We start from the raw sequence: 72,089 nt of genomic DNA on the forward strand, positions 1-72,089 counted from the left end.
GAACTGAAGTGGCAAATTGACTCACTCTATCCCCCAAATATACACTTATAAATGGACCCTAGTTCTCAAAAATTATAGCCTCTGGCTTAACCTGGCATTTAAGTCAATATATACAACAAGTTTTCTTACTATCATTAACTGGACAATATAGAAAAAGCCCTGCCCGTACTGATGCTCTCCAAATAGACAACCCTGTTGACTGTTACCATGGTGACAAGAATAAAACGTAAGAGATGCAAAACATCGCTTGTGACACACATTCAAATTTTCTATTAATCCTGAAAATTATTTAATTGGAGACATTAAAACATATTAAATTCAAGAGATATGAAGTACTACATTAAGATAATTTCCAATCTGCTTTTGAAACATCAAATATACATTGTATTTCCTGTACAACTAAAATAACTGAATTAAGTCAGTTCTGAAAAGTACAGAACTGAATACATTATAATACATTAAGTGCTAATTTAAGGGTGCATGAGATTGATAATCATAAAATAAAATCCAAATTTTAATTATTAACATTTTATATTTGTCCGAGAAATTATTAGAAAGTGAAAGTGTAATGGCGAGAGAGTCCGAAGGTCTATCCTTTGAGCCTGAAGTAATTCAATTGAAAATAATTTAAAATAATCTTTATTCATAAAGAAGTAACAGTAATTGCACAATTCATTATCATAAAGTATTAGATTTTAATGTAAGAAAATCTGCCTCACAGGTTTATAATCACATTGTTCCATAAGCTTAGTGTTTCTTTAAATTGGTTAAAGACAAATAAAACTTAAAAACCTGTAGAATTTGACGCTTTAACTGATTATACAATACAGGTTTTCTATAACCTCAGTATTGCAACTTATTGGATAATTATTGGAAGCCAACTTCAGTATCTTTGGACTCACATTTCAGAAAGTGTTCTTTGTTTCTCAGAACCAACTATCACCATTCTTTGCACTTTGTTTTAATGGGTCTATAACATGGATTCTTTGCACGTTGTTTTAATGGGTCTATAACATGGGTTCTTTGCACGTTGTTTTAATGGGTCTGTAACATGGGTTCTTTCCTCTTCTACCATTCTGCAACAAGGTAGTTGTTTTCTCATGCTTGTTCTCCCCCAAGCATCTTTCCTGTGAGTTACAAAACCCATCTTCCATGACTAACTTCTGCTACATTGGAAAAACATGTTTCTGTAGAATACTCAAGAGAATTAATCCTTTCTCTACACTGAACCATTACAGAAGTCTCCAGCAGGATTGGTAATCTGTGGTACCTCACAGAGACCCACCTACCTCTGCTTCCTCAAGTATACTTATATACCACAATGGCTAACAGTGAATTACTACATTGATCAAAGTTATCACTATAGGTATTTATTTATTTATTTATTTATTTATTTATTTATTTATTTTTCTCTTGTGTTATTTTTGCTTTTGAGACACTCTCTCACTGTAACTTCGGCTGGCCTGGAACTTACTATGTAGCTGAGTGCAGCCTGTACTGAAGGTAGTCTTTCCTGAGTTCCCAAGAGCTGGATGAAAGGATTGTGTCACCCCAACCAGCTTAATACAGCATTTTAGATTTGTAAAGTTTTTTTTTTATTTGTGGTAACTTAATCTATTAATACAGTGTGATAGATTAAAATGTTACACAATGTGTTCACATAATATATATGTATATATTCAATCACATTTGTTTTTTTGTGCGCAGTTCTGTTCTTAATATTGTTAGAGATTGCTACCAGTAAACATTTCCTATGGTATGAATGAACCAACAGGAAAAAGTATTTCATAAAATATTTTTATTTATTTTTCATAAATTATTCTTAGAAATTATATCTACTCTGTAATAGACTACATAAGACTTACATTTTCTAAGATAAATACTTTTACATCAACTTTTTTCTTTTTGAATGTTGTACATTTCTTTAAGCATTCTTAACCAAGGGCACATCAGTCATATGAAGACAGGCATTCTACTTAATAGTACTTGAAATGGATTGAAATTCGAATTGATTTTTCTCACATTAGTTTTTTTAAATGGCTTTTCTAAAGTAGGTACATAAGGGCATGCTTGTCCACTGTCAAACTACCCACAGAACAAGAAATGAGATGAGACAGTGAAAGGTAAAGCCCATATTTATCCTCTTTTATATCCTTTGGGAAATGTTTGTTTTAAAGTGTTAATGTATTTCGTGAGTTTTGTTTTATAGATATTTTAACATTATCCATTTGAAGTGTCAGCTCTTGGTAAACTAATTTTATGCTCTTCCATTCTTGAAGAGAGTGATGTTGTATATAATATCTTAATAGTACTAACAATGAAATGAGTAGGAATCAAGCTTAATAGGGTTTGATCTGAAACAGAAAAGAGAAAAGACTTGAATTTGAATAATGTGTTAGCTAACAGCAGTAATAATAATAATAATTATTATTATTATTATTATTATTATTAATGGCATCAACTTCAACCAGAAGGGAACAAATAGCTAAATCCAGAATCCAGGCAGAATCAGAGACTGGATGCAGGCACCCAGTGACAAAGATAGCACATGCCTTGTGAGACAACTCTGTAGGCTGTGTTGTCCTTTTGCAGTCACATCCCCTCCCCAATATATATTGCCTTTCAGAAGTGGAAAAAACAGCTTGAAAACTTGGACATAAACCCAAACACAAAAGAGTGACTGAAAATAAGGTCTTGATAAAGTTAATAATTTTTATTTAGAAACCATGCCCTTAGAATTTATTGTAATAAAATCAGAGTCAACAGCAGAAAGAAGGTGGAAATTAAATAAACTTTTTAAAAAATGGACATTATCTATAAATTAAAAGGAGATCCTTACCTGACTATTTGCATCAGTATAGACAGTAGGGATGCCAGAACTTGGTAGTTCCCATATGATGTGAGGAAGGATCTAGCTAGTTTTCTTTATAAGTTGAATTGTCTTTGGATTTTGGGATATTGTTGTAAATTTTTCTCAATAAGTTACTACAAACTCTTTGTCAGGGTTCACTCTATTTCCATAATTTGTCAATTTATCATTATTAAGAGCTACAATTTCTTCTGGGTCTATTCACTCTAATTGATGAAGTCTCAGTCTTTCTTTTAGAGCTAACTCAGAGGTTTTTCCCATAAAAATTTTTAATTTTTATTTGTTTTATATGAAAAGAATATCCATTCTGGTCTAATATTTTCTTTCTGCATTAAAATTCCTGTAGGATAATGTTTGCAAGGTTACATGACTAGAATGCAGTTAAGGGTCAGATCCACACCATCTACATGTGTTTTTGTAATTTCTCTTCTACCAAATCCAATTCTCTCTCAGCTTCATCTGAGAGAATTGTTTAATAATGAAAGACCCAGAGATAGATATTGGGACTCAAGCTGAAGATCAGAAAAGCAAAGGAGTCAGCCAGAAAAGAGTTGTTTCCTCTACCAAAGCTGGGCAATCCTGTCCTCAGTGTAACTGCAGACTGAAACCCTGAGCTCCTGTCTCCTCCATGATGTGATATTCTCCTGTGTATGCTGTGAATATGGTTTATTACCATTGATTAGTAATAATCTTCTTTGGCCTACGGCAGAGTAGAATAGAGTTGGGCATGGAAAACTAAACTGAATGCAGGGAGAAAGAACGTGGAGTCAGGGAGATACCATGTAACTGTCAAAGAGAAAGATGCCAGAACTTTATTGGTAAGATGCAGCTTCATGGAGATGCATAGATTAATAGAAAAGGTTAATTTAAGATATAAGAGCTAGCTAGGAATGTGTCTAAGCCATTAGACAAATAGTGTTGTAATTAATATAGTTGTGTGATTGTCTCCTTCCATCTAATTTAATTCCTCACTTTGTTGGAATTAAAGACATGAACCACCAGCACATGGTCTCTATAGACAACTAGTGTGACTGTGAGGATTAAAGGTGCGTGCCACCACTTCCTGACCTGTGTGAGGATTAAAGGTGTGTGCCACCACTTCCTGACCTGTGTGAGGATTAAAGGTGTTTGCCACCACTTCCTGACCTGTGTGAGGATTAAAGGTGTTTGCCACCACTTCCTGACCTGTGTGAGGATTAAAGGTGTGTGCCGCCTCTTCCTGACCTGTGTGAGGATTAAAGGTGTGTGCCACCACTTCCTGACCTGTGTGAGGATTAAAGGTGTTTGCCACCACTTCCTGACCTGTGTGAGGATTAAAGGTGTGCGCCACCACTTCCTGACCTGTGTGAGGATTAAAGGTGTGCGCCACCACTTCCTGACCTGTGTGAGGATTAAAGGTGTGCGCCACCACTTCCTGACCTGTGTGAGGATTAAAGGTGTGTGCCACCACTTCCTGACCTGTGTGAGGATTAAAGGTGTGTGCCACCACTTCCTGACCTGTGTGAGGATTAAAGGTGTGTGCCACCACCTCCTGACCTGTGTGAGGATTAAAGGTGTGTGCCACCACTTCCTGACCTGTGTGAGGATTAAAGGTGTGTGCCACCACTTCCTGACCTGTGTGAGGATTAAAGGTGTGTGCCACCACTTCCTGACCTGTGTGGCTGATTAGTGCAGCCGGCCGTGCACTCTGATCTTCAGGCAAGTTTTATTTATTAAAACACAAGTAAAATACCACTACAAAAGATAAACCCTTTCCTGAGAAAGTATAATTACCAAAAGCACAATTGCCATATACAGCTAATGAGAAGCAAAATATGTCATCAACAATAAGCCACAGTTATGGATATTTGAACCCAGTGTTAATTCTGAAATATGGAATTTAATGAAAGTGTACCAGTTGACTTAGAACATGTTTTTTTCCTAGTGTGAATAGTGATATAATAAAAGTAAAATCATAGTCAAGATTGTACAAGATATTCCTATATATGGATTTTTATTTTGCTGTCATAAATTCATATGTTATTCTTAGAAATAGTGAAGTTATGACCCAAGCACAGATTACCTCAGTTCTCCAGAGGTCATTATAGTTATACATTTTAGAATTCTCATTTGTCTTTTCCATTTTAATTTAAAATTCAAATTTAATTTCTTCACTGAGATATTCTAGTTTTCCATTTGTTATACATTCATCCTTTGTAAGTGAGGTAGGACAGAGGGTACACATGCAGCAACAATTCACCAGGAGAATATTTTACATGAAAAGAAAGGTGGGAATTGAACAAGGAAGTGTTACAACTATGGGGACACCTGTATAGGATATTCAAATGGAGATGATTAAGCGTCTGTGATTGGTGATGTTGGCTTTCCAGGGACTAAATAGGGCAGAATGAGCAGCAAGAGTATACTGCACAGCTGGAGCTTGGGGCTTCAGTAAAGAAAGCAGCTATTGTGATTCTCTAAAGCTAAAGGATGGGTGATCTGGAATGTCAATGCACTAACAACTTCTTGCTTATTATTTGTATGGAACAAACATAGTATAATATGTAAAAGGAAGAAGACTAAATGTACCATACAGACTAAATCTGTATCAGCACAGAAAGTGAAATACTGGCAGCAGAGAGTGCTAAAGATATGTGGAGAGTGAATCTCAAGAACCAGGTGCAGAAGCATTGGCTTGGAGGGTAGAGTTACAAAAGGACTAAATTAAGTTCATTTGAACATGAGGGAATATGTTGATTTGTTGAGAAAAGAGCACAGCTTTAGCAAAATTTTTACATTGAAAAGAGATTACATTTAAGACAGGCAAAGAATTCCAACTAAGACACTTGATAGAATTTGAGTAAAAATATCAAATGTAAATATGATATAAATTGCTATGAGGGACTGAAAACATGGACAGGAGTAACAGAGATGTTGTGACAAGGCTTAAAATATACAACCCTCAGCTGTGTCTTTAATGAAAATCTATTTCTCACAATGAAGTGACAGAAGAAAATCAAGTATAATTGGCACAGTACAATATGGTATTTTACACTGAAAAGGTGTTTAGTGCAGAAAATGGATACTTGAGAACTTGGAAAGATTGATGGGATATTTTACAGAGATAAATCTCTTGTGAAGAAGAGAACATTTAGTTTGATACACTGAATATCCTGTCATTATCTTTCAAGGATTTGTCTAAGTATAATACTTTTCTCATTTACATAAACAAGCTGTAGGAAAATGAGTCTCAGGCAGAGAAATCTGCCTTCCAATGACAGACCATAACCACCTAATCACTCCTCCTTCCCTCCCAATACAATCAGGGTCATCAGAACTGCATTCTCCTAAGAGAGACAGACATGCCCCATAACATCTTAGCAGGTGCAGCATAATCGCCTCACATAGCTTTCTGGAGATAAAAAGAAAGTATTTGCTTGCATAGCTGAACGTATCTGCCAAGTTGTCTTCCTACAGATGTTACCCTGGGAATAGGAAAAAAATGTTCATTCATGAGCAGCTTTCAAGATTCTCTGTGATCTGGGGCAGCAATGTGCATGCAACAAAAGACAGAGGCTTTCAGAATTCTGGGTGAAAACACCAATATAGAAAATACATCAACTGGCTATTTACTCTTCAAGACTGCCTGAATTATTATCTTCCTCTGCTAATGTTCTCCCGTCAGTGTCTCAGATGACTGCAAAGAGACGTATGTGCTGACTCACACACACAGAGACAGCGCTACTAAATGAACACCTTCGCCTCTATTTTATCCAGGAACTCTTTTCATTTTATATTTGAAATAAATTCAATGAAAAAATGAGATTTTTATTAGGTAGGACTAGTTATTTATCTTTCATCTATCTAGTTATCTACCCTATGTTTATCTATATACCTATCTACCTTTGTGATATTTCTTAGATCCACTTTACTTTTTCCAAAACTACAGAGAGCCAATACACAGTTTGAGTGAAGGAAGGTGAATTTCATTTACTCTAACAACTCTCTATCCAGTTTCACACAGTAACAAAAAAGGAGTTGAGCTTGAATCTTTTCAGTAGAGTCTTATCTTTGGATCATAACCTTTGGTAGTGCTATCTTTCAGGAGACGCTTTCAGGGAATAATAACTGATTATTTACCTGAAACTTGTTTGTTGTTTTAAGTTAAGAAATAGACATTACACAGTGAAAAGACATGAAACCTCGTGCATGCATTTATTTTTTCTTAACTCCTGCCCCATCTTTGCCATTATTTATTTATTTATTAAAGATTTCTGCTTCCTCCCCGCCACGCCTCCCATTCTCCCCCCAGTCAAGTCCCCCTACCTCGTCAGCCCAAAGAGCAATCAGGGTTCCCTGCCCTGTGGGAAGACCAAGGACCACCCACCTCCATCCAGGTCTAGTAAGGTGAGCATCCAAACTGCCTAGGCTCCCACAAAGCTAGTACGTGCAGTAGGATCAAAACCCATTGCCATTGTTCTTGAGCTCTCAGTAGTCCTCATTGTCCGCTATGTTCAGCAAGTCCGGTTTTATCCATGCTTTTTCAGACCCAGGCCAGCTGGCCTTGGTGAGTTCCCGATAGAAGATCCCCATTGTCTCAGTGTGTGGGTGCACCCCTCGCGGTCCTGAGTTCCTTGCTCATGCTCTCTCTCCTTCTGCTCCTGATTTGGACCTTGGGATTTCAGCCCGGTGCTCCACTATGGGTCTCTGTCTCTGTCTCCTTTCACTGCCTGATGAAGGTAAATATTCAGGAGGATGCCTATATGTTTTTCTTTGGGTTCACCTTCTTATTTAGCTTCTCTAGGATCACGAATTATAGGCTCAATATCCTTTATTTATGGCTAGAAACCAAAGATGAGTGAGTACATCCCATGTTCCTCTTTTTGGGTCTGGCTTACCTCACTCAGGATAGTGTTTTCTATTTCTACCCATTTTCATGCATGCATTTATATATTCTGCACTAAATAGGTTCTATGAATATTATTATTTACTATTGAATCTCTATATCATAATTGACTAAAGCAGATTCTGAAATAATCAATGACTGAAATAGTTTCAGTAGTCAAAAGGAATCCACTTAATCTCATTATCAGCATGAAGTGTCTCTATACCTTGACTTGTTAGCAACTGTTCACTGAGACCTGTGCACAAGGCTCTATGGTTCCATAGGCAGCGATGCATTAACACACTAAAATAAATAGAAGTTGTGAAACATGACCTTAATTCTAGCATTAGAGTGGTGAAGAAGGCAGGGTGATCAAGAGTTCAGGGGTATCCTCAAGTAAATAGTAAGCAGACGTCCAACCTGGGCTACAAAAGACCTTACTTCAAAAAATAAGGAAATTAGATTCAGAATCTGAATGGCAATTAGCAAGCTTCTGTTTTGCTGCTGTCATAGCCATGCACATGCTCATGTTTATGTTTATAAATATTAAGAAGCAATGACAACTCCATTTGCTATGTTTCTATTTATTACTGTTTTAGGTTAATTTGCAGATTTGTATGCCCAATGAAGTAAGCAAACGAGATGAATGATTCATCAATGAATATGTTGAGTTTGAAGAAGTTATGCTCAATCCATCCATTCTTTCTTTAGAGTATGGTATTCAGGTGGATGTGATGGCTTCCATTCCACTTTGATGTTGATTTCAGCGGAATCCAATTGAAATGCTGACTCAAGACATGGCGAGATTAAGTTACACACGCATTCACTGACTTTATGGAGACATGTTCTTTCCAACTGCTAGCAATGAGTAATGAATACTTGCAGGTTGGGAAAATGGGGATTAGTAATAATTATTTTAACTAATCATGATTTCACATGTGCAACCCAAGATTGAAATTGAACACCAGACACTAGAAAATGATTGCAGAGATCAAGAATTCAAAAAACTCGCACTTCTAGAAAGCGTGTGAGAAATGTTATTTTAAGGGCTGGGGACATCGCTTGTGGATGAAAAATGTGCGAGGAACTTGGTTTTGATTCCCTATAGAGAAAGGAAGAAAGAAATGGAACACACACACACACACACACCCAAAGAAACCTACAACCACAACAAAACACTGTTTTTGTCAAAAGTGCCCTGCCCTACTCCAGGTGAAAGGCTACTCGTTGTATTGCAGGCTTCAATGATCCTTAAGGTTTCCTCCCTACTTCTCTCTCCCATGAGTTTTGGTGCTTTATCAGCAAAAATCGAGATGAGCAGACTGAGCCCCATTGGCAAAGGTGGAATAATAAGGCTGCTTAGCAACTGGCTAGAGAAATAGAAAGGTAAGATTCCTTACAATCTAAATGCATTTCACCCTCTTTTTATCATTCTTTATTGGGTCTCAGTTGCTTTTCAGAACAATATTAAAGCAATATTCTCACCTATACTTTGCATATTTACACATAAATTTTGTTTCGCTTTGTGATTTCATTTCAATACATTGCTCAATTTGTGTCTATTCTACTTCTCTTCAAGTTATTCTCATTTCTTATCACGGCCCCAAATAACCCTCCAAGTCTCAACAACCTATCTTATTTTCCTATCTCAATACTCTTCACAATATGCATTTGTTGATTCTCATTTCCAGCCATTTTAGACCTCTCTAAGATAGAAAAAATAGTTAATCTGATGCTTATGTATGTTTTAAAATTTTGCTTCAAGCCTGGGGATGTGGTGAATTCCTTGTATGATATCGAAGGCAGGTGCAATCACTGTCTATCTCAATCTGTATTCTGCTGAGTTCACTATGTGTATTATGAGATTTTTTATGTGTATTATGAAAATAACTACGATTTGCTAATGTGTCTATTTTCATTTCATTGAATGGAGGTTTTGTTTTTTTTAGAAATATACCATCTAGAAAAAGAGATAAAGTTCACAAGTTCACTTGCAGAAAAGAAAATTGGGTAAGCGAGTCATAAAATCCACAGTTAGCATGAGAAAGGGGATTGTACTTAATGGATTACCCTTTGTTTGATTGTCATAGCACAGAAAAGGTTGGGTTTTTTTTTGCAGGGGGTGTATTTATTTGAGGTATACTTCCATATAATAGCTCATTGTTAAAGAAACTCAAACAGGACACCAACCTGGAGTCAGGAGTTGATGCTGAGACCTCAGAGGGGTGTGGCTTACTGTCTTGCTCCCCATGTCTTGCTGTGCCTACTTTCTTATAGAATCCAAGATCACCAGTACAGGAGAGGTACCACCCACAATTGACTGTGCTCTCCTAAATCAATTACTAATTAATACAATGCCCTTTAAACCTGTCAACAATTTGATCCTATGGAAGCATTTTCTCATTTGACGTACCCTCTTCTCAAACAACTCTAGCCTGTATCATGTTGACATAAAACTAGCCAGTATAGTAGCCAAGTGTTCTCATTAAATATAACCTCTGATGCTTACTTTTAAAACAGCTTTGACAATAAAACCTCCCTGAAATGGACCAAGAGAAACGCATTAAATGACATCAAGAAAAATTACAATGGAGTTAGTGGAGCGGTTAGACAATCAAAAGTTTGTTTTCAAATGAATCCTACTGTTTATATCCAAAGAGTTTGAGTTGGTAAAGTCATCACAGGACACCCTACAACACACACACACACACACACATACACACGCACACACGAGCACACACAAAGGAAGGAAGGAAGGGAGGAAGGAAGGAAGGAAGGAAGGAAGGAAGGAAGGAAGGAAGGAAGGAAGGAAGGAAGGAAGGGAGGAAAGAAAAAGGAGATGGGATTTTTAATATACTTACATGGAAATTGTAGTTCATGAATTCTAAAAGCATAATTATCCTGCTTTTAAGACAGTTGCCAAAAAGTCTCATCTATGTATTTAAGAAAAACAACAACAAAACATATAATGGAGAAGGAAAATCTTAGGAAATTTCCAATAAATATTAGATTCAGAAATTTTGCAGGCTAGGTATGACAGGCCAAACATCTAATCTTTATAAAGTCAGTTACTCAAGTACAGAGCAGGTGTTCATAATATCTGTAATCCTGGCTAGCTAGAAGCACAGGAATTTCTACTAGTCATAGAGATAACATCTGAAGTTTTATTCCACTCTTACAAGGGACGTGGAGAAATATGACTGGCCCTACACTTGTTTAGAAGAACTTAGGAAGACATCTTTAGTTCTTTGATACATTTATTTATTTAGGCAAAATCTAAATCCAGAATGAAAATTAAGCACAATCAGGGCTGGAGAGATGGCTCAGAGGTTAAGAGCACTGCCTGCTCTACCAAAGGTCCTGAGTTCAATTCCCAGCAACCACATGGTGGCTCACAACCACCTGTAATGGGGTCTGGTGCCCTCTTCTGGCCTGCAGGCATAGACACAGACAGAATATTGTATACATAATAAACTAATAAATATTTTTTTTAAAAAAAGAAAATTAAGCACAATATTCTAGAACTCAGAATGTATGCAAATGTATCTTGGCTTCATCTTAGTTGAAACACATATCAAAGTACCTCTTGCATGGGAACTTGTGTATAACCACTCCTAAAATTTAAACTAGATTTTCCCTTAGTTTCTCTTTCCTCTGTTCACTAATATTTGTTTTTCTCTTCCTCCTATCTCTATGAATATTTCTCATTATGTTTCTCTGAAAATTAATCATTTCACTTTCCTTTCCTGTTTGTTCTCTTTGTATTAAAAAATGTCTTTTATCTTTTTTTGAATTTTGTAGATGCTCTCTGAGGGTTAGAGAGACTCGTGGCTGGCAAAGGATGCCTCCTTTTCAAGTGACCCTCTCCAACTTGAGCAATTCTTACACATGCACAAATAGAATCATGTAAAATGTGATTTAAGCTTTTAAGTAGCCTTACACATTGGGGATGACTTATGTCCTGTTCATAAATGGTTAGTGGAAGTCTAGAGAATCTGAAGATTTCTAAGTTAACTAACAAATAACAACTAACTGTGGAAGCCAAGTTCCAAATGGTAGCTCAGCCCAATTCTTATGGCCAGCCATCTTGAACGACCATTCCAATAGATTACAGATATCAATGACAGAGTTTCTATTAAGAAAACTTAGGACTGCCATCCAAGTATTAACCAGGCCCAAGCCTGCTTAGCTTTTGAGATCAGAGGTGAGCTGGCATGGTCAGGTAAGGAAGAGTAGATGGCAGGAGTTTAAAGGAAAGGGAGGAACAGGAGGAGAGGAAAAATGGGGAACTGAAATTGGGATGTAAGATAAATAAAAAAAATAATTAATAATAATAAAAAAGAAAAATTAGGACAGTTTCTCAGGTAACGAAATAAAGGGTTCATTCCATAATGACAATTATAGTATTAATTTGAAAATTAAGGTAGCATAGAAGAGAAATATCACAAAACATTTACCATGCTCTTTAGACCCTGTTGGTAGTAGAGAATTCTATAAAGAAAATTTTATCTTCTTCTGTAAAATAATTCCGCTTTTTCTCTAAATGGCATTCTATTTCTTTAAGGTGAATTGATTCAACAATATACCATATTGTTCCTTAGTTAATAGAAAACTGATATGTATAATGTCAAATATATTGAATAAAAACTAAATGGGGTGATTCTTGGTCTACCCTCTAGAAAATTTTATTGGGCAAATATCCAGTAGAATCTAGAAAGTGTTGCTTTTAAATGCTATCCACATTAAGTTGTACCTTGTGAGAGAATTTATCATTTTTAACTTCTTCTAGATTTAGTAAAAATATGATTTCTATAGTTTACTTAACTTTGTGACAATAACAATTTCTCGTCTTTTGTCATTTATTCATCATATTCATCAACTGACCTTTCCTATTACTCAGGAAGAGTGAAGGATTGCAAACATCTATTCCTGTCACCTAATCTGTTATCCAGTCATAGTAAATACCCATATGGAGTCAATAGCAGGAGTGGGGAGGAGGAAAGACTTAAACTCTAATGAAAGTTAATCAAACAGAAGCTCTTCCTTCAGGCTGGCCATGCATGTCCGTAGTTTGTCTGTCATTTATAACATGGCAGCCCCTGGTTCATAGTCAAGCTGTAATTCTGCCAGTTAATGTATCCAATTAACCTCACTAATGAGCTAATCAACAGTGTAAAATCTGTGTAAAATCACTGAGGCTGCATGATGAATGGAGAATGCACTGAACTCTCCCAGTATAAAAAGTGCTTTATTGCACTTGTTAAAGTGGTACTGTCTCGTCCCTCTCGCAAGGGTAATTTATCACCAAGGTCCATAAGAGTGCCATGCCCTGATAAGGCCGAGGTGGCAATAAACCCATCAGAAAATGATTACTCAGGAATGTGGAGCCATTACAAAGTCTCCAGGACCCAAGTCACAGAGTAGAGAGTAAATGTGCTTTTTTGTTGATTTAGGGTAAACCTGAGAGTCAATTATCTTGTGAACAGATATTTTACATACAAAAGTATTCCTGTAAAATTCTCTGTAGCAAATATTTCTGGTATCTCAAGCTTTTAACACTACTCTATTGTATTAAGTCATTATACTATTCCATTTAAGACAATAATTCTTTCTAGAAAGTTCTTAACAGAAGAATAATCATAACAAAATTGGCTGTTATATAGAAGCTACCCATTTACTCTAAAATTAGTAATCTTTTTATAGAAAGAGTTTAATCAGCAAATTACAGTCTTTTGTTTCTATTCATATATCATGGTAACATTCTAGAAAGGTTATTTCTCTGTGCAAAATAAAGCCTTACCCAGTCATGAAGGCACATGGGTTGATAGCTTCAGAATATTGATACTACTACAAAAGAACATATTTGCTCTAAACTTTCCATTTACTAACACAACTCTTGGTATCATAGCTTTTATAGATTTGCATGTGTTTCTGACTTCAATATTTAATAACATTGATATTCCCTACTCAAAGTAATCTAATGCCAATCATTCTCCACCTCTACCCTGTTAATTTATAACATTCTTTATTAGTTTCATAATAAAAGAATATACCGCAAATTCACAAGGAAAACTTTTCTTGCACTGATAACATTCCCTGCTTTCAATGTTCCCAGTCCTGTATCCTTCAAACATTTTATTCCCCATTCAGCTAAACTAATATGGCTTGTCTTCTCTCAGAGATTTCTATTTTCTTTGCATAACTGGCTTCATCAAAGTTTCATTTTTAATCACAATTTTTAATAACATGTTGACGATTTAAGATATCTTACTAAGTCACCAACAGGGTCCTTTATGATGATCACCTATTAACTTTATGTCTTCTTGTTTGTCAAAGTTTAGCAGAATTTGGCATATTGATGAATTTCTATTCTTGATTTAACCTCTGCTCTCTTTCACTTACCATATTGTAGTATATTTTTCCACTTGAGATGCATTCTTTTCTTTTCTTTCTTTTTTTTTGTCTTATTGGCCTCTAGTCTCCAGTGTTATGTGTGGCTCCAGTTCTCTGTCTTTTGGTTTCAGTCCTTCCCTTACATAAACATTCTCCCTAGTTCACCATTGCATATTTCCTTCCTTTTGTATATATGAATTTAGTTCCAAATATATTGAGAACCCATAGTTGTCAATGCACTCATCATACCCTTAGTGTTTCTGTCTACTTTAATACTTCTCATACCCACATACAGTTGAGTTTAGTCAAATTCTCCCGATTTCCTGTCTTGCTACTTTCTACTTAATACTATTCTGTTTTATAATTTTCTATGTAATAATTGTGTGGATATTCAAACCCCATAGAAAACCCGGACTCTTGGTTCCTATTATGCTCAACTAATATGATTTGTCTTATCTTGGAGATTTTAGCAACTTTGAGATCTCAATTTTGCTTCTCAGAAATAGCTTGATTAAAAATTTATTTTAAATCACAAGAAAGTAGACAATGGGTTTAAGATATTTCCATCTTGTAACTTTATAATTATAATTTTAGTTGTTGTTTATTTACCTGAAATGTAAAAGTAATTGTAGACTCAACTTCAGTTTTATGCAAGTTTCTTTAACTTGGTTCAAATGAGAAAACTAAACACAGAATCCAACTTACTAATGTCCCCACTAACAATGAGGAAAATAGTAAACATTTTCAGAATATTTTTACGAAAAAGTTCAGTTCTTTATACTCCCCACCTTTACTTCAGCTCCATCCTTCTCTTTTCTCCTACCTTTTTACATTTAAAAAAGTGTCCTTTATCCCAACCATCCCATTCCCCCAAGCTCCCCCAATCCTCCCCTTCTCACATTTCTCACCCCAATTCCCCTTAGCCCCAGGCCACCTCACCCCCAAGTTCCAAGTTTTTGCCCGGCAATCTTGTCTACTTCCAATATCCAGGCGAATGACTATATGTTTTTCTTTGGGTTCACCTTCTTATTTAGCTTCTCTAGGATCACAAATTATATGCTCAATGTCCTTTAGTTATGGCTAGAAACCAATTATGAGTGAGTACATCCCCCCATGTTCATCTTTTTGGGTCTGGGATACCTCACTCAGGATAGTGTTTTCTATTTCCATTCATTTGCATGCAAAATTCAAGAAGTCATTGTTTTTTTACCACTGAGTAGTACTCTAATATGTATATATTCCACACTTTCTTCATCCATTCTTCCATTGAACGGCATCTAAGTTGTTTCCAGGTTCTGGCTATTACAAATAATGCTGCTATAAACATAGTTGAACAAATATTAGTATGATAGGGCATCTCTTGGGTATATTCCCAAGAGTGGTATTGCTGGGTCCTGGGGTAGGTTGATCCCAAATTTCCTGAGAAACCGCCACACTGCTTTCTATAGTGGTTGCACAAGTTTGCATTCCCACCAGCAATGGATGAGGGTACCCCTTACTCCACATCCTCTCAGGCAAAGGCTGTTGTTGGTGTTTTTGATTTTAGCCATTCTGACAGGTATAAGATGGTATCTCAAAGTTGTTTTGATTTGCATTTCCCTGATCACTATGGAGGTTGAGCATGACCTTAAGTGTGTTTTGGCCATTTGAACTTCTTCTGTTGAGAATTCTCTGTTCAGTTCAGTGCTCCATTTTTTAATTGGGTTAATTAGCATTTTAAAGTCTAGTTTCTTGAGTTCTTTATATATTTTGGAGATCAGACCTTTGTCTGTTGCAGGGTTGGTGAAGATCTTCTCCCGAAGGGTGGACATGGGAACAGAGAAATATATATCCTAATTAAGGGAGCCACCTTAGGGTTGGCAAGAGACTTGACTCTAGTGGGGCTCTCAGGTGTCCAGGGAGATGTCCCCCAGATAGTACCTTGGGCAAGTGAGAAGAGGGAACTTGAAATGACCCTATCCTATAGCCATACTGATGAATATCTTGCATATCATCTTAGCACCTTCATCTGGCTATGGATTGAGATAGAGACAGAGACCCAAATTGGAGCACTGGACTGAGCTCTTAAGATCCAAATGAGGAGCAGAAGGAGGGAGAAGATGAGCAAGGAAGTCAGGACCACGAGGGGTGCACCCACCCACTGTAACGGTGGAACTGATCTAGTGGGAGCTCACCAAGGCCAGAGGGACTGGGACTGAATAAACATGGGATGAAACCGAACTTTCTGAACATGGCAGACAATGAAGGCTGATGAGAAGCCAAGGACAATGGCACTAGGTTTCAATCCTAATACATGAACTGACTTTGTGGGAGCCTAGCCCGTTTGGATGCTCACCTTCCTGGACCTGGATAGAAGTGGGAGGACCTTGGACTTCCTGCAGATCAGGGAATCTGGACTGCTGTTCATTCTTGAGAGGGAGAAGGAATGGAGTGGGGGGGAGGAGAGTGGGGGGGGGCAATGTGTGGGAGGAGGGGGAGGGAAATGGGGAGGAGGCAGAAATTTTTTTTCAACAACTAAAAAAAGATAAACAAAAAAATAAGGAAAAAAAAAGTGTCCTTCTTACCCCCCCCCCCACCCTGCTCTGCTGCAAGAGTTTCAAGAGTATTTCTTGAACTGACTTTTACTCTGTGTGTAGGGATAAGTCCTGCCCCTAAGGGGGCGTGTTCGCCTTGGGCTAATGTTTGCCTATAAATTTGGCGAGCATGCTCCCAGCTGCTGCTTCTGCTTTCCTGGTCTCCATGGGAACGGTGGTTCTGTAAGTCTATTTCTCCATTAAAGCTGTACATATATTTTTACAATCTGTCTGCATTCGTTTACGCCATTACATCTGTGAAAGTGAGTGGTTTTGCCACAAAAAATGCAGGAAGAAAAAGAAAGTTAGTTAAATATGAGTCTCAAGGTTTCTGTGTTATTTCTCTCCCCTCTATTAGCTGGCAAAATGCATTTTCTCCTTTCCCATGGCCTGTTACAACCAGACACAGAAGGGCTTCAAAGTTTAGAGCAAAGCCAAACTACCTAGTCAATAAGTATGTGAAGGCTCTGCCAGAAATCTATATAGCTAGATATTTGGAAAGAGATCAAAGTTGGAGAAAATAAAACTGACTCCAAGAACAGAAACACTACTACAGTGTTTGATGATCACAGCCTTCATTACCTTCCAGATCTGGCTATGTGTGGCATGTGGGAAATACAAATGAACTTTCCAACAAACCCTGCGATCCAGCTATGTGGAAACTAACTGAGCACAAAGTGATAATATTGACAAGAATAAAATATTATCAGAAGATGTCCATTTAGCTTTGCTGGTTCAGAAATTTTACAAAATTTAATCAATGATGTTGGAATTAATGATCAAATTGTGAAAATGTTTCGCAATCAATACTGTTAAATGTCTCTATGTAGTCATATATAATAATGTTAGTCTTCTGTTCTTTATCAACCAATTTATTTTTTATGAAAATCTCTATGGTTTATATTTTGCCAAAATGAACAATGTCATCTAGTTTGAAATAAATTTTTATGTTGTGATTGTCTATACAAAGCTTTCTCCAGTTCTATTGATTACAGCATTGAAAAAATAGTTGAAAATATTTCATATATAAGACCATAAAGTAGAAGAGAATTCAGATCATCGTTTTATATAGAGTTAATCAGCAAAATACCTAACTTCTGATATCTAAAACTTTTTTATGGCTTTTCAGTTCTGTTATGCATGTAAAGCTGTTTCAAAATCACAAACTCATCCAAGTTTTCAGTTTCTAATCCAAGGATTCAGATTTAGTTCGTACATTATCCATTTATTTACAATATCATTTGATCAGTAGTTCCCTTACACTATTATCATATATCTGTAATGCAATTAAAATACATGGTTGCAATTTGTTGTCCATCAAGGGAACATTTGATATTTTCTTAGATCTAAATCTACTTTCATTATCTGTTTGCATGTGAAGCTTCAAAGTTTTGCCCAATGCACAGTGTTATTCATCTATCACTATTAATGCCCAGGGAACAGTTTCACATTCTTAAAATAAAATCCTCTTGCTTTATCTAGTAAAACTTAAAAATGAGACAAAAAATCATTGAAAAAGAAAATCCCATTTTTAGCAGAATGGCTAAAGAGCTATTGTAAAATGAGAAAAAGTTACATAAGTGGGAAAGTGTTTGAAGGAATAAGGGGAGGAATAATGGTTTGTTCACCCTTCCTGTGAGTCCCTGTACTCTGATCTCATAGCAATCCCTACCCACTGTGCCTAACTTCCCCTTCAGTAAGGACTTATAAATGCAGGATCAAATCGTGTGAAAACTTCTGGTGAGCCTCTACTCTCAGCAAAGAAATCATTGCATACTAGCTCATCTGTAACTGACAGTCCTGCTTGTTTGTGCTGTATTTTAGAGTATGGCAAAGAAATTTTCGGGTTAAAAATTATCTTAGTAAAAGCCATAAAAATTGCCACATTTAACGTAAAAATTTTAATTTACAGAATGAAAAAACTAAAACTTGTGTAACATTAATTTAAATAATCTCCTAAACTAGAGCCTTCAAGATCAAATCACTGAATTGAAAAGTCTTCGAAATAACAAAGGTAAAAACCACTTCCAACAAAAACAACAATAGCTACACAGAAAAGCAAAAATAAATGACCAGAAAACCTCTCACTGGGAGCCTTGGTGATCAGATGCCAGGGTGAGCCACATGTTTCCTGGTGATTATTTCACAAGCACAGGAGGTGAAAATCTCCATCTTTGTGTTTCCTTGAAATTACAGCTTTTCAAAGAATGATCTAATGATTCTCTGGATTTCTTCAGTGTTTATTGTTATGTCTGCATTTTCATTTCTTATTTTGATAACTTGGATGATCTTTCTCTTTCTTTGGTTTAGTTTGGATAAGGATTTGTCTATCTTATTGATTTTCTCAAAGAGCCAGCTCTCTGTTTCATTGATTCTTTATGTTGTTTTCTTTGTTTCTAGTTTATTAATGTCAGCCCTACAGTTTGATAATTTCCTGTCACCTAGTCCTCTTACGAGAGTCTGAAATATCAGCCTTGTGCATGGTCAATGATCTTCAATCCCACATCAGACAGAAGACTGATCTTCAAAGTCTATAAAGAACCCAAAGCAAGACATCAAAAAATCAAATAATCCAATTAAAAGTGGGGTACAAGTCTAAACAGATAATTCTCAACAGAAGAAACTGAAATGACTAAAAGACACTTAAGGAACTGCTCAACATCCTTAGCCATCAGGGAAATACAAATCAAAACAACTTTGACATACCATCTTACAGCTGTCAGAATGGCTGAGATCAAAAACACCAATGATAGCCTATGCTGGAGAGTATGTTAAGTAAGGGAAACAATTGTTTGCAGATTATTTAGTTTTTAACAGTAATATTTTTGTAGAAAACACTTTTAAGAAGACAGCTTTCTCTAACATAATCATGTAGGTGGGGTTTTGCTCTTCAGAAGTCACTCCCAAATAATCACTCAAAAACTTAATTGCTAATGCTCAGCTGATAGCTTAGGCTGATTACAAACTCCCTCTATAACTTAAATAACCCATTTCTATATAATCTATATATTGTCACCTGGCTTATGACTTTACCTGTCTTCCACAATACCTTATTCTCTCTGTGTCTCCTGTTGACTCCACTGACTCCGTCTCTCTTTCACTCCAGTCCTTAGTTTGGTTGTCCTGCTTATACTGGCTATGCTCCAATCAGCTTTTTGTTAACAATGAGAGCAACAAATTTTCACAGTGTACAGTATCATTTCACAACACAAACTGAATAACTGATTAAGATTACTATGAACTTAGAACAGTATATACTAGATTAATAATGATTTTGTTTGGATATGGAAAGGTGGAAATCAAGTTGTTAATATAATTACTTCACTGTATTTTGTAAAAGTCATTTCCACTATTTGTAGCAGTAAGTCAACTGGCAATATTTCTCTAAAAAAGACAATAGTCTCTTATGAATAGTAACAAGAGGGATCTTAAGGTTGTTGCTTTATGAAGTCAAAAGATGATGCATTAATTTGTCTCTATATTGCTCAGGGTTCTCTAAAGTAACAGAACTAATCCAGCAAACCTATCTGTGTACGTAGATAGATAGGTGGGTAGATAGATAGATGGATAGATAGATAGATAGATAGATAGATAGATAGATAGATAGATAGACAGATAGATAGATAGATAATAGATGTGTGATGGATGTGTGTACGGGTATATGGGTGTGTATGTATGTATGTAAATTTGTTGTATTGTCTTACATATATGGTAAAGGTAGTCCGGAAATGGTTGTCTCACACTAGACATACCTGGGAATCAGAATCTAGGATTTGTTCATTTTAATAAACTGATTATCACAGCATTCCTGATGCAGCATTGAAGGTCAGGAGAATTGTTTGGATACTTGCTGCGCTTCAGTTTAGATTAGAAACCAGAAGAAGCTGGATGCCTTAGAGGTAAAGGAATACAGCAATGGCAAGTAAGGTGAATATGACAGCAATAGTGAGGGCGAACAAGCAAAAAAGCACTTTCCCAAATGCTCTTATCTGAGCTGTCACCAAAAGGTGCTGCCCACATTAGGGTAGGTCTTCCCACTTTAAATAAAATAACCAAGGAGGCACTTCACACGACTGCTCTATATTTTGTGTTTTAGTTGACTCTAGATCCAATCAAACTGATAGCCAAGATTAGCCAATGCCACCAAATCTCTGTCACATGTTTTCTTCTCTGAACAGAATTACAAACATGCATGTTCAAAATTGGCAAGCCTCTGTCAGACAGAAAGTATATTATCACATAGATTAAAATTGTCCTCTCTAGCTTAAACTTATCAGTTTTCAGCATTTCTTTCAGTTTCTTTTGTTTTCTAGATTTTTTTATTTCTTTTTTTATTTTTTTAAACTTATTTATTTATTAAAAATTTCCACCTCCTCTCCTCCTCCCATTTCGCTCCCACTCGCCCCACTCCCTCTTCCAAAGTGGTGCATTTCCACCAGCAATGGATGAGTGTTCCCCTAATTCCACCACCCTGCCAGCATAGGCTATCATTGGTGTTTTTGATTTTAGCCATTCTGGCAGGTATAAGAAGGAATATGAAAGTTGTTTTGATTTGCATTCCCCTGATCACTAAGGAGGTTGAGCATGACCTTAAGTGTCTTTTGGCCATTTGAACTTCTTCTATTGAGAATTCTTTGTTCAGTTCAGTACCCCATTTTTTAATTGGGTTAATTAGAGTTGTATGTCTAGTTTCTTGAGTTCTTTATATATTTTGGAGATAAGATCTTTGTCTGATGTGGGGTTGGTGAAGATATTCTCCCATTCAGTAGCTTGCCTTTTTGTCTTAATGACTGTGTCCTTTGCATTACAGAAGCTTCTCAGTTTCAGGAGGCCCCATTTATTCATTGTTGCTCTTATTGTCTGTGCTACTGGGGTTATACGTAGGAAGTGGTCTCCTGTGTCCATGTGTTGCAGACTACTTCCCACTTTTTCTTCTGTCAGGTTCAGCGTGGTCAGATTTATATTGAGGTCTTTAATCCATTTGGACTTGAGTTTCTAATCATTTATCATAGATATATTAGTATTTACTCACTGTGACCCAGAGAGTAAATTTAGTTTAGCAGTATCACTAATTTTGTTTACTAATACAAAAGCCCTTCTTTAATAGCACCATGAAGGCTTAAATACCCAGCAATCAATGGTCAACAGGTGAAAATTCCATCCTCTGATCCTCTAGGCAAGGCACAGCTTTTAGTAACTTCAATTAGTAGGCTCTAGCAGGGAAGAGCAGCTGAAGGCCAGGACTCCAATTGGTCCAAACACATAACTAGCAGAAAATATGTTTAAAGTATACTTTTGATAAAGAACTGTTTCTAAAATATATAGCAAGCTAATGGCCAGCATTCCAAACTAATATCTCCTATGGAAATACTGGCAGATATTTCACTAGAGAAATGATGCGGGATTACTAACCATGTGACAACTCATTCATTGTCATTAAACATGATCACCTTTATAATTCACAAATAAACTGCTAAGTGATTATCATCAAAATCTTGAGAGTTAATATTTTAAAATATATATTAGTAGTAGTAGTAATAGTATTTGGTAGCAATAACTAATAGGAACAAATTTCCTGTTGAATTTGAATTAGATGATAACCTGCATATTAATCATACAAGGAACTAATAACAAGAACTCTAAAAGCTTCTGGCATATGCAAAACTCAGGGATTTTGCATACATACCTACATGCGTGCATGTAGGTATGTATGCAAGTTTTTTGAAATAGTTTCTCTGAATAACTTTGGTGCCTGTCCTGAAACTGGATTTTGTTGACTAGACTTACCTTAAACTTAAAGAGATCCACCTGCCTCTGCCTCCCAAGTACTGGGATTAAAGTCCTGCACCACCACCACCTGGCTATTTCTCTTAAGATAGTAAACAGTGCCGGGTGTGGTACCACATGTGTTTAATCCCAGGGCTGGGGGGCCGAGGCAGACTGATCTTTATGAATTCTAGGCCAGCCTGGTTCTAGGACAGAGTTAGTTCCAGGACAACCAGAAACCCTTGTCTTGAAAAAGCAAATAGAGAATAAACAGTGTCATAATAAACCAAAAAGTGATATTTTGAATGAATAATTAAAAAGCTGAATTGTCCATAAAATTTCTTTCAGTTTTTATTCAGTATTTATTGTCATTCATTCTCTGCCATTCAAATTTCTAAAATTTTTTTAAAAGATTTTACTTCAAGTTAAAAATAAGATATGCATGGCATGGTTGTCCTTTGTCAAATTTTCCATTTTTTTTTAATTTACTACTGTCTAAGTCCTGTGGTCACAGAGGTCTGGGCTACAAAGGGAATTTCTATGGTAGCACTTCCCAGTACAAAATGATTAGGGCAATCTTATTTTTTTTATTTATTTAATTTATTTATTTATTAAGGATTTCTGCCTCCTCCCCGCAACCGCCTCCCATTTCCCTCCCCCTCGCCCGATCAAGTCCCCCTCCCTCATCTGCTCGAAGAGCAATCAGGGATCCCTGACCTGTGGGAAGCCTAAGGACCGCCCACCCCTATCCACGTCTCCTAAGGTGAGCATCCAAACTGCCTAGGCTCCCCCAAAGCCAGTACGTGCAGTAGGATCAAAAACCCACTGCGATTGTTCTTGAGTTCTCAGTATTCCTCATTGTCCTCTATGTTCAGCTAGTCCGGATTTGTCCCATGCTTTTTCAGACCCAGGCCAGCTGGCCTTGGTGAGTTCCCGATAGAACATCCCCATTGTCTCAGTGTGTGGGTGCACCCCTCGCGGTCCTGAGTTCCTTGCTTGTGCTCCGTCTCCTTCTGCTTCTGATTTGGACCTTGAGATTTCTGTCCCGTGCTCCTCTGTCTCTGTCTCCTTTCATCGCCTGATGAAGGTTAATATTCATGAGGATGCCTATGTGTTTGTCTTTGGGTTCACCTTCTTATTTAGCTTCTCTAGGAACATGCATTATAAGCTCAATGTCCTTTATTTATGGCTAGAAACCAAATATGAGTGAGTACATCCCATGTTCCTCTTTTTGGGTCTGGCTTACCTCACTCAGGAGAGTGTTTTCTATTTCCATCCATTTGTATTTAAAATTCAAGAAGTCCTTGTTTTTTACTGCTGAGTAATACTCTAATATGTATATATTCCATACTTTCTTCATCCATTCTTCCGTTGAAGGGCATCTAGGTTGTTTCCAGGTTCTGGCTATTACAAACAATGCTGCCATGGACATAGTTGAACATATACTTTTGTTGTATGATAGGGCCTATCTTGGGTATATTCCCAAGAGTGGTATTGCTGGATCCAGGGGTAGGTTGATTCTGAATTTCCTGAGAAACCAAAACACTGCTTTCCAGAGTGGTTGCACAAGTTTGCATTCCCACCAGCAATGGGTGAGTGTCCCCCTTTCTCCACAACCTCTCCAGCAAAGGCTATCATTGGTGTTTTTTATTTTAGCCATTCTGACAGGTGTAAGATGGTATCTTAAAGTTGTCTTGATTTGCATTTCCCTGATCGCTAGGGAAGTTGAGCATGACCTTAAGTGTCTTTTGGCCATTTGAAGTTCTTCTGTTGAGAATTCTCTGTTCAGCTCAGTGCCCCATTTTATAATTGGGTTGATTAGCCTTTTACGGTCTAGTTTCTTGATTTCTTTATATATTTTGGAGATCAGACCTTTGTCAGTTGCGGGGTTGGTGAAAATCTTCTCCCAGTCAGTGAGTTGCCTTTTTGTCTTAGTGACAGTGTCCTTTGCTTTACAGAAGCTTCTCAGCCTCAAGAGGTCCCATTTATTCAATGATGCCCTTAGTGTCTGTGCTGCTGGGGTTATACGTAGGAAGTGGTCTCCTGTGCCCGTGTGCTGTAGAGTACTTCCCACTTCCTCTTCTATCAGGTTCAGTGTGTTCGGACTGATATTGAGGTCTTTAATCCATTTGGACTTGAGTTTTGTGCATGGTGATAGATATGGATCTATTTTCATTCTTCTACAGATTGACATCCAGTTTTGCCAGCACAATTTGTTGAAGATGCTGTCTTTTTTCCATTGTATACTTTTAGCTCCTTTATCTAAAATCAGGTGCTCATAGGTTTGTGGGTTAAAGTCAGGGTCTTCTATTCGATTCCATTGGTCAACTTCTCTGTTTTTATGCCAATACCAAACTGTTTTCAATACTGTAGCTCTGTAATAGAGTTTGAAGTCAGGGATGGTAATGCCTCCAGACAATCCTTTATTGTATAAGATTGTTCTGGCTATCCTGGGTTTTTTGTTCTTCCATATAAAGTTGATTATTGTCCTCTCAAGATCTGTGAAGAATTTTGATGGGATTTTGATGGGGATTGCATTGAATCTATAGATTGCTTTTGGTAGTATTGCCATTTTTACTATGTTGATCCTCCCAATCCAAGAGCAAGGGAGGTCCTTCCATTTTCTGGTGTCTTCTTCAATTTCTTTCTTCAAAGACTTATAGTTCTTGTCAAATAGATCTTTCACTTCCTTTATCAGGGTTACCCCAAGATATTTTATGCTATTTGTGGCTATCGTGAAAGGTGATGCTTCTCTGATTTCCCTCTCTGCTTCCTTATCCTTAGTGTAAAGGAAGGCAACTGATTTTTTGGAGTTGATCTTGTATCCTGCCACATTACTAAAGGTGTTTATTAGCTGTAGGAGTTCTTTGGTAGAATTTTTGGGGTCACTTATGTATACTATCATATCATCTGCAAATAACGAAAGCTTAACTTCTTCCTTTCTAATACGGATCCCCTTGATCTCCTTATGTTGTCTTATTGCTATTGCTAGGACTTCAAGCACTATATTGAAGCGGTATGGAGAGAGTGGACATCCTTGTCGTGTTCCTGATTTTAGTAAGATGGCTTTGAGTTTTTCTCCGTTCAATTTAATGTTAGCTGTTGGCTTGCTGTAAATAGCTTTTATTATATTTAGGTAGGATCCTTGTATCCCTATTCTCTCCAAGACCTTTATCATAAAGGGATGTTGAATTTTGTCGAATGCTTTTTCAGCATCTAATGAAATGATCATATGGTTTTTTTTTTCTTTCAGTTTATTTATATGGTGGATTACATTGATAGATTTTCGTATGTTGAACCAGCCCTGCATCTCTGGGATGAAGCCTACTTGATCATAATGGATAATTTTTCTAATGTGTTCTTGGATTCGGTTTGCCAGTATTTTGTTGAGGATTTTTGCATCGATGTTCATGAGTGAGATTGGCCTGTAATTCTCTTTCCTGGTTGAGTCTTTGTGTGGTTTTGGTATCAGAGTAACTGTAGTTACATAAAAGGAATTTGGTAATGACCCTTCTGTTTCTATATTGTGAAATACATTAAGGAGTATAGGTATTGGCTCTTCTTGGAAGTTCTGGTAGAATTCCACATTGAAACCATCTGGTCCTGGGCTTTTTTTTGGTAGGGAGGTTTTTGATAACCTCTTCTAATTCTTCACGACCAACAGGTCTGTTTAGATTGTTCACCTGATCCTGGTTTAACTTTGGTATATGGTATTTATCTAAAAAAGTGTCCATTTCTTTTATATTTTCCAATTTTGTGTTATACAGGCTTTTGTAGTAAGCTCTAATGATTCTCTGAATTTCCTCTGTGTCTGTGGTTATGTCCCCCTTTTCATTTTTGATCTTATTTATTTGCGTGTTCTCTCTCTGTCGTTTAATTAGTTTGGATAGGGGTTTGTCGATCTTGTTGATTTTCTCCAAGAACCAGCTTTTTGTTTCATTGATTCTTTGGACTGTTTTCTGTGATTCTATTTTGTTGATTTCAGCCCTCAGTTTTATTATTTCCAGTCTTCTACTTCTCCTGGGCGTGTCTGCTTCTTTTTTTTCTAGAGCTTTCAGGTGTGTTGTTAAGTCCCCAATGTATGCATTCTCCATTTTCTTTAAGTGGGCACTTAGTGCTATGAACTTTCCTCTTAGCACTGCTTTCATTGTGTCCCATAGGTTTGAGTATGTTGTCTCTTTATTTTCATTAAATTCAAGGAAGACTTTAATTTCTTTCTTAATTTCTTCCTTGACCCAGGTGTGGTTCAGTAGTTGACTGTTCAGTTTCCATGAGTTTGTTGGCTTTCTGTGGGTAGCATTGTTGTTGCCTTCTAACTTTAATCCGTGGTGATCAGATAGGACACAAGTGGACACTGATATTTTTTTGTATCTGTGGAGGTTTCCTTTGTTTCCAAGTACGTAGTCAATTTTTGAGAAGGTTCCATGAGCTGCAGAGAAGAAGGTATATTCTTTCCTATTTGGGTGGAATGTTCTATAGATGTCTGTTAAGTCCATTTGCTTCATTACCTCCAATAATTCTCTTAATTCTCTATTAGGTTTCTGTCTGATTGACCTGTCCCTTGGGGAGAGAGGTGTGTTGAAGTCTCCTACTACTAGTGTGTGTGGTTTGATGTCTGCCTTGAGTTATAGTAATATTTCTTTTACATAAGTAGGTCCTTTTATATTGGGGGCGTAGATATTCAGGATTGAGATGTCATCCTGATAAATTGTTCCTGTTATGAGTATAAAGTGACCATCTCGGTCTGTTCTGATTGATTTTAGTTTGAAGTCAGTTTTGTTAGAAATTAGTATGGCCACACCTGCTTTTTTCTTAGGACCATTTGCTTGAAACACCTTTTCCCAACCCTTTACTCTGAGTAGGTGCCTGTCTTTGTGGTTGAGATATGTTTCTTGCAAACAGCAGAATGTTGGATCCTGTTTTCGTATCCAATCTCTTAGCCTGTGCCTTTTTATAGGTGAGTTGAGTCCATTGACATTAAGTGATATTAATGACCAGTGGTTGTTAACTCTGGTCATTTTTTTTTTTAGTCGTAGACTTTGTGTGTTTCCCTTCTTTGAGATGTGCTGGTGAAGGGTCACTAGATGCCTGGGTTATTGTAGGCAGTGTTGGCAATGTTGGATTCCTTGGGTTGCAATTTTCCTTCTATTACTTTCTGTAGGGCTGGATTTGTGGCTATGTATTGTTTAAATTTATTCTTATCCTGGAATGTCTTGTTCTCTCCATTGATAATGAATGATAGCTTGGCTGGGTATAGTAGTTTGGGTTTGCATCCATGGTCTCTTAGCTTCTGCAGTACATCTATCCAGGACCTTCTGGCTTTCATAGTTTCCATAGAGAAATCAGGTGTAAGTCTGATCGGTTTACCTTTATAAGTTACTTGCCCTTTTTCCTTTGCAGCTCTTAATATTCTTTCTTTAACCTGTATATTTTGTGTTTTGATTATTATATGGCGAGGAGATATTTTTCTTTGATCCAGTCTGTTTGGTGTTCTGTATGCTTCTTGAATATTTAAATGAATCTTTCTTTAAGTTGGGAAAGTTTTCTTCCATAATTTTGTTGAAAATATTTTCTGGGCCTTTGAGCTGTGACTCTTCTCCTTCTTCTATTCCTATTATTCTTAAGTTTGGTTTTTTTATTGTGTCCCATATTTCCTGAATGTTTTGTGTTGAGAATTTGTTGGCTTTGCTGTTTTCTTTGATCTGTTCGTTTATTTTCTCTATGGTGTCCTCAGCTTCTGAGATTCTTTCTTCTACCTCTTGTATTCTATTGATTATGCTTCTTTCTGTAGACTCTGCTCGTTGACCTAGATTTTCCATATCTGGCTGGTCCTCAGTTTGTATTTTCTTCCTTGCCTTCATTTCAGTTTTCAATTCTTGAACTGTTTCCATTACCTGTTTGATCGTTTTTTCTTGGTTTCCCAGGGTATCATGTACGTATTTACTCATTTCTTCAAACTTTTTGTTATACTTCTCATCCATTTCTATAAGGGCATTTTTTACATGTTGTTTAAGGGACTCTATTGCCTTCATAAAGTCAATTTTTTCCACTTCTTCTGTGTTAGGTTGTTCAAATACTTCTGTTGTAAGATCATTGGGTTCTGGTGTTTTCATGTTGTTTTTCAGATTATTGGGTGAGTTCTTGCCTTGGCACCTGCCCATCTCCTCCTATTGATCCTATCTAATGGGTCTTTTAAAAACCGGATCAGGTTTCCCTGCTGGCCCAGGGCTCTGCTTACAGGATGCCCTCGCTCTGTTTCCTGGTTCCTGCCACAGGCCAAGAATGCTTTCACCCCTCCGAAGGGTCTTCAGGACAGGACCAGGCTCCCCGTTTGCCAGTGACCTGGCCAACCAAAGGCCTACCTCTTTGATTTGATTGTAGTAGGGCGATCTGCTCTCCTTATTGCACGCCTGACCCTGCCGCTTGCGTCTGCTGCCGTGATGGTCTCCCAAAGCCTGTTCCTGAATGTGGTGTCACTCTGATCCGCCTCCTCTTGGCCACCGCGCTGCTCCGCCTCTGTGTGTCTGGCCGCCGTGCGCTGCTCGGCAATCTTATTATTTATTTATTTATTTATTTTTGGTTTTCCGAGACAGGGTTTCTCTGTGGCTTTGGAGCCTGTCCTGGAACTAGTTCTGTAGACCAGGCTGGTCTCGACCTCACAGAGATCCACCTGCCTCTGTAGGGCAATCTTATTAAGGATGTGTTTGGGTAAGGAGATGTGACCCTTCTTACACAAATATCACTTCATTAATATTTATGATAGTACTCTTCTCTTCATTATTGAAAGCTTACCAATATTTCTGCATTCTTTATTCATCCATTGATAAAAACAATATGAAACACAATCCTTTCCAGTTCTCCATAACTTTCCTTCCCACCTTTTACACTGTCAATCAGACTGAACATTCCAAGTCTTCTGCATTATCCACTGTCCCTAGCCTAGAATGTGCAGTTGACTCAAAAAACAGTATGGTAAGAGAAGGAACATATTTCTTTTCTGACACAGTCCCTTGATTTAAAATTGCTATGTATGGGCTCAGTCATTGCCTTTCTTTCCATATAGAGATACAATATGTTTCTCAGCTTTCAGTACAATGGTGTTTTCTTGACTGTTTTTAAATACATCAACATCAGCATCGGCCATCAACCCCCTTTAACTGGCTTGTTTTAAATCTAATTGATTTAGACAGGGATCTGGGCTGAAATATCCATAGTGAGTCTAAAGTACAGTGAAAGTCAAGAATGCTGAAGTGCTAAAATCCACAAAATTGAAAAAAAAATAGATTGTTTCATTGTCGTTTGAAAGGTTGAGTATTTTTTATCTATTTTATGGGAGAATAGCATACACATCCGTTTCTGGAGACTCATATCCTCAAAATTTAAGATATGTAGATGATTTAGAATTACACAGGAAAAGAAAGACTTCATTGAATGAACGGGGCTCTAAAGCTAGCTGTGTCAATAGAACGAAGAGGGAGTCCATGAAGTCCATCCCAGTGCTAGGGTTCTCATCCAAGGCTCCTTCTACAGCAGCAAACTCGCCTAGATAGACTGCATTTGAGAATTGGTCATGATCTTATCACTTCACAGGGAGATTAATAAAATGAGTTTGGAAGATACTTTAGATCCTTCCAAATTTTGAGTGTTTTTTTTAAAGTATTGGATATTTTAAATGTTCTTTGTTGTTCTACATTAAGTAAAATCATTTTCCCAGGTAACTAAGAATATGTTCGATGATAAATAACATCAAGAAAAGTTTTGGTTTTTGCCGTACATATACATACAATATAAACCAGTAAAAAAATCTTTATAAAATACAAGAAGTAACCATTTTCTTGAAATTTAGATTGCCAGACAAGTGTTTATACTATATAATCAGTTACTGCAGGCTGAAGAATAGCAACCTAAAACTTTAGTATATTTTAATTAATTAATTTATTTGAGAAGGAGACACACACAGAGAGAGAGAGAGAGAGAGAGAGAGAGAGAGAGAGAGAAAGAGAGAGAGAGAGAGAATGTGTGTATGTGTCTGTGTGGTACAAACAAATAAATTTATTGTATGCACTATAAGTTTAAATCCAAAACATGTATCTTTAATGTTTTTTTTTTCCATTTTAGTGTTTTGGTTTTCATTTCCTAGTTAAGCCTTGATTAAGGTTATTACACACAACCAAACTGACATTTGTATAGATATGCTATTTTTTAAGTTCTCCTGACATCACGACTATTGCATAGAGGTTAAGTGTACGTTACTGTTCTTCAAGCTAACCTTTTCATTTACAGAAACTTCATCAAATGCTTACAACCACCTTTGGGTTCATGTCTAGAGACATTTGACACCTCTGGCTTCTGTGGACACCTGTACTCAAATATGTGTATATCATTACAAGTAGTAAAAATCAATTTTAAAAAAAGCAAAAAGGCCTTTTATTAGAAAATCAGTGCAAACTGATTTTATACATTACCTTATGTGTTTCTGGGCTGTATCACTTGATTCAATTTAATGACAACCCTGTCATGTGATAATTTTAAGAGGTTGCTTCACACCATCAGTTGAGGAAAATTAAAAACTCTGCGTGATAGCATATTGACCATGTATAATATGTGAAATGTATTATAAACACATTTAAATAGTAGACTGTTATACTTATTTATGCCCTACTTGTGGATTTGTCTTCAGTATGAAACTTAGCAGAGCTTTTTATATAAACCACAAGTAATCAGTTTGGAAATATGGCAATAGTAAAATTTCCAAAGAGAAGGAAATAAACAATAGAAGTTATATGCAATCCCTGTCATATTGTCTCCTATTTTAGGATCCTGAAGTGAACTTACTGAAATGGAACAATAAGATAAAATGTCATGTTTCTTTCCCTTGGACATTTTAAACAGCAGGAGGTATCCTGAGACTGTCAAGAGGTTCTGCAGCTACTGAATATCAAAAACTTTAGTATTATAATTTAAGGAGAATGTAGTTTATCCAGACTTATTCTAAAACTTCTGAAGCTATTTACTTCTTTTCTGTACACCTCTGAATTCAGTATCTCCCTCAGTTGCCTGGATTTTTAATCAGCCAGGCAAATACTGTAATTATGTGTAGGGTCTACCTCCAGGTCAGAGGCATATCTATCTGTTCACACCATAGCCACTTCCACCATGCAGCATTAGACCTGAGGAAACGGCCAGAAACTCAAATAAAAAATAGCCTTGTCTTAACTAACTGAATAACTAAATGAATAAATTAGCTACATAGACATTGGTTTTGTTTAAATGGAATTCAGCTATTCCACTTAAAGCTTTAGACATCTCATCAATTAAAACACGAAAAATATAAATATGACATTATGTACTCTGTGAGTCATTTAGGATTTTGATAATGTAAACTTACCTCATGATAAGTGCAGAGAGGACTATTTTCTAAAAGAGTTCATTCTAGAAGTTTAGAGTTAACTCTTGTAGCACTTACGTTCAATAGATATTAATCATTTTACTTTTTGTGAAGTTACTTCCTCTGTAAAATGATAAAATTGGTTTGGATGATCCATAGAGTCCCTTCCTAAAATATAAATCAACTTTGCATGCAATAAAAATGCATTTAAGATGCCTTAATAATATCCATTTTTACTTTGAATTAATAAGATACCATCAGGATGCTACTTATCTTTTAAAAACTAATAATAGAGATATATATTTATGAGTTATCTTTAGCAAATGTAAACTGATAATTTTGTTCTATATAGAATGATAGTGTTTTCATTATGTTCAGGTATTTAAAATTAAAATTTATGTACATCAATACTCCAAAGTCTGTCTGTCTATCTATCTATCTATCTATCTATCTATCTATCTATCTATCTACCTACCTACCTACCTATCAAATATTTTTATATAAGAGGTATATATTAAAGTTTACTTAAACTGCTTAAAAGTGCCTCACCTCACTCATCCATCATTAGAGAACTTCTTCCTATAGTAGATAAGAGCAAACACAGAGACCAACAACTGGACAAAGTGCAGACATTGAAAGACCTTGGAACAGATTTTCCTAAGTGGAATGGATGCCTTCATAAATCCCAGTCCTCAGGAATTAGGGAGATATGCAGGATAGGAAGAAAAAAAGATTATGAAAACAAGATGGGATGAATGACACCAAAAAAACCGTGACTTCTGTGCACAATGGGACTCAGCATAAATGAGCTCACAGAGACTGTGGTAGCCTGTATAGGGCTTGCACTGGTCCAACCAGATAAGTCTCAGCCCTGAGAGGGGTAAGTGGGCATAAGTTCCCATTCCTGACTGAGCTATCTCCAATCAATAACTTTTTGCAGAGGAAAAATTAGTTTTCCCAAGGGGGTCTCACGAGGTATACAAACCACACTGAAGAGCCGGTTCCATATCCAACAGTACATGGCCAACACAAAACAAACACAATGGTATTTATGGAGATTTTATGTCTCATATTGCTTTGCTTTGGCATATTCTACCTTACTAGTCTTTTCTTATATATTATGGTTTCTTATTTTATGGACCTTTTGTTTTTGTTTTTAATTAATTCATTTTACATCTTGACTGAAGATTCCCCTATTCTCCTACTCATTATTTTTGAGAAAATATGCATTAAGATACTCTGTACATTAGTAAAAACAAACACTTTCTGTTGCAAGTATATGTAAAAATAACTATATAAACTTGATTACCATCATGGAGATGATGATTGATAATTTGAGAAGTAAATGAGTTTTCTTGATTATATGCATTTTAACATTTTATCCAGTAATTTAACTTTAATTACCTTTTCATTAAATGTATGGTATGTACAAAGTAGTTTTCTCAATAATTCCAATATCTAAAATAAGCCACAAATTATAAGAAATGTCCACCTTACAAACCCTAAGGAAAGACAAGAAATATTTTCAGAAGTTGTGTTTCAGTAGTTCAGAATATCTGATAGCAATCAACTAATCAACTAATGATTGAAAGAAGCAAATCATAATATCCTGGCCATCCAGAAAATCTATTGGTATTATGGTTCAATTAATTTTTTTTTCTTTTGGGACAATAGATTATATTCTTTTCATTTTTCAACAATCTCCAGTAAATTATGAGAGCTTTCATCTTTAATACTTCGTTTCAGCTTTTGTTACATTGCCCTGCCATAGCAATAGAAGATAAACTCCCTTCACTTTCAGAAATAGCTGCACTCTACTTTTTTCCTTCATTGTTTCTTGGAGTTTTCCATATTTTTGGTTCTCTCATTTCCTTCTATGTTTCCTTCCTTCTTTGGCAGCAGGGTTTACACAGGACTAAAGATGAAAATCCCTAAATATGAGTAGAGCAAAGATTAATTCTGTGACGCTATTCTATAGCTATTACAGTGTGGAGATTGCTTAATTTTCACATTCAATTTTAATAAATCCTAATGGACTGTTGGAGCTAAAATATATCAGATGAAATGAAAAATAACATTGAAGCATGATAGACCTCTTCTTTTCCTGACTCTCACATAAGTAAAGATGTGATTCATGATTCCAATTAAAAAGTGGCAGTCAATTAATTATACTGATGATCTGAATATTTGCATATTAATGTTTAGATTATTAGCTATTTTATGAGTAGCTTAATTTTAAAAATCTGAAGACAAAAGTGTAAAGAATTAAAACGTTGAAGGTTGGAGTTTTCCTGTAGGCTCTGAAGCAATATAAGTATCTTCATGGAAAAGTCATGTGATTTTACTAGCTGGCATTCAACTTTTGAAAATGTTGTTTTTCTCCAAACTGTAGTTAATGTGCAATTATGATTGCTTGCATATATTAAAGTATAAAGTCTCCCATTAAAAATAATAAGTTGAAAATTTGACTTTTGACCAATACTAACTGTGTAATGGAAAATAAAGGGAGAATGTAAATGAACAGATATAAGGAATAAATTATTAAGACCTCTTATGTGTCTCTCCATGTTCCCAGTATTCTTAATTATTATTCAACCTAATGAATGTAAGTAATTGTGTGACATGTATTTTCTGAACTATTAGTTTTGGGATAACTCAATTAGTAAATACTGGAGTGATTCAGGTGTACCCTTTTTATATCTGTCATTCATCTATGTTTCAAGGGAATGGAAAACTAAATTCTGAGTATGGAAAAAAAGAAGAAAAAGCAAAAGTCATGGAGGAGTAACATGCCTCTTTCATAAGTTAGCAAATTTTATCTTCTGTACTCTCAACCTTTTCAGAATTCAGCCAAGATTTGGAAAAGAAATGTGGGTGCATGAGGTTAATGGATAGCTCACATCTAGGAGCATAAGCAGCATTCTAAAGACACTGGGGACAATGGATCATCCTTCTCCCTGTCATAAAAGATGTACAGATGTAGAAAGAAAACAACACTGCCTAAGCTTTTAGATTGAAAATGTAGTTATAATTGTCAGCGTACATTCGCCTTAAGGAATAAGCTTAAAAGTATACAATTAATACAAATCTCATTTTCTTCTCTCTCTTCCTCTCTTCTCTTCTCCCTCCTCCTCTTTCTTTCATGTACATAGAAGTAATGACCACCCAAGAAGACAAGATGAGATTTTTAAGTGACAGAACTTGATTTATAGATATCATTTTCTGTTTTCTTTCTCAATGCTTGATGTCATTATCAAAATATTAAACAAATAAATCAGAAGTCATTGGAAAAGGAATTGACATTGTTTTAAGAAAGAAAAAGTAAGTATAACATGCCATATCCTATTAGGCCAGACGGTAAAGATGCTATGGACATATAACAATGAGACACCCTGAGCCATTCTTAAAGTGCCTCTCCTGAGAAAAATTGAGGAAAAATGTAGCTATAAAACAAAAATTGCCCAATCAGTTAACATTCAATGAATAAAACAGATTTAGGAGTCCAGACTAAGTAAATAAGTCAGTATATGAATAAATTGGGAGCAGGAAAAAAGACACTCCTCCTTAGAACAAAACATCCATTAAAACAGAAGAAAGGATGGAGATAGAATCCTATTATCTAGCCATTTTCACTTTCTTGTGGTACTCAAGGAAAATTCATGAATGGCTGTAGAACCTAGTCAATGGAGACATGATGAAAAGAAGCAGACCCTACATTTGAAAACAATGATAAGGTTTAAATCAGAGGATCTCTCCACGCAGAAATGATCAAGTTAATGACAACTGAAATAGCTGTAGTCTCAACTAGTTATCCAAGTCCGTAATGTGATCACATGGTGTGATCCTTTCATTCCAATTTCAAACATCTTCAATAGTCTCAACACCATTCAAAAGTTCAAAGTCTCCACAGGGGATGATTGATTCTAAGGAGGGTCATTGTTTTCCAGACATAACAGGAATGATGCACATAGGAACTTACAGAAACTATGATGGGATTCACACAAGTTTAAGCCAGACAGGATCCCAGTACTGAGAAGGATATGATCTCCCATCCCCAGGCAAGAAGCTATTTTCAATTGCCAACTGCTTCCAAAGGAAGCAGACCGATTTTAAATCTCTATTATTTTTCTTGTTTCTATGATATAATTCTCAATAAAGATCTTTTTGGCTCTCAGTTTAAGAAAGGAACCACTTCTTTACAGCAGGAAAGCCTGAGACAGCTGGTCACACTGCATCTGCCATCAGGATGCAGGGCACAGGCAGGAGATAATATTTGGCCATAAAATCTTAGGCCCTGCTCTGGTAGGCTTCACTTTCTCCAATGAGACTCAACATCCCAAAGGTTTTATAACTTTAAAAAAAGTACTATCAGCTGGAGACCAAGTGACCAAACATATAAAATAATGGAAGACAACTGACACTCTATAACACCATCAACCACATGGAAAAATTAATTTGATATTAGTTAATGCATGATGTCAATAATATAATTATTGCATGCCATCTTATTTCTTTTAAATAGATAAAATAATTTGTAAAAACATGTGTTCAAAATAATATAAAATAAATTATGAATCAAATATTGGATAGTATAATATTTGAATAAGTATATAGTACATAAATTAATAACTTAAATATAAATCAGGATGAAAACCAAGTAAATAAAGATCACATAAATGAACTGATTTTCCTCATTCTAGGAGATTATGTGACTTAGACAAACTTGTGATAAAATTCAGTTAAATACAAAAGGACTCAAATTTTATTTTTGTATTTAACCATCTTAATATTTAAATAACTTCCAAATGAAGAAATTACTGAGAATTTTTTGGAAGAAAATAGAAAATTATGTTATAAATTTCCAGTGTTCAGCATACCAATAATGAGATTTGATTTTAAAGTCATAGATGTCACAATAACTCAGAGATACAAAAACTGTAAGTTAGAGTCCTGAAATGGTTGCTATGGAAGCAAGGATACTGCACTGTTCATGTTTTCAGTCCTTTTAGAGGAATCTTTTATCTTTTGCTCCTAAGATCACATTTGGGTGTTTTTCGTTCAATATCTCATTGACAATAGTTAATGAGAATATGTGGTAGGCATGCAGCTTTAAAAACTCATTTCTTAACAAAGGTGTTTCCCTCAGATTTCATGTCTTGTTGCTCCCATATAGTAGGTTCCATCTCAGAACCATTTCTTTGTTCCTGTGAAGTTATTTTTCTGCATCTTCTAATCTCCTCATCTGCTCAAGGCAAAAGTGAGAATAGAGAAGACAGAGTTTCCTTACTGAAAAGCTGCTTCTGTGACTATTGGTCTTTAAAATCAGAATGTGTAGAAAAAGCAAGTCTATTCATTAAACGCAATGCCCTTTCTGAGTTCTTAAAGGCTGGAATTGTAGTGCACCTCTCCCTGTCATTTACATCCTAATTTGATGTGTTCTTGCTTTTATGGGGCACTAAATTGGTTAATTAAATTTTACTGGTTTATTCTGCTTGCTCATTCATATCCTGCTTAATCCAACCTACAACGTTTTCTTTCTTTAAATGAACATGTGAAACTTTAAGATGTAATATTAGAGGTGCTTTTTGCCTATGAAATGAATATGTGGTTTAATGTATATGGTACCATTGATTTAAAAATACTTGTTTATTATGCAAGTATAAAGGTCATAAACAATGTTAGCTATGTAGATATTTTGTAAAGTTCCTGTGAGGGAAATATGCCATTACACATCTTTTATAGGCTTTGTCTCACTCTACCATACTTGGCAAATTTTTCTTAAAACTAAGATTTATGCTGCTTCTGTAACAATTTTCATATTTAGGGTGTTGAAGAAGGCAGCATGATGTTCTTCATTAGAATTGTATCTTAATTGAGAGTGACTGGCACAGAATGGAGGAGATGTAATATTGATCCATTTATTTTAGCACCATTTTCATCCTCCTTGGATTAGGAAATTTACTTCTCTACTGAGATGACTGCATACCTTTAGATAACTTAGAAAGAGATTCTTCTTCAGATATTACAGAATGACTGAGATTTTGCCAAACTTATATCCTTTATGGCAATCATCACTGATTCGTTTGTGGAACTGAACTGTGACTTGCAGCTTGTCAAATTGATAAGCCTTACAGTGATCCTCATGTTTACTTATAATTATGACCACTATTTCCTTAGTAATATATTCATGAATAAGAAAGAATATATGAGATTTGTCTATCCAGGTCCAGGGTGCCTCACTAATTACAATGTTTTGAGCACGTATTTAACTTTAAACTTTATATTATTCTTCTTTCCACGAAATAGCCATAGGATACATGTGCCACATATTCACTATTCATTCAAGAGTTGAAGGGCATTTAGGGTGTTTCCAGTTCTTTGCTGGGTATAGTAGTCTGGGCTGGCATCCATGGTCTATTAGTGTCTGCAGCACATCTCTCCATCACATTCTGGCTTTCATGGTTTCCATTGAGATGTCATTTGTAATTCTGATAGTTCTTTCTTTATATGTTACTTGGCCTTTTTCCCTTGCAGCTCTTAGTATTCTTTCTTTATTCTATATGTTTTGCATTTTAATTATTATATGGTGAGGGACTTTTTTTTGACCCATTCTATTTAGTGTTCTATAAGCTTCTTGTACTTTCATAAGGATATCTTTCTTTAGGTTGGGAAATTTTTCTTCTATGATTTTGTTTAATATATTTCCTGTGCCTTTGAGCTGGAGTTATTCCTATTAGTCTTATATTTTGTCTTTTCATGCTGTTCCAGATTTCCTAGATGTTTCATGTTGAGAATTTGTTTGATTTATCATTTTCTTTGGCAGATGAGTCTATTCCCTCTATAGCATCTTCAACACCTGAGATTCATTCTTCCGTCTCTTGTATTCTGATGATTATGCTTACATCTGTAGTTCCCATTCGTTTACCCAGGTTTTCCATTTCCAGAATTCCCTCCGTTTGTGTTTTCGTTATTGCCTCTATTTCAGTTTTTAAGACTTGATCTATTTGTACTCTTTGTTTCACCTGTTTGACTTTTTTCTTGGTTTCTTTAAGAGATTGATTTCTCCCAATTTTTTTGTTTGTCTTTTCCTCCAGTTCTTTAAGGGAATTTAAAATCATTTTCTTCTGCTTCTTCTGGGTTAGGATGTTCAAGTCTTCCTGTTGTATGACCACTGTGTTCTGGTTTTACCATCTTGCTTTTTAGGTTGTTGAATATAATTTTGCATTGGCGCCTACCCATATCTTTCTCTAATTGGTGCTGGCGGTGTCTTTGCCTCTTGGTCCATCCTTGCAGTTGCTGGCTGTGACTTTGGGAGTTGTTCTTGTCTGTTCTGTACTGCCATCTGTGTCTCACGGAGCCTCTGAGGTCTTTCTTTGCCTGCTCTCTTGGTTCAACTCTCCTGATCTGCTCTCTTGGTCTGTTCTGTGCTGTCACAGTCTGTGCTTTAGAGTTCCTCTGAGGTCACTGGCGACAAGAGGGTTTGGGGGTGGAGTGGGACTTGTAGCTTACAGGGTCCAATCAATGGGGTGGCGGCGTTGGAGCAGCCTACCTGCAGGAAGCTTACCTGCTGGCTAGCTAGAGAAAGAGAGGCAGGTGGGGAAGTGCCTGGGATTATGCCCCAGTACTAAGGGCCTAGAGAGTGGGATGCCAAGCTTTGTGGCTGATCACTAACTTATTGGTCTTCTCTTTGCAGTTGCTGCCTGCATTTTAGAGTTCCTCAGATGTTGCAGAGGATTTTAAGGTATTTCTAGCCATTTTGTTTATTATTTTAAGGATTCTCTGTTCAGATATAAAGCACATTTGTCAAATTTGGTCGTGTGTGTGTGTGTGTGTGTGTGTGTTAGTTCTTTCTGTGTTCTATATATTGATTTGATTTTTTTAGGTACAGCAAAATCTTTATAAGCTATGGAAAAATATGGCAACATTTTCTTCCATTCTTATCACTTTGTGATAAGATAAAATTTATTTTGCTGTACAGATAATTTTTAATTTTTTGATGTAACTTGTTAATTGCTGGTCTTAATTCCTAAGTAAATGGCATTCTAGTTAGAAAATTATTCCTACACCTCTATCCTATAGGAAACTGTCTATATTTCATTATAACAGTTTCAACATTTCAGGTTTTACATTGAAGTCTTTGAGCCACATTGGGAGCTTTGGAATTGAGTTATGTGCTTATTGAGAGATGTATTGGACCTGAGAGGAGAACCATTTATTGCCATTTTGCTATACCAGTATAATTTCTAACTTCATTATAAACACTTTTATATACAAAGTTGGGCATAGATTTTACCCCTTCTTAGAGAAGTTCTTTGTGTAACAGAGATAAAAGAAATAGCAAGTGGTTGAAATGCCTACTGTGAGATACATAACGTCAAGCATATTGCATTCACAGAATAGCCCTGCAGCCAAAGCACAGAGGACATAGAGAAGAAAGGGAAGATGATTGTAAGAGTCGGAGGACTGAGACTCCTGATGTGAGATAGCATCTTCTAGACATGGCAGAGGAAGCCAGAACCACAAACCTTCAACAATATTGTTTCCTAAATATGACCAGCAAATGACAATACCAGCTGATATTGCAGCTTGGACACAGAATCACACAAGGCCTTAGGCGTGGGTGAAGAATTGCAGGTAAGAGATAGTTGTCGAGGGAAAGATATTTAGTCTTCAAGGATGAGCTCCACGTTGATAAATTATCCAGTTCCAAGAGGTCAGCCCTAAACCCAGATCCATGAGAGTAACACTGAATGAACATAGCAAAATATATGTTTTTATAGGCATATACAATAAGTATCCTAAAAAATTTACATGCAGGATGTATGTATTTAAAGAAAAAAATTCATGGAATTTGAAGAGGTGTGAGAGACACAGGAGGTACTGATGTTGGAGTGTGAGAGGTCAAAATCATGTAAATATAGTATACATGTATGAGATTCTGAACAATAATTTAAAAAATACTCGTTCTTTCTGCTATTAACTATGCACATAACTTCTGTATTGCAGACCCTATTAAAGAAATTGATATTTATAGGCAGGGTGTGTTTCTAGTCACAGGGTTCAAACTGAAGCTGCATTTATTTTTTACATTTCCACATGCATTAGTTTCCAATTTGTAAAATTATAGTGTTCAATATAATTGTACACTTATAATACCCATATGAGTTAATTTGTGTTTAAGGCATGCTCTAATGTTGATTGAATCTCATTTTGCTCATGTGCTTAATATTGTATAGCCTTAAGTGTTGGATGGTCCACAGGTGGTAGTTTAAATCAGTATTTTTTTCTGTTGCATTTGAAGTCTTATTTTATTAGATCTGCTGTCATTTCTCAGCAAATGTTCCCTTCTGTTAAGTGCAGAATAGAACATCTCATTCTCCATGAACAACTACCTGTAGGAATGGGCATGGTAACTGAGAATGAGAACACAGATAATCTACTACTGATCTCACAGAACTATTACCTGCTTTTTTTCTGGGTAGCCGAGACATGATTCCAGTTTAACTAGGATAAGAATATGTGTGGTATGAAATTACCTGTGAGAGCTCAAGCAAAATCAAATTGCTAGTATGTAAGAATATTGTTCTACATATTAATTGGTGTATTCCAGGTTTCTTTATGAATATCACCCTTATTTTTCTGAATGTTAATCACACTAACTCTAATCTCCAAGCAATTTTTCCTAAGGAAATAAGGTCAGGCCATATTAATGCTTACCGTTTTTTCCCATATAATTTCAGCACATCCCATTGTATTTTGCCATTAAGATCCCTATAAAAACAGAAGCAACGTTTCCTTTAGTGATAATAAGGAAAATTTCTAACCATTCAAATTAATACCTCAATATTTCCTTCAAGTTTTGTTTATTTGTTTGTTTTCTTAGAATATATTCCTGGGCCTGCCTGCTGCCCGGAAATCATCTTTTAGTCAGGTCTGTGAGGTAAAATATTGACTTAAATAAATCCTTTGCATTGATTAGAAGTAGAATTCAACAGAGTAGGTGAAAATTGGAACTTTATATTTATAGTTCAACTATTTTCTTCATACTCATGATTGCCAAGCCCTTAATTTCCAGCAACACATTCAAATCCATTTATACACAACATATGATGCACAAAAAGCACTGCAAAATCATTTTATATGGATATGCTGTTCAATAAGAGAATATTAAATGAGAAGAAGTAAAAGTTCTCTCACATGCCAAAAGATGTCAAGTGATAAAAATAGAATAAATGAGCAGTGTGTCGAACAGATAGTATATACACATAAACATGGTTTCTTTCTTGTCTTGATACAGAATGGGGAACATGTCAGAGTCAAGCTATTTGTGCTCATGAACAGAGAAGATTTAGGTGAGTGATTAAATATGCATCAATCCTTGTGTGTATGAGTTACCAGCATGTTTTTTTGGTTTGGTTTGGTTTGGTTTGGAAGTGATGTTTCACGATTACAGTTTCACTTTAATAAAAGTAACAGAGATTTACATATGAATTATATAAAGTTTTTAATTTATTTGTTGAAAAGTAATTTTGAGTGACGTTTTTACTCTGATCATTGTAGGAAATATGAAGTTTATAATTTACCATTACGGATTCATTGCTATTGTTTGAGTCAGAAGATTAGAGATTAAGAGAAATAAATGATTTAGAGATTTTTCTATTCATGCATCATGCATTGAATATTTGCAAATGCCTGAAAGTCTCTATAACTTCACTTCCTTACCTGAAAATGCAGAGTAGCAATCCAAGTTTGAGCATGAAGCTCTGTTTTCTCTAGAGAAAGCATGAAGCTCTGTTTTCTCTAGGGTGAGCACTCAGCTCTGTTTTCTCTAGGGAGAGCAAGCAACCCTGTTCTCTCTAGTGAATATGCAGCTCTGTTCTCTCTAGAGCAAGCATTCAGTTCTGTTATTTCTAGAGTGGGAATGCAGCTCTGTTCTCTTTACAGAAAACAAGCAACCCTGTGTTGCGGGAGGTCCTCCCACTCCTCCAGCCAATAGCCGCTGAGATACCAGCCCATTGGGGCATGGTCTCTCTCCCTTTAAAAAAGCAGCCACTTCCCTCTCCTCTCTCTCTTCACTTCCTGCTCCGCTGGCAACTAGACTCCTGGTTGCCTTGCGTAGAGGGCTGTTACAGTGATCTGTAAGTTTTTTCCCCTTTAAATAAATATCACCCTATTAATCATAATCCCAAATTGGTGTGGCATTGTTTGTGACTTACGCCTTCATTTTGGCGCCCAACGTTTGGTTTTAGAACCTCTCCCGGCTCCCAACCACGAGTTCGGCTTGGCGGCCGGAAGTTCGGCTTGGCGGCCACAAGTTTGGCTTGGCGGCCGCAAGTTCGGCTTGGCGGGAGCCCTTGCTTTCTCAGCCGCTGCCTTTGCCTTGCAGCGGCGGCCTTGGCCTCCCGTGGTTTGCTCTTTTCTGAGTTGTTTTTAAATCTCCCTTGCAAGCACAGCTCTTAAAGTGGCGCGAACCAGAGCAAGCGGTTGCTGAAAGCTGCAACCCCTCAGGGTGACTCTGTCACGTGGAGGCATAAGCAGCTTCTCTACCCCTGGATTCTGGGTTTCTGGTTCCGTCTCTGGAATTGATTTAATTACATTTACTTTGTTGAGAAACTTGCATTTTCTAGTTTTTAACATCTACTAAGGCACTGAAACAGGACCATGTTTTCATTGCGACTCTGCAACAGCGCCACCTGCTGGATAATAGGTAATATGGCAATTTTCGTTTCTAACGCAAATTTTACTGCTTTGTTTTCACTAATACAATGGATTAGTAATTTTATATTTACTAATACAATGAATTACATCATACAAGGTTTATATGATTATGGGAATACCTTAATTTGCTTGTTACTAGGCTTCAGTTTTCTTTTCCATATTCTATCATTAAGGAAGAATATGGCACTCCTAAGAATGATAGAATCTTTACGAACTAATAATGAACAACTAATTGACAGGATTAAAATTATTGAAAATCAGAGGTTATCTGAACAAGTGGATACTATGACAGACAAAATTGATTCCATATCCAAGGGTATTAGAAAGTTACCTGAAAGGGTTCAGGCTGTTGAATTTGACCTTCAGAGTTTATCACAAAGTTTTGATAAGGTAACAGACAGAATGTACCTCCAAGATGGGAATCTACATGATATACAAGAAAAGTCTAAGAAGGACATGTTATCTTTGAAGGAAAAAATTAAAGCTTTGGAATCACAGGTGCAGAATGGGGACCAAAAAATTGATACCTCAGTGAAATCACTGGAAATATATACAGGTCAGGAGATTCAGGATTTAAGAGAGACAATGATAAAAAGATTTGAAAAGATTGGAGAAATTATTGCAGCTGGTGAACAGAGTAAGGAGGCACAAGGACAGGATACAATGCCTCCACCAGCTATTAGAACTGGCTTACCCAGGGTTCTAGCGACATACCCTATACTTAATTCTGACAAAGCATCAACTTCTAAAGGCTCAAAGGGAGTCAGAGAAGCTAGATGGACACCAATAGCAATGAATGATCTGAAAGAAATTAAGCAAGCTGTTGTTAATTTTGGCTTGCACAATGCATATGTAAAGGAAATGATAAAGACTTGGGCTTCTAATGCTAGAGCTACCCCCCATGATTTCCATCAGTTAGTGTCTGCAGTTTTAGATAATGGACCTTCCTTGATGTTTGGAATTTATTTCAGAGAAGAATACAAACATATGGAACAGCAAGGAAGAGCAAAAGGTATTGAGGTTTCCCAAGATCAAATTCTTGGTGCAGGAGAATATGCTGATCCACAGGTCCAAGCTCTTTATGACGATGAAATACTGTGTCTATGTCACCAAGCAGCTTTAAATGCTTGGAATAGGATACAAGATCCAGCAAAAAGGGTTGAATCATATACCAGAATTAGGCAGGGACAGAGAGAACCCTTTATTGACTTTTTGCAAAGATTAATTAAGGCTCTGGACATAGGGGTAACAGACCCAGAAGCTAGACGAATACTTCTTGAATCTCTAGCTTTTGAGAATGCAAACATAGAATGCAAAAAGATAATTGGGCCTTTAAAGTCTAGATCAGCACCTATGGATGAATGGATTCAGCATACGATGAATGTTGAGACGTTTAGCTATAATGATGAATCTTGGGTAGGAGAAGTGATTTCCAAAGCAATGAGGAGACATCAAACTGCCAGGTGTTTTAATTGTGGTAAATTAGGACATTTACAAAGGGATTGCAGGCAAAGAATTTCTAGGAATAATATCTCTTCTGGGAATGACAAAAATAGGAGACCTCGGCCTTCAGGTATATGTAGGAGATGCGGTAAAGGCAGGCATTGGTCCAATGAATGTAGGTCAACAACAGATAGACAGGGCAATCCGATATCATCGGGAAACTCCTTGGGGGGCCTCTCGCAGGCCCCCAAGCCAACAGTGGCCCAGTCATTCCCAGTCACAGTGGAGAACGTGCCTCACCAAGAAAATTAAAAGCTCCAATTTCTGCTGTAAAAAGTAATACTGGTCTAAATGATGAATTACGTGTGGAGGATGAGTCAAAAAACCCAGTAGGACAGAGTAAACGTATATTTTGGCAGACTTCTATTAATGATCAAAGACCAAAGCTAAGAGTCTGTATAAATGGCACTTTTATTGAAGGCTTATTAGACACAGGTGCGGATGTTAAGTATCATTACTCCAGAATCTTGGCATCTGAATTGGCCTCTTCAAGAGGTAGATGTTCAGTTCCTAGGAATTGGAACCCTATCTCGTGTAAAACAAAGCACAAGATGGGTTGAATGCATAGGGCCCGAAGGGCAAATAGGAAGACTAAGGCCATATATAGCCAATATTGCCATAAATTTATGGGGCCGTGACCTGCTACAGCAATGGAATACCTAGATTAACATTCCTGTATTTCCAGGAATTCATAATTCTGGGGAGGATATGATGAGGTATTATGGAAAAAGGTCACCAGCCATTCAGGCTGTACAAGAACATACAGCAAATACCAAACCTTAAGAGGTACCAACAGCCCTACCTTTAAAATGGCTAACTGAGAAGCCAATATGGATCAAACAGTGGCCTCTAGCTGAAGATAAACTACAGGCATTGGAACAGCTGGTGCAAGAGCAACTAGATGCTCACCATATTGAAGAATCAACCAGCCCTTGGAATTCTCCTGTGTTTATTGTAAAAAAGAAATCTGGTAAATGGAGAATGGTGACAGATCTAAGAGCTGTCAACAAAGTAATTCAACCTATGGGCCCACTATAGTCTGGAATTCCTTTGCCTTCTCTGTTACCAAAAGGATGGCCTCTTATAGTTATTGATTTGAAAGATTGTTTTTTCACTATACCATTACAAGAAAAGGATAGAGAAAAATTTGCCTTCGCAGTGCCTACTTATAATAATTCTCAGCCTAATAAGAGATATCAGTGGACTATCCTCCCACAGAGTATGCTCAATAGTCCTACACTGTGCCAATATTTTGTAAGTAAGCCATTGGAAATAATTCGTAAACAATTCCCCAAGTCCATCATTTATCATTACATGGATGACATCTTGTTATCTGATTCAAATAAAGATACTTTAGAAAGGATGTTTGAAGAAGTAAAGAAAGTCTTGCCTAGGTGGGGATTACAAATTGCCCCTGAAAAGATTCAAAGAGGAAACTCTATTAATTACCTAGGTTACAGAATAGGGTTAGAGAAAATTAAAACACAAAAGGCACAAATTAGGAGAGACCGCTTAAAGACTCTTAATGACTTCCAAAGATTGTTAGGAGACATTTCCAGTCTACGACCAGCTGTTGGGATAACACCTGATCTAGTAGTTCATTTAAACAAAACCTTAGATGGTGATAAAGATTTGAATAGTCCAAGAGAACTGACAGCTGAAGCAGAAAAGGAACTGACAATGATTGAGGAAAAATTACAGGAGGCACATGTGGATAGGGTGAACCCAAATATTAGCTGCATCCTAGTCATATTGCCTTCCAGAATTTCTCCTACAGGGATTCTAATGCAGAGGGAAGATATTATTTTAGAGTGGATATTTATACCTAATAAACCAAGTAAAAAATTAAAAACTTATGTGGAAAAAGTCTCTGAATTAATTATAAAAGGTAAGCTGAGACTTCGTCAACTAGCAGGTATAGACCCAGCAGAAATTATAGTGCCTTTTACTACTGAAGAAATAAAAAAGTTATGGGAAGACAATGAACCATGGCAAAGAGCTTGTGCTAATTTTTTGGGAGAAATTAATAGCAACTATCCCAAAAGTGGTAGACTTAACCTCATAAAAAGAACTTCTTGGATTCTTCCTAGAATTGTATGTGATGCTCCAATAACTGGAGCCCGTACATTCTATACTGATGCAAATAAATCAGGGAAAGCAGGTTACAAGTCAGATGAATTGAGTAAGGTGGAACAAAGCCCTTATAATTCTGTCCAGAAGGCAGAATTATATGCCAGTCTTATGGTGCTAAGGGATTTTAAAGAACCTCTTAATATAGTTACAGATTCACAATATGCAGAAAGAGTTATCTTGCATATTGAAACAGCTGAATTTATACCAGATGACACAGAGTTGACTTCATTGTTTATCCAGGTACAAGACATAATCAGGAACAGGCTTTGTCCGATGTACATAACACACATCCGGTCCCATACAGGTCTGCCTGGTCCTCTAGCCCAAGGCAATGCTGAGATTGATCAATTATTGATTGGAAGTGTGTTGCAGGCCTCAGAATTTCATAAGAAGCATCATGTCAATAGTAAAGGCCTAAAGAAAGAATTTTCCATTACTTGGCAACAAGCTAAGGACATTATAAAGAGATGTCCTACTTGTTCTTTCTATAATCAAACACCGTTGCCTGCAGGGAGTAACCCAAAGGGTACTAAGAGAAATGAAATCTGGCAGATGGATGTGTTCCACTTTATGAAATTTGGTAAATTAAAATATGTACACCACACCATAGACACGTATTCAGGTTTTCAATGGGCTACTGCCCTGAGCTCAGAAAAGGCTGATTCAGTAATCACACATTTATTGGAAGTTAATGCCATCATGGGTATACCTGCACAAATAAAGACAGATAATGGTCCAGCATATGTATCTAAGAAAATGAAATGCTTTTTTGATTATTATAATATAAAACACATTACAGGTATACCAAATAATCCTACAGGTCAGGCAGTTATAGAAAGATTAAATCGTACTATAAAGGATATGCTGAACAAACAGAAAGGGACTGAAAATACCCCCAGAAATAGATTACATAATGCTTTATTAACCTTGAATTTTCTTAACGCTAATGAGAAAGGAACGACAGCAGCAGAGAGACATTGGATAATGGAAAAGTCTGCTAAACTAAATCAACCGATTTATTTCAAAGAAGCCAGGAGATGTGCTACGTTGGGGAAGGGGTTTTGCTCTTGTTTCCCCAGGAGAAGAAAAATTGTGGATACCATCAAAATTAATAAAGTTTCGATTTGAAGAGGAGAAACCTCTTGGAAAGGAGAAATGACAACTTATCTACAATGATGATATTCATACAGGTGGTAAGAAAAACATATAGAATGGGGGCAGGGTTCTGTTCTTATCTCCACAGGAAAACACTCATCTTTGAAAAATTCAAGGGACCCTGGATATTTGGATACTGACAGATGGAAAAATACCTGTCCAATAGGAAATATCAAGAAAACTGAAAGGGTTGTGTAAGTAATATTAAACCATATTTCTAAATTTATAAAGCTGGTTTTGAAGTTGGACTCTGGCTCAGTCCCTCTCCAATTCCAAGCCTGTTAGTAAGAGAAAAATCCAGAGTTTCTGGAGTTTCTGTCTCATATCAAGAGCCGTGATATGGGACAGAAAGAAATATGAGTTTAGAAAACATCTTTGCTTTTCTTCATATCTATCATACTTTTCATTGAACATATCTATCATGCCTTTCAGTGAATATGTATATGTATATATATATATATATATATATATATATATATGTCTATATGATTAATGTTTAAGTTTTTCACAATGAACAATGAGTTTTTCCTGAAGTGACATTTGAAGTTTCCAGGAAGAAGATGGGGCCCCATAACAACAACTCCACCTGGTTGATATGACGTCATGATACTGATAGCGCTACTACAAGACCTGCTTTGGGTACCAGCTGCACAAGACAGTTCCAACTTGGTTAGCTGAAATGGTGCACATCTTATACAACATTTTGGCCAGACCTGCACAAAATACTCAGAGACTATTGGCAATTTTAAAAGACATTGATCTTGAAATTTAACCATCATTTTACTTTCACAGGATACCCCAGAAAGAACGTCGCCCCTATGACAGCTGGAAGTAATTCTAGAGGACGATGTCCCCTCTCCCAGTAAAGTTTGCCCTTGGGTTTAGGGACATCATTTAGGGGTTGATTATAATTAGTATACGATTGAGGGTTGGGGGAGGAATTTTATAAGCTCAGGGATCTTTTTGAAAAAAAAAAAGAGGGATGATGGGATAATAGATTTGTAATTGTGAGTTACTGTTTTTAGACAAATATATTGGTATAGATTCTTGTATATTGATACAAAGTTAATTTATATTGACTATTGTATACATGCATGTTTCTACCTCTGTTTAAAACATTCTTATGTATTGACATATATTGTATTGATATATATATTGTATATATTTACCATATTACAGTGTACATTTCTACCTCTGATTAAGATACTTATATAATGTTTGTATTGATATATATTTACCTACTGCAATGCATATTTGTACATTGTTTATATTTGGAGGTCATTGTCCTCATTTGTTTCACAGTCGTTTATTGTCTTAGTCTTTAAGTTAGATAGATATTGAGAATTATATAGACTAATAGTCATCTAAGTTTGTCATTTATAATTAGACTAATCAGGTTCTTTAGATATATAGAGATTATACTCAGTATAGATAGATAATCTTCAACTTCTTCAAAGAGCTGTAGAAAATGGCCTTTAATCTAACTCAGAGTTTTGTGGTAGTGAGACACAATTGCTCCTGGCAACACCACTCTATTCCCGAGAGAATGTTGAGCACCAAAGACACTCCACCTGGAGCATTTCTTTTTGGCAGAACTGGCCTTGGGGCAAAGAAATGCCCATACCTCAACCACTGACAAAGATACAGAGCATGCATCAATGGATAAAACAGGCTGTCTTATCCTGCCAAGACAGGGTAAGATAGTTTTGAAAAGTTGCTTGCCTTTGAAAATGGTGTGTCAGTTATGTTAGGCCTTAGCCAAAGTTGGTTGCTTCAACGCTGCTAATGTGACTTTGGGTGATTGCCTAGGTAGCTAGTTGTCTCTGTGATTTGTTGCATGTTTTGGAAGTTGTTTTACTGAACTTCCTAATTACCCAGGTAACATTATTTCCCTTCTCAGATCTTTGATGGGGTTGAAGACTATATAAATGTAGTTACTTTCTCTCATGACTTGGCCAAGTTATTAATTATACAAGACCTAAGCTAGTTAGAATAGGATATTTGTACTTATTGTATATAATTTCATAGTAGGTTTAGAACTCTCTTATTTAAACAGAAGGGGGAGGTGTTGCGGGAGGTCCTCCCACTCCTCCAGCCAATAGCCGCTGAGATACCAGCCCATTGGGGCGTGGTCTCTCTCCCTTTAAAAAAGCAGCCACTTCCCTCTTCTCTCTCTCTTCACTTCCTGCTCTGCCGGCGACTAGACTCCTGGTTGCGTTGCGTAGAGGGCTGTTGCCTGGGACAGTGATCTGTAAGTTTTTTCCCCTTTAAATAAATATCACCCTATTAATCATAATCCCAAATTGGTGTGGCATTGTTTGTGACTTATGCCTTCAACCCTGTTCTCTCTAGTGTGAGCATTCAGTTCTGTTCTCTCTAGAGCGAGCATTTAGCTCTGTTCTTTCTAGGGTGAGCATGTAGCTGTGTTCTCTCCAGAGTGAGCTTTAATCTCTATCTCTATTCTCTCTAGAGTGAGCATGCATCTCTGTTCTCTCTAGAGTGACATGCAGCTCTTTTCTGTATAGGTTGAGAAATGAAACACATCCACCTCTCTGCCCTTGAGTGGCTGTCCTAGCCTGACATATTTTTCAAAATGTAAATATAGTAGCGCTATGACAACTTACAGTCTTCTATTTTTTTAAACACACAAAGACTTTATGATTACATATGACATCACTAAATTTGGAAATGAACCCCTGATCATCATATTGTTCTGATCTTCTCTTTTCTAAGTCATTTAATCATTTTCTACAGGGTTCTTGAAACACAAAACATGTCTTTTCATGGCAGAATTTTGATTCTAATTTCAGAATTCTGAAATTCAGAAATAAAATTTCTCATTTTCTTCAATAATTCACTTTTCACCATTCAGAAAGTCTCAAAAAGCCCAATGTTCTCCTACTAGTTTCAGTTTGTGTGAGAGAGAATAGATGTTAGTAACAGATAAAACTGATGGTTCACCAGCCAGTGAGATGGTTCCATTAATAAAGGCACCTGCTGCCAAGCTTGATACCCCAACTTCAATCTCCAGCATATACCTACATGGTGCCAGAAATCAAGTCTCACTCACTGTTCTATGGCATTCACATGTGTACTCTGAAAATATACTCGAGACAAAGAACTTTTGAATCCTGAGTGTTTTACTATTAAATTATGGTTTGCAAAGATCTGTTGTTTCTTTAATACTTAAATTATTTCACGATATAATTCAGGTGACCCCACTCCTATCTTTTCTTTGTTCTCTAGGAACTGAGCAATATTGCTGCAACATTTAATCATGAGTATGCTATCTTCTTTCAATGAGGTACAAACCATATTCAGTCTTGTTCATAGAAACACTGCAAAAATCAAAATGATTTAGTTATGGTATACAAAAGAATACTACAGTAATAGATTTTATCTATTCTTATAAATAATGTGTCCAAAAGTTATGCCTTTTATTAAAGTGGCAATGTGACTGTTTTCATTATTTTTGAATGCATCTATTTTACACACTATCCAAGGATCCTCTTGGTTAGTATGTGAAACAGATTTTGAGTCAATTTATACTGTCCTTTTTTCCCTCACAAAATTTCTTTCAGGCATTTGATTTCCTCTAACCACATTTGCTATTTAATGTGCAAACATGAAAAAAACTAAAACCAATATCTTTAAGGAGATTAAACTGTTTGTTAAATATTAATTCATTGTCTACTAAGTGGCAACCATAATTTTATCCTTTTAATACTCAGAATAAATCTAAAGCAGAAGAGAAGGAATAAAATAACTGTATTGAGTTTGCAACAAAATAAAGAGAGCATCAAAGATAATTTTCAAAAAAAATAGCTAATGCTCCTATGCTTTCATAGTCATTGGTTTCTATAGAAATTATTCACTTTAAATATTCACTGTAAATATTACTTTATGACTAATATTTTCCATCATCATGAAAGAAACAACAAATATAGCCCAATACATTATAAAAATATTTTTATGTAATTTAGTGTTGCTTGCATATATATAATTTCAGGGCAGGTTACTATGTAGTGGAAAACCAATTAGGGAGCTCATGGCTGGAAGAAACTAGTTCTCTCTCTCTTACCAGGTAACTTACTTAGAGTTCTTGGTATGAGGATGGTACACGTGAGACTTCCTCCATTCATTTTGGTATTTCTATTAATGTTATCATTGCTCAGGTTCTGATTAGGAAGCCTTATTGCTGAGACATATTGGGTAAAGCTTCTCTTTCTTTTCTGGGAGATGCAGTCACATAGTAGAGCCCTGGCCCTCTGGCTCTATAGTATTTCCACTCTACTATCATGATATTCTATGAACGTCAGTTGCAGAGAAACAATAGATAAAAAAGCCATCCATTTTAGCGAGAGCAAAGGAGGATTTAAGGGTGGTTGTAAGTGGAGATCACAGGAAGGATTGGGAAAGCACAGGAAGGGAAGTGGCAAAACTGTTACAACTTTTATTAAAAATAATTTCAATAAAATATTAGAATATAATTAAACATTTTTAAACATATTCACTGTAGAACTAGGGTTTTAATGGCTTCCTAATTACAACTTAGAAAACTGTAAATACCACATCCGTTCTTGTGGTTTTTATTGCCATTTAAAATTGCTATAAATTGGTAGCTGGGGAGAAGCACTCAGAAGCGGGGAGTGCTTGCTGAACTTGTAGAACCCGCATTGGATACCCAGCACCCACCTAGTGAATCACGTCCTTTTGTACCTGTTATTAATGGGGCCTGATGACTTTCCGTAGCTTTTCTGGGCACCACACACACACAGGATACACAAACATACATACAGGTAAAATTACACATAAAATTTAAATGTTTTAAACTGGGATAAATGAAAGCCTTCATCTCTGAGAAGGATGGGTATATGGTGACTCCTCTGAGTGATCTTCATCCTAGTTCTTGGTTCTACCAAGAAAGAAGAGAACTTATCATTTAGCAATGGATATTAAAAGTTGAGGAAGGTTTTTTTGTACCTTTTTAAATTACTGAAACTACCTCAAGATTTTACAAGTAATGTATGATTAAAAAAGTCACTCATGAGATTTCTAAGACAAGACATAGATGAATTTAAGGTACCCTTTTCTGAAATTTTACAATATTCTTGATAAAATACTAACGAATTTTCCTTCCTTATTTTTATCAACAAAAATCAAATTAATGAATATTTATATACTGGGCATTAAACTAGTAATTGGGTAATTTGTGTTTTTATGTATATGTTTTTGCCAGAATATATAGGTTCATCTTGGAGGTTTGTCTCTGTTCTCTCATGGAGCTTATCTTGAATGTGAGGCTATATTTTTATCTGTTTTGGCAGTGGATTTGACTAAGGTTGCTAAACAGGGGCCAATCCCTTAGTTAAATTTTAATTTTTATGCTTATATACCTTTGACTTGAATTTCCTTAAGAAACCTTACATCAGCTGTCAAAAGAATATTTATCAGATGGAGACTATAATACCCCTGAAAATATGAGAACAGATTGTTTAATAGCAATATTCCCTATGCAGGAGAATATGGCATTAGGCAATAAAACAGTCTTCCCGCCTGTGACTCCTCACCATGTGGTCTCGGTATGCCTGAGAATGAAGCAGGCATTTATTACTTCATATGTCCTCTGATACTTTGGGATTATCACTTAATTAACTTGGTATAAATAGATTGAACAAGTGGTGTGAATCCCAGTGGACACAGCGCTTAGAATTCTATGATGGATCCTCCACCGAAACCCGAGAAAATGAACTAACGAGATATGGAAACCTGACACCTGCTACAGATCAGGCTTTCGACTAAGGATACACACATTTGTTATATTCCTGCACATTTCATCAGTGTTGGTTGGCACATTTAGAAGTTATAAATAGAAAGACAAACATCCAATGAACTATTTACCCCCCTTTAATGCTCCTTACTCTGAGGAAGTATTAATGGTAGATGAGAAATTTAAATGCCAGATGCAACTTAAAATATTATACAATGTTAAGATGTAATATGCTTCAATGAAAGTGCATTGCTTGAAGCTAAAAATAGGCTTTTGTATTATAGTCAGTAAAAATCATATGTCTATCATTTTTTGTAAAAATATAAGAAATCAGTATAAGAGCTACTATGGCTGGATTCAAAGGTTTGCGAAAAACCTAATTTTCAAAGCTGGAATGCTTAAATAAAATATTCTGGTATTCTATTCTCTAATCAACATTCTTGATTACTGACAGGCGTGCTCTCTTGAGAGCCATCTATTTGTATTTGTTCATTCCCATGACAACAGGCTTTCTCTCAAAATGACCCCAAGGTCATAAACATTGCTTCAGTTACAAAAACAAAGAGGCAAAAGCTGATAGGCTTTCTTAATTTAATAGAAGTCATCTTCACATTCATGGAGATTAGTGTGTTTCATTTTCTAATAACCCATTTCTCTATTTATTTATACAAGCTAAATATCAGATGGACTTTATAAGATTGAATCCTTGCACACTGAAATTATAATGTTAATCTGTATTATCACTTTTTTCTCAAATGAGTCAGGGAAGGCACCTTTTGGTATGCTGTCTACAGAAAAGCACACCTTAACTGAGAAATGCTGAAAGGATTTATTTGTTATGAGAAATGATTTATGAATGTTCATAAGAATAGAGAAAATGAAGGTGTAAGATGATATCTCAAATCTGTTTTGCAATTCCTTGATGGCTAAGGATGTTGAGCAATTCCTTAAGTATCTTTAGACCATTTGCAATTCTTCAGTTGGGAAATCTCTGCTTAGATCTGTACCCTGTTTTTTGATTGGTTTATTTGGTAATTTGATGATGAGTTCCTTGTATGTTTTGGAGATCAGTACTCTGATGTGGAGTTAGTGAAGATCTTTTCCCATAGGGGAGAGAGGAGGAGAACATGAGAGAAAGGGATGCGCAAGAAATTGGAGGGAAAGTGAGGGAGAGAAAGGAAAGAGATATTTTGATTGAGGGAGTCATCAAAGGAATAGCGAGAAATAGAGCACTAGGGAAATTCCCTGGAATTCAGAAGGATGACCCCAGGTAAACAATGGAGAGGATGCCTAAACTGGCCTTCTCCATAATTAAACTGATTACTTAACTACTAGCAACTGATGAAAGCAGAGACAATGATTTACAGCAAATCATTGTGTCAAGCTGATGGAGACCAGGCCAATAGAGGGAGGAGCGATAATATGAGCAAAGAGGTCAAAACCATGATGGTGATACCCACAGAAACAGCTGACGTGAGATAGTGAGAGCTCACTGACACTGCACTGACAGCTGGGGGAACCTGCACAGGATCAAGCTAGGCCCACTGAACATGGGAGACAGCTGTGAGTATTAGCAGTCTGTGGGGCCACTGGCAGAGGGACCAGGATTTATCTTTACTGCTTGAACTGGTGTCTTAGAGCACATTCTCTTTGAAGGGATACTTGCTCGGCCTAGATATGGAGGGAGGAGCTTGGTCTTGCTTCAGAGTGAAGTGTCAGACTTTAAAGACTCCCCATGAGTGAATGGGTGCCTGGGGGATTGAAAGGGTAAGATGGGAGAAGAGGAGGGAGTGGAAATGGGGATAGTTATGAAAACAAGAAAAGATTGTAATAAAAAAATTCCTAATAAAAATTCTTCTTTCAATCTTAATTCATGTTTCAGGTTTTTCACTTATTATTAACTACAACATTACCTCAAAATAATATTATTTTTGAAATAATGTCAGTCTTTATCTAGATATGGTAGTTCATGCTTATAATCCTAGCACTCAGGAGGATGAAACAAGATTGCCATAAATTTAAAGATCACCCTCTGTTATCTAGTGAACAGGCTAGCCTGGGTGAAAGAGGAGTGAGACACCATATTAAAAATGAAAACAAATTGAAACTAATTATTCTTTTATATTCTATGTCTTACACAAGAAATCATGAAACATATATATCTACATCGAATAACACATTTAGAGAATTTGTATAGAAATTTGTATAGAAAAACTAATCATCATTATTTTATTAAGTAATAAATTGAAAAAAATCTAATAAATTTAAATATATTTCCAGTATGATTTACTGGAACATTAGAGCTCAGAACTTAGGTTATTCCCTTTGTTCCCAGAGTTCTAAATCACCCTGATGCAATGTTCTGGGGTACAATGAGATAACTCACAGATACTCCTAAATTCTTCCCAGATTCATTTCAGTAGAGATTTCAAGAAAATTCAAAACCTTAGGAATTATACAGATTTGGAAGGAATTCTCTCAAAAATATGATAGAGAGATCAATTGCCATTTTTCTTTTGAAAACATGCAAAAGATTTGTGACAGGGATTTAATGGATATATACTATCTATTCTGTTTTAGCAAGTACTTTCTGATCAGAAACCACAATATCTACCAACAAGTACGTAAAGAATTGATAGTAATAAACCTATGTTTTACACAAATCACATTTCTACTCATGCCATTTATAATAAGCACACATTTTAATAAAAAGATTATCATTTTAAACTGCAATTGAAATAAATCAATGAATTTTGGATTTTTTTGAAACATTCTAGACAATTTTAGTCATTTCCTAGTTTGATAAAATTATAGCTAAAATTAAAATTATAGATAAAGTAAATATTTAATTAATCTATCTACTTTTCTGCAGCTGAAAGGTGAATTTAAATGAGTTTGTTAAAGACTAAATGTCTATATTTACTCTGTGAACTGTACATAATCTTTCTATTGGAGATAGGGCAACTACTTAGTGAGCACGAAGAATGAGGGAATGAAAGAGAAAGGCGGGGGAGATGTTCTGGCTTCTTTCTTTGTAAAACAGCCACACTACTCAACAACAGAGGCTTAACTCTGGATTTGTCTACATCTCATGCCTTCCACAGACTGTTCCTCTAAACTCAATAATTGGACTCAATGTTCCTTTTCTGAATAAGCTTTCACTGTGGAACAGATTTCATCACGAGTTTGGAGTAAGGAAAGGAAAAACCACATACAAAATCACAGCACCTGGCTTGGGTTGTCACATGTATAGTGTCAGAGAAGAATTCTTTGTAACCAGCATTCCCAGGAAGAAAATAAAGTTGCACCTAAAGCATTGTAAGATTGAGTTATTGTTTGGGTTACTCCGGAAGGACAGAATCCATGGGAGTTTAAAAGGTGTTTGTTTGTAAATGCAAATCATAGAGGTATTTATAACAAATGAAAAGCAGTAAGCATCATATGTGTTTTAATTGTGCAATTTAATAAAAAAAAAGTTGAGTGTGTCCTGGGCTTTTTATGCTAATTCCTGATGACAACAAAGCCAGTGTTGGTAATGCACACTGAGTCCTACCTACCAACTAAGATGAATCACACTCGTGGGCACAAAGATGGCCAGTTTGCAAACCCAACCTTTACGTCTTGAAGGCACTGCCTATAAAGTATTGAGAGAAAGGAAGACATAGCTGCCTGGATAAACAACCAGTTTATAAAAACAATGACCTCTCCTCTCATCTCATAGAGTCTTAGGAAAGACTCATTAACCAAATTAAACCCCGTGTGTTTTGAGAGCTGTTTCCTGACTTGCTGATTTTGTAGTTACTGTATTATTTTGAATCAGAGACATTTTAAATAAAATTTTAAGGATTATTTAATCAAATCTAATCTACAAGTATGTTTTCATTTCTTTGTACAATTTTGATATAGATAACCAACATAAAAATATTTTCTGAGTGTTTACAGGTACATGCCCTTTCATATTTACAACCCCTTTAACTATTCTTAGAGGTATATTTAGTAGCTTCAATTAAAGGCTTTTGTTCCATATATGTAAACACTAGAAGAAATACTAAAACAATATTTATATTAAGTCGTAAAAGTTTTCCACTATGATTATACCTTTGTCCTTTACTTGTGTATGTTTGTTCCATTCATTATACAAATTATGGTTTTTCAGTATTAATTTCTGTTAGCGTTTCTTTATATAATGACACTCTAATTGGAAAATAAAGACAACATGTAAAAGAATGTGGGTGAGTCAGAAAAATTATTGCATTTCATTTTAATAGTTGTTTTCAAGAAATTTCTGCAGAAGAACAAAGGTGAAACAAAAGATTACATCAAACATATATACCATTGTTCTCAGTGAAAATTCTAGTATTGTTTACAAATAAATCAAAACTGTCTTTTTAAAACTTATCTATCAGAAAAAGTCAAAGCATATGGGGTTTGTTATCACAGATTCTTTACTTAGTGGAGCAGAAGTTTGGGTCATAATCAATTTTTTTTGTTTAGTTTTGATCACATTTGCAAAGAAATCACCTTACCTATCTCAACTCTCTACTTACATCTGGTTTTGTACTTTATGACTGTTGTGCATAAATATTCACCTATTGATTAGAACACATAGACCTGACTAAATCGTCATTCCCATCTGCTCTTGCTGCAATAGAGACCATACATTTTCAATCAGGTAATCTTCCTTCAACTCCCAAGCCATGCTTAGTTTCTTACTTAGGCATGCTAACTATAAAACTGGAAGAAAAAAAAAGATTTTATGGATCAAACCATTTAAATGTGAGTTGCCTTTTGAGTGAGATTTTATACAAAAAGAACAAAGATTATCATCAATGAACCCATGTTAAGCAGCAAGAGGAAAGATAGAACTGATATCCTAGCACAAAGAATGAGCTGTGAGGCACGGTGCTTCTGCAGTTGCCATCACAGACAACAATATAAAAGGAAGACAATTTATAGGGAAAGTGTTCAGTGAATCACTGTACTACAAGCCATATACTTCCTTAAAACTAGAGAACTTTATACAACAGAGTTTCTTCACATATGTCCTGAAGATTAGTACTGCTCGGTACACCTCTAATCTTTGAGAATTCCCAGCCAATGGGATGTGAGTTGCATGGAGTCCTTTCCTGACATATAGGCTGATGTACAGCTTCTTAACTACATTTAGCACTGCCTGGATTGTAGGCTTTTTTAAATATCCCAAACACCTGATAATTGCAAGAACATTAGCACGGATGTTAAAATCCAAAAATTTCAAAATGAATTCTATTTAAAATTTTTATATATACAATCTGTCTCTCTCTCTCTCCATGTATTAATATATTATAGGACAAAATGGCTTCATAATTTTAAGAATATATTATTCATATACATGCTTCTCAGAAAGTTTAAATATCGAGGCTAAGAGTAAGAGAAATGTCTGGAGAATGGTTATTTTGGAATTGGGATAGTAAATTAAATAGAACTATTGTTGGATAAAACAAAGTGATTTCTAATTAATTTTATTAAAATGTGTTCATTAATCACATACAATTGCAGTCATCTATAAAAATATATTGTTACTAGGTGCATGGAGTATTGTGTGCATATCAACAGATAAGATGAATGATATAGAGAATGCATAATTTCAAAATATAATTTCTTGTGTCTGTGGTGAAAAGAATTCAGGCTTTTAGCTCTGATATAACACACCAAGTTCTAGTGCAAATAAAGTTCGTGAAGAAATAGGTAAATAAAAAATATGGGGTTCAACTGGGAAGCCAGAACTTGCTATTAAATCCAGAATGAGGCACTAACACACAATCATTCTAATTTTAATTAAATGAAATAAAACAGAGAAAGTAAACTACTGGATAGTAGAACTGGTGTTGTATCACAGTTGGTAGAGTCATTGTCTGTGAGATATCATGCCATAACTCTATATTTCAATGACAGTGGGGCTTGATAGGCTTTCTAACATATTACCTACTGGAGTCTAGTGTGTCAGAAGTTATAGGAGGCTGTGCATTGAAGATTAAGAGAGTTCATAACCATTTCTTTTAAGTGGAGAACCATGTAATGTATTGACTCCATTGAAAAGTCATGGACATCTTAGATTTCAAATTCTTTAGTGGTCCTAGAGTGCTCATGCGTATGAGCTGTCATCTGCATTGAGAACGTCCATATTCATTTATCCCAAGCCAATTTCTACTTTAACTGGTCAGTTCCATGTGTAGAAGATGGGTAGAAAATAATTCATCAGCCAGACATGTAACAATTTTCATTTCAAAAATAATACACATGTATTTTTAAATCATAGATATTTCCTTTGTAAGATTAACTCCCTAGTCCATAAACACTGAGACATACATGTGTGCATACAACACACTCATATTCATTTTTGGTTTTGGGCACTTGTTCCAAAGTGGTCTATTTGATAAGTAGTTATTTTTGCTCTCAAGGTCCTTTTTTGCCAGCTGGGTAGAAAAGGAGGCAAAGGTTGATTTACTTTTCCCTAAAACAAATCTGTCATATCACGGATGTTCCACTCCAGTGGCCTTATGGGACTGATGGATGCCTATTCTCTTCCTTCAGGGCACTGCATATACACCCACAGAAGATTTCGTTCCAGATGATGTGGATCTGATGACAGGATGGCAAACAAGGATATTATGCCAGGAAAGAATTGAAGTCACAAAAGAGCTTTTCCCAGTTATTTCCAACAATCAGAATACTTTAAAAAGCTTCTTATGTTGTATCTGCACACATCAAGGCTTTCTGGACTCTGTATGTGGAAAAAGTCTTATTTTAAGCTATCAAAAGAGTCAGAGTATCTCTGGCAGAAATAAATGCCATTTAAACATCAGGAAACATGTATGCTGCAATAAAAAATCTCTCTCTCTCTCTCTCTTTTTTTTTACAATACATTTCCCCTCTCTCAGCTGTGAATTTCCATGGGAATTATTTCCAAAGACAAGCTGCAGGGAAAGCATCAATTAATCTGCTGAATGAATTTTTGAATCTCTTCTTAATACTGGGACCCCCTCCTGGTGCTTGGTAATTACCCCAATATTTTCTGCACGCTTGTTTAAATGGCTTCCTCTTGGGCATCCTGTGAGGAGAGCCTCTCTCTCTGGTGAGCTGAAAGGCAGCATGCCTTATCTCTCTGCCTCATTCCATCTGCAGCACCTAGGGGGTCCCGCTAATCATTGTCATTGGAACATTGGATGAGCAGTCTGGGGACATAGATAGATGTGACACTAGAGGAGACCAGGGCCTTTCCAACAGAGTCGTCATCTTTGGAAACACACCATCCCTCCCTGCCTCAAAGCCAAAGATGAACTCCTTTAAAGCCAGACTCTGCACCTTAATTATACAAATACAGTGATCAAAGTTATTAACACTCTTTCAGAGGCCAGGGATTTAATATGATGGTGTTTTGTCACCTTTGACAGAAAATATCAATCTTGCTGAAAAGTCAAAGCGACAGAGGCAAGGGGGAAAACATAAAGCAATAGGAGGAGAAGGTGTCTTTAAATACAAATGCTATTTAGAGAGAAATACAATTTAAAAAGCAGCTGATGCAAAAGAAAGATAAAAGTTGTGGAGTGCGAGATGTGCAACAACTTCAAAGTGTATTAAAATGTCACATTGATTTTCTCCTGTTCTCCAAAGTACTACGTTTCAAAAGATAAATCTGATCCACAGTTTATCCACACATGATTTATCTGTGAAAAGAGAAAATAGAGGTTTTTTTTTTCCCTTATAAATGAAACCGCACACTGGAAATATTTATCCCTTACTTTTCTTAAATAAAGATGACTTCCATGCTTTTGGGGATTTGACATGTCTGAATATTACTTTCTTAATAAATTATTTCAGGAGCTCCTTGGTTGAGAGGTATGCGACAAAGGCTATGGTATATTTTTTTTGCAGGTGATAACTAGGTATGTATAATCTGACTAATAAAAACTAAAAGGTATAATTTGGAAACTGAACAGTGAGGGTTTATTTTTTTACTGACAAGTATTCAAATAAAATGTAAAGGAAAAATAGTCATTTATTTCAATCTTAGTATATAAGAATATCAATCCGAATAATTTCTCCCCCAATTCAAGATATTATAAAGACACAACAGCTTCTCTTAAATGGCAATGGCTTCTATAGCATATGATGAAATATCAAGAAATTTTTGCTCTACCTATTACCCAAGTACATTAAAGCATCAGAGATACCCTGTAGTTAAATTACTCATCATCTCTATTCCATTACACATTAAGTAAACTGCAAATACCTTGATGGTGATGTTACAGCAGTCAGAAGTTTTGAGAAAAGATACTTCATCCAGACATTGTGGGGAAGATTCCTGTACTGGGTATAATTCATGCAAGGTGCAGCAAGGCATCAGAGAACAAGAATTGCTTTGCAAGCATAGGACACTGTAGAGAAAAGAGAACCAAGAAGAATTGGTTAGTCTGTGGGGAAGATTAGTGTCAGTGTTAATCACTGGAGCCTGTGTCAAGCTCTGCCTCTACCTGCCTGAGTCCCTGAGTTAACTATGGATCTATATCGGTTGCTGTTCTCTTTGCTGTGGCAAACCTGATAGAGATAGAAGGAAAAGATCACTTTGGTTTATGGTTGCGGGGAATTCAGTCTACCTTTTCAGGGTGCATGAGGTTTGGGTTCTGGTATGGACTGCAGGAGCTTGTGGTTTATTCACGCTGTTGCTGCCCACGAAGGACAGATAAGACTAAATGCAGAGTGGGGTCATACCCTCAAAGCCTGTCACTAGCAGCTTTCATCTACCATCTGAGTATTACTTCCTCAAAGTCCTGCAGCACACACAAACAGCACTCTCTGCAGCAGATGATATGTTTAGGAACATGAGCCTGTGGTGGATGTTTCACCCAAATTACAACAGAACACCTGTCATAGACATGTACTGTGGTCCACAATGAAAACATTTTGATATTAAATCTCTCAGATCTGGGCATTGTTACTGCAGAATAATCTAACATATACTGGCAGGTGCACATTTTTATCTGTATGAGCGCTAGAGAGTGAGAGGGTGGAAGGAAGCTTAGCCGGTCACTAAGCACCTCCATGTTAAGCACTTTACATACCCTGCAATGCTCTTCTTTCTGAGAAATGGCACTGTGTTTATTTTGTACACAGTTATGCTCACAGTTTCTCCTCTATGCCTAACAACCACTATGCTTAATGCATGAATAAAATGGATAATTCTAAAAAGTAACTTCACAGTTTTGAACAAGAGATAAAACCATAAACTACTTCTGTCTTAAGGGCAGCCCAAAACACGGTGGGCAGAAGTGAAGGAAGCAACTGTGTAGAACATGAAAATACACACGCGGAAGTACACAGTGGCAGCGGATATAAAAGCTGGCATTTAGGTAATGTTCATACTAAAAACTATTCAACTCCTAAAATGAAAGCTGCAAGTGACCTAGGATTTCTGAAAATTTGAGCTATCTAGGAAAATTAGTAACAATCTATACAAAGAGAGTATTTCACAAAAACTAAAAAAATACATGTTATGTATAGAAGCAAAAAGATAAGGAAAGGGGAAGTTCTTTGAAACTAGAATCTAGGAGAGTGTAATTCTCATGAAATTATTCAGGTTTCAGAATGAATGTTGTCTGTAGTTATTACCGTCCACTCTCAAGAAGTGGCATTTCAGGCACAGGACATAGTTAATGGAAGGGACTTCGGGACCTCGTTGTTTTGGCTCACATCAGCACTCTTCGACTCATTCTGGAAGAGTAATAGCTCAAGCTGGGAAAGCCGCTCAGCCTCTCCAGTTACTTAACTTCATTTCACTTAATTAAGAACTGGAAAGTAAGTACTTTTTTGACAAAAAGAAGAAAGAAATATAAAATGGACATAACAAAGCATATGCAACAATCGGTGCTGGCATAACTGGATATTAACTTGTAGAAGAATGAAAATAGATCCATATCTATTGCCATGCACAAAACTCAAGTGCAAATAAATCAAAGATCTCAATATAAAGTCAACCACACTAAACCTCATAGAAGAGAAAGCGGGAAGTACTCTTGAATGCATTATACAGGAGACTATTTCCTAAACAAAGCCCCAGTAGCACAGATACTGAAAGCAACAATTATTAAATGGGACCTCTTGAAACTGAAAAACTTCTGTAAAGCAAAGGACTTGGTCAATAAGACAAAATGGCAGTCTATGAAATGGGAAAGGATCTTCACAAACCCCATATCAGATAGAAGGTTGATTTTCAAAATATATGAAGAACTCAAGAAATCGATCATCAAAAGAAAAAATAATCCAATAAAAATGAGGTACAGAACTAAACAGAAAACTCTCAACAGATTAATCTAAAATGACTGAAAGACACTGAAGTAACATCCTTAGTCATCAGAGAAATGCAAATAAAAAGAACTCTGAGATTCCAACTTACACTTGTAAGAATGGCCAAGATCAAAAACACTGATGACAACTTATGCTGGAGAGTATGTGGGATAAATGGAACACTCCTTCATTGCTGGTGGGAGTGCAAAGTGGTATAACCACTTTGGAAATCAGAGTGGTCTCCCAGCCTTCCTTGCAGATGTAAAATGAATAGTGTTTTTAGAGGTTGACAAGGTACTAAGATATATAAAACAACCATAAAATCCTTTTGTTAGTTTTTGAGTGCTCTGAAACTTAAACAAAACTCTTTAGACACATGAAGAAAACTAAAAACATAAGAATGTATCTTCCAAGTGAGGAACTCAAATCTGTCTGTCCTAATTTTCTGTTCTAATGATTTTCTGAGGACACTTTATTTTCCGTGAGCCTGCTCTTCTGTGAAGCAATGAAAACAATCTATTTTAGTCCAGACTAAGTGATGGGGGGGGGGAAGACTCTTAAGTCAGCTGAGTCCTGAAGCTGCCATATCTTGATCCCAGGCATATCTGCATTTTGATAAAAAAAAAGAGGGAGAAAGGAATGTCTGACATCTGTGAGCATGGGAGTAGGTCTATCAGACACATTCTCTCTTCACTAACCATGTGTTTGGAACAAATATAGATTTAATTACTTAGAGATCATACTTCAGATTAAATCTTATCAAAAAAGCAAACTTTTTAAACTTTCATTTCTTAATGTGCTCACACTTCACAGTGCTCTGATTTTCATCCCTAGGATTCTGGTTAGATCTTGGGGCACTGGCTGTAAAAAAATAGAGTTGTGAAGACCAATCCCAAATAGACACATCAAAAATATAACTCCTGTTTATATGACTCAAGGATCATGCAAAAGCAGAGACAAAAAGATTGCTTAGATCAATGGGAAATGGGAATTTCCTGTGATATTGTTTCGCATAGAAATGCCAAAAGCACGGCCAGGTGGTGGTGGCACACACCTTTAATCCCAGCACTCGAGAGGCAGAGGCAGATGGATCTCTGTATGTTTGAGGCCAGCCTGTTCTACAAGAGCTAGTTCCAGGACACGCACCAAAGCTACACAGATAAACCCTGTCGCAATAAAGCAAAAAAAAAAAAAAAAAAAAAAGGAAGTTTCACCCAAGAAGTGTGGTTGTGGTTGCCAAAGCATTATCTGAACACGGACAATAAATATGTAAAAGTGTACTAGAGATGGACCACAAAAATTCAAATCTACACAAAGATTTCAAAGCAACTAAACAATGCTGAGAATGGGAACAAATAGTTCTCCCTATAAACAAAACCACACCAATTGATTACAATTCATTTTTAAAGCTAATTGAAAAGCAGCACTAATTACTCATAATGAGAAATAGTAGATAGCTAAGCTAAGCTACACTTATGGAGACTTTCATTTTTAGGCAGTTTGTCATAATCACAACAAGAAAACACTATATCCTTTCTCTACTAAAACTTCAGTGACATAATTGTCTATGCTTTAGACATACTACGCTATTCTTGCATCTTTTGAAGTACACATACACATGTGTCAATATGAGCATTCATTTTATTTCTGTTGGGTTTGGGGCATGGTAGGTAGAAGATTGTTGATAGTATTTAAGCCAACTTTCTGAAAATAAATACTTCTTTGATTCACTACTAAAATGGCCAGAATAAAGTACATCTTTCCTATTTTCTTTCCTATTTTCATCATCCTTTGCAATGTTCAGTTATGGTCTTTCACTTGCCAATGAAGATTTTTAAATGTAAATTTTAGTAATGATCTGCTTAAAACTCTTATTTTGTTCTTTCTTCAATTCTCTCCTTCTATTATGCACAATACTGATGATCAAAGTAAATGAAGCAATGAAAGAGCTGATATATGACCAACTACCAGAGCTAGCTCCTGAATTGAAAATGCCTCAGCATGAAATATTAACTAAGAATCATGTAAGAGAAAACACAGAAGCACAATGACCAAAGCAGGCACAAGAGCATTCTTATCCTCACCCTAGTTAAAGACTCTGCACTTAGACCAGATTGTCTCATTGGTCATTCTTCCAAAGTACAGTGCTTAGCTTCATCTCAAATGTCTCATATCTCAGAAAATATACTGTTAAAGGAAGGAAATAATATTTGCATTCCTGTAAACGTGGTGGCGATTATTAGAAAATCGTTATGCAGTTTGGAATTGCGAAAAGAAATGCTTTATCAGAACAGGAGAGAAATTGAATGTGTGTTCATGTGGAAATAGTAGAATGAAGATGCTTTAAATTCCTTGAGTCCCCTTTAAGGACTCAAGAAAAAGATCACTGTAGAGAAAAGCATGACAGTTATATGATGGCCCGTGGCCCATGGCAAACCCAGGCACAATAGAAACAGCCACAAAACTGGGAAAATTCCAATGTGCACAAATCAGATATCTAATCATGCCTGCTCTGCCTAGCTTAAATAGCTATTGAGCTAATGATAAAATGTGAATATGCTTACTTTTCTGTTGCTGTAGCAAATATCTGAGATAAATGAGTTTAAAAAGCAAAGGATACATCTGATTCACAGTCTGACTGTGTTCATTTGGATCCATTGTTTGGCTTATGGCAAAAGCAGCATAATGGTGGGAAAGCAAAAGCGACTGTCTTCTCTGTCATAATCAGAAATGAATCAAAATGCATTATATTGTTAGAATTAAATATGCTAAAAAGCAACTTAAGGTAATAAAAGACTTGTTTTCATTCATAGAATAAATTACAGTCCATCATAATTATGAAGACATAGCAGCAGAAGCTTGAGACATCTAGCCATATCATATTCATAAACGGTACAAGAGTCCATGCTATTGTTTAGCTTCTCCTAGTCATTTGGTACAGTTTAGGATTCCCTACCCAGGAATTGATCCTGACAGCATTAATGAATGACTTGCCCAAGCCAGTCCACATAATCAAAATTATCTTTCAAACATTATCAAAGGCTAATTGATATTTATTTTTTTATTGAGCTATATATTTTTCTCAACTCCCCTCCCTTCCTCTTCCCATCCCTTTTACCCTCTCCCATGATCCTCATGCTTCCAATTTACTCAGGAGATCTTGTCTTTTTCTACTTCCCATGTACATTAGATCCATGTATGTCTCTCTTAGGATCATCATTGTTGTCTAGGTTCTCTAGAATTGTGAATTGTAGGCTGGTTTTCCTTTGCTTCATGTCTAAAAGCCACTTGTGAGTGAAAACATATTATACTTGTCTTTCTGGGTCTGGGATACCTCACTCACTATGATATTTTCTAGATGCATCCATTTGCCTACATGTTTCAATATGTCATTATTTTTTTCTGCTTTTTAGTACTCCATTGTGTAAATACACCACATTTTCCTTATTAATTCTTTGGATGAGGGACATTTAGGTTGTTTCCAGGATGTAGCTATAACAAATAATGCTGCTATGAACATAGTTGAGCATATGTCCTTGTGGTATGATTGAGCATCCTTTGGGTATATAACCAAAAGTTTTATTGCTGGGTCTTGAGTTAGGATGATTCCTAATTTTCTGAGAAATCATCATACTGATATCCAAAGCGGTTTTACCAATTTACATTCCCATCAGCATTGCAAGAGTGTTCCCTTTACTTCATATCCTCTCCAGAATAAGTTGTCATCATTGTTCTTGATCTTGGAGATTTTTGCTATTTAAAGAGACTCTCAGAAGTATTCCTGGAAGCCTGTGCCCAAACTTCAAGTTCACAAATAACATTAACCATCAAACAGAATAAGATTGTATATATCCAGGGATTGAAGGCTTTTGAGGAGAGTTTTCAGTCTTTCTTCGAACAACTCATTATTCTCTTTGGACATATTGCGATATCAGTAATAAACAATAAAAGGTAATGGTTTGGACAAATCCTGAAGATACTAGAGAAGTTGATGGGAGGAGGCAAAATAAAATGTAAGCCTTAAAAATAAAATAAAATAATCGTATTTTTTGATTCACATTCTTTTGAAGGCTGCCCAAAATAGGGCTAGATCTACTGCTATAAACAAGTGCAAAAGATTTAGACTTGTCCAGGAATTTATAAGTAGACAAAAGATTACAGTAAGAACAACTGCTATTATATACTTCATTCTTAGTTGGCATATATTAATATAAAGTGAAAAGTTTTTATTTTATAATTTTGATAAATGGATACATGACAATTTTATCTTTACCACCCTGATGATTCTTTCTCATGTATTCCCTCCTCTTATCAATTTTTTCACTTTATTTTTTACCTTAATTTGTTTCTGCTTCCCTATACTACTTTTTTTTCTAAATTTTTGATTCAGACTCCACATATACAACAAACAAAACGAAGGCTTTATGAGACATATTCTCTATTTGGCTAATTTTGCCTAACAAGATAATCTCCAGTTCCATCTACTTTGTTGAATGCCATGATTACGAAACTTTGTAAATAGCTGATTAACACCTAGTATATAATCTTTAAATGTAACATGTGGAGTCCATATAATGTTACTTCCATGTGGATTTTCAGGACTATTTGTCACTGGACAAACAATTTTGGTTTTTAGTTCTCAAAGTGATTAACATCTCAAAAATTGTATGAAAAGATTTTCAATGACTTAAAGTTGTTTTAAAAAATATGTATTATTCATTTCATAGATTTTCTCCTTGGGAAAATGGATCTTATAAACCCAATAAGTCATAATGAACAGCAACACTGAGTATACTTGTCCCTAAGTGAGGCACAGTGTATTCACACTGAATACTATTTAACACAAGTAGCAATTTTTGAGTATTGTAAGTCATAACTTTTGAATTAACTTATAAACCTGTCCTGTTTGATAAAACACCACAAATCTTAATATTTAAAAAGAACAAATAAAGCATTCTATTCTGATTATTATGGACTTCATGTTCATAGTATCCTGTTTACATGTCAATCTTAAAACCTTCATTAAAGTGAATTATTAGAGGAATACTGAAGACATTTATGACTGAAACAGATATGATGTAAAGAGATACTTTAGTCTTTCTCATTAGCTATCAGAACATTGAGACACTGTTACCCAAGAATTTGGGATTTTTCTAAGAATCGCCTTCTGGAAGATGGTAGATGAGAAACTGTTGCAGCCTTAAATGGAAATTGTGCATCAAGAAGAGACTTCACACATTTCTGATAGTTGGTCAGATTGTCTTTCATGACAGTCTGAAGCTGTGGATAAGAAAGTAATTTCTCAGAGACATTGGGAACCACAGCTTAACCAATATACCTCTTACCACAATTTGAACCTAAATTTCAGGTGGACTGGAGATGTCACTATACCTCTTTGTTTGTCCCTCCTCCAGATGTGGCCACATTCAACACTTTTCCATTCTCAGCAGGTAACTTTTTATGTCTGTCTAATTGGCCTATTGAGGGCTGAAGATCCAGTCTAGCTTGCTAACATTGTCAATGTCAGGGTCCTGACCCTAACCACTCTCGAAACATGTAATCTAACCATGAATAAAATCTTTAACAGAATGCATTTCTAATCCTAATTGAATCTCTGGTTGAGGGGTGAGTTTGGAGTTCTATGCAGAGTTTACAAGAGTTCTACCCCTATGCTGTGCCCAATCTCTTACATAAAATACACTTTAATCTTTATTTTAAAATTTTAACATCCTTATTTTCATACTGACTGAAAAACTTGAGAACAAATATTTTTACACTATTTGAGAACACATGAGTATTTCTAATGAAAATATGATATAGGGTGCCAGAAATTCAATCCAAAAAATGTAAAATAAAGAAGATAAGCTCATAAATTTGAATGCATTTATTCACATACATCCATATTGATGTATACTTAAACAAGTATCTTTTCAGTCCTTTTCTGCTAGCAGTGGAGAAAAGGGAAAAAGTTTAACACTTTCATTAGCTCATGTTGAATAAAATAATGCTACATTAATTGATTGCTAGAGTCTGCTCTGCCTTTGACTGTCAGTTATCTCTCTAAAACCAGGTTTGGATACAGACAAATGATTAGAGGGACCAGAAAAGTAAATACGATCTTCATAGACTAATACTTTAAAAAGTAATTATCTGTCTTCTTCACTATTATTTCCTTACAGAAGTTTTCCATGCAGGGTTTTCCTTTTCTCATCTGATATGCAATAAGTTACCAATAATGCTCAAACAATTGGTAGTAAAGAACAAAATAATATTTATTTGATTAAAGACGTAGCTTAGGAAAGCTTTCCATCTTCTTTTATTACAGGGTTATATCTTCTTTGTAAAATCAAGATGCTAGGTCCAAAAATCTTTCCAGTTTGTCAAAATCTCTTGTTTAAATAGATGTGAATCTGATTCTAATGTGTTTTAGTTATATACTAGTTTATCTTTGTGTCCATACTGCTTTTATTTGGTCATTGCAGATTTCAAGCTTTGTACTTACATATCATTGCCATGTGAAGCTGAAGCTGTTCAGTGTGTTGCATATCCTGTCAATGTGCACAAATTTGGGGAGGGTGGGCTATTTCTCAGATATTCAGATTTGTATTGAAAAAAATATTTTACTTGTCTTTATTTAAATTAACTTAAAATAAATAGTAACATACTAACAGTAAGAATATTTGGGTATCTATATCTCACTATATTTAAATCTCAAACGCATAATGAGTAATCCACATGAAGAATCTGAAAACAGAAGAACTGAGCACACATTGTACAGCCAAGCTGACAATCAGATCTAGGCAGGTTAGAGTCAACATGTGCTTTCATTTATCTTATTTATCCTTTCCAACACAAACTAACACAAAGAAACAGTTTATTGCTTTGATTCAGCCTTTTTATAAAGGTATTTTAAAATGATTTTATCCAAAGACCTTAAAATTTTAAATTTTATTTTCCAAAACAGCAAAACAATTGAACACACTGGAACTACCCTAAGCTTTGACAGATAATAACTAAAACCACACAAATATAAGCATCCTGAAACATTTGGATGATCTGTTTTACAGTTAAAGAAATAGTTGCATTCTAATCACAGAAGGTGGTCAGACAGGTATTTTGCTAATACTAATCAGAAAAAAAAACTACAAGCATTTAACATATCTTCACTGAGGTCAATCATGCAATTCCAAACTCCTGCCTTCAAATAAATAATCTTTGAGCACAGAAAATTTGTCAGCCAAAACACAGGATGGTCTGTTTTCTGTTGAGTCTTACAAAAATCATCCTAAAATAAATATTTTAAAAACACCATTTACAAAACCTGTTAAGTTTCTTCTAAAAGGAAATGGGAAAATACATACTTGGAGGTATGAATGAGAGTTTAAATGAATCATTTGGGAAAACTTCCAACACAGCAACTTCTTAAGAGTGTTTTACTGACACAATAGCAATGATGAGCTTAATTCCTCTGGGTGCATAAAAATCGCATAAGGATGGTATTGTAATTTCAGATGAATGAAAGTGTTATGAAGTGGTGCAAATTGGTTCATGCACACATATCCATAGCCCATGGGAGAAGAGATGAGCCTGAAGCAACATCCTTTCTGAGATTATAATACACAGTTTATGAGCTT

This window comes from Microtus pennsylvanicus, chromosome 7 (assembly GCF_037038515.1).
Source record: "Microtus pennsylvanicus isolate mMicPen1 chromosome 7, mMicPen1.hap1, whole genome shotgun sequence".
Taxonomy (NCBI): domain Eukaryota; kingdom Metazoa; phylum Chordata; class Mammalia; order Rodentia; family Cricetidae; genus Microtus; species Microtus pennsylvanicus.